The sequence below is a fragment of the Elephas maximus genome, chromosome 27 (assembly GCF_024166365.1).
Source record: "Elephas maximus indicus isolate mEleMax1 chromosome 27, mEleMax1 primary haplotype, whole genome shotgun sequence".
Classification (NCBI taxonomy): domain Eukaryota; kingdom Metazoa; phylum Chordata; class Mammalia; order Proboscidea; family Elephantidae; genus Elephas; species Elephas maximus.
In genome coordinates, this window is record NC_064845.1 from 879,521 (window position 1) to 950,680 (window position 71,160).

The 71,160-nt window shown below is 48.4% G+C and overlaps 2 protein-coding genes and 1 non-coding gene across 9 annotated transcripts in view; all 3 read left to right on the top strand.

Annotated features, from left to right (window-relative positions):
• The window catches only part of CX3CR1 (C-X3-C motif chemokine receptor 1), a 17,146-nt gene extending 2,937 nt beyond the window's left edge, over positions 1–14,209 (top strand). For 3 of the 6 annotated variants that reach the window (XM_049870933.1, XM_049870932.1, XM_049870935.1), the window contains one exon: positions 12,138–14,209. In XM_049870933.1, coding sequence (XP_049726890.1) covers positions 12,147–13,217 — 1,071 coding nt within the window. In that variant the 5' untranslated portion in view covers positions 12,138–12,146 and the 3' untranslated portion in view covers positions 13,218–14,209. Of the gene's footprint in view, positions 1–3,599; positions 4,112–11,196; positions 11,225–12,137 lie in introns of those variants that run through there. The other 3 variants (XR_007515682.1, XM_049870934.1, XM_049870936.1) reach the window with 3 other exon arrangements.
• A 20,921-nt stretch (positions 14,210–35,130) lies between these two features.
• Positions 35,131–35,204, top strand: TRNAN-GUU (transfer RNA asparagine (anticodon GUU)). The gene has a single exon. It is a non-coding gene; the product is annotated as a tRNA-Asn (tRNA).
• A 26,366-nt stretch (positions 35,205–61,570) lies between these two features.
• The window catches only part of XIRP1 (xin actin binding repeat containing 1), a 9,707-nt gene continuing 117 nt past the window's right edge, over positions 61,571–71,160 (top strand). Inside the window, exons 1-3 of one of the 2 annotated variants that reach the window (XM_049870784.1) lie at positions 61,571–61,644; positions 65,076–68,463; positions 68,891–68,974. In XM_049870784.1, the coding sequence (XP_049726741.1) occupies positions 65,080–68,463; positions 68,891–68,899 (3,393 nt within the window). In that variant the 5' untranslated portion in view covers positions 61,571–61,644; positions 65,076–65,079 and the 3' untranslated portion in view covers positions 68,900–68,974. Of the gene's footprint in view, positions 61,645–65,075 lie in introns of both variants that reach the window. The other variant, XM_049870783.1, reaches the window with a different exon arrangement.

Genomic DNA, 71,160 nt, shown 5'->3' on the forward strand with positions numbered 1-71,160 from the left:
TCCCTCTGTCCAGGAGGGGGTGAGGCTTTCAGCTGAATGTCCATCCTGCCTGCCCTCCTCGGGTGCTCAGAATACGCTGGCCGCAGCTCAGGGAGTTGTCCCGGCTTTCTGTCCCGAGCCGGAGCTTCAGCCGTCTGATCTTGTTTGGCCGAAGTGCAACGGCTGTGAACTTGCAAGTCTTGGTAGGGACCAGAGCCTGTGTTACATCTCTTTAAATATCTCCCAAGGATGCTGGTGGTGCAGCAGTTAAGCATTGGCTACTAACTGAAAGGTTAGTAGTTCGAACCCACCCAGCAGCTCTGCAGAAGATAAGACCTGGTGATCTGCTCCCATAAATATTACAAACCCTACGGGGGCAGCTCTACTCTGTAACACGGGGGTCACCATGAGTCGAAATCAACCAGGTGGCACCTAACAACAACAACAAAATAACTACCCAGGCCATCTTTGTACTTCCATGAAATCTGTATTTATTGTGAAATAAAGCATACTCAGATAACACTGTCCAGGTTAACAATATGTTATAAACTAATCTCCCACAAAACCACCCTCCTGGCCAAGGTAAAGAACCTTGCCAGAACCCCAGGAGCCCCTGTGTCCTGTCTGACCACAGCCCCTCTATCCCCAGAAGCAACCACAATCCTGACTTCTATGGCCATTGCTTCCTTGCTTTCCCATGTAACTTTACTACTTAAATATGCACCCCTAAACAACCTGAAGGAGCCCTGGTGGCACAGTGGTTAAGAGTGCAGCTGCTGACCAAAAGGTTGGCACTTGGAATCCACCAGCCATTCCTTGGAAATCCTACGGGGCAGTTCTACTCTGTCCTATAGGGTCGCTGTGAGTTGGAATTGGCTCAATAGCAACGAGTTTGGTTTTTGGTTTTCATCACTATGTAAGGAGCCCTGGTGACACGGTGCTTAAGCACTCGGCTGCTAACCAAAAGGTCAGTGGTTTGAACCCACCAGCTGCTCCGCAGGTGAAAAGACCTGATGATTTGTTCCTAGAAAGATTACAGCCCTGGAAACCCCATGGGGCAGTTGTAATCCCTCCTAGAGGGTCACTAGGAGTCGGAATCGACTCAATGGCACACAACAACAAACAAGATGGTTTAGTTTTGCCTGTCTGGGATTTTCACATACCTGGATTCATACAGCAGGTCTGCTTTTCGGTCTGGCTTCTTCCCTGGACTTTGTGTTTTTTAAACACGGCCCTGTACCACAGGAACCAACATGTTAGGAGAAACTGTGCAGAGGGAGGGAGTAAATGGGAGCTTGCTGCACTTTCTGCACAATTTTTCTAAACCTAAAACTGCTCTAAAAAAGAAAAAAAAAATCAAACCGTTGCTGTTGAGTCAATTCTGATTCTGAGTCATGGCGACCCCACGTGTTACAGAGTGGAACTGAGCTCTATAGGGTTTTCCTGGTTGTGATCTTTTCAGAAGCAGGTCAGCAGGCCTTTCTTCCATGAGGCTGCTGGGTACGTTTGAACCACCAACCTCTTGGTTGGTTTTATGTCAAGCACAAAAGCCAACTAAAAATACAAATATACTCATGCCGTGGGAGACGTAAAACCCAAAGCCCATTGCTGTCAAGTCGGTCCTGACTCGCGCTGACGCCGTGTGTGACAGAGTAGGGCTGCTCCACAGGGCTTTCTCGGCCGTGATCTTTATGGACGCGCTGTGTGTGACAGAGTAGGGCTGCTCCACAGGGCTTTCTCGGCCGTGATCTTTATGGACGCGCTGTGTGTGACAGAGTAGGGCTGCTCCACAGGGCTTTCTCGGCCGTGATCTTTATGGACATGCTGTGTGTGACAGAGTAGAGCTGCTCCACAGGGCTTTCTTGGCCGTAATCTTTATGGAAGCAGATTGCCAGGTTTTTCTTCCATGATGCCACTTAAAAAAAAAAAAAAAAACCTGTTGCCATTGAGTCAATTTCAACCCATAGCGACCCTAAAGGACAGAGTAGAGCTGCCCTATAGGATTTCCAAGGAGTGCCCGGTGGATTTGAACTGCTGACCTTTTGGTTAGCAGCTGAACTTGTAAACACTACGCCACCAGGATTTCCAGGGTGCCGCGCTAGGTGGGTTCAAATCATCAACCTTTAGGTTAGTAGTCAGCTACAAAGTGTCTGTGCCAGCAAATTCTCCGGGCAACATTGCTCAAAGTAGCCCCAACCCAAAGCCACCCACGTGTCCATCGGCAGGAGAGCTTTTAGTTAGCTGTGGAACATCCACACAGTGGGGTCCTGTACAGCAGTGGGAATGAGCAAACTGCAGCCACACGCAGGGCACCGGTGAGATACTTCCAAGGTGTCAAGACGAATTTACAGACAAACGCAAAACCGGGACCTCTGTTCATGGCCAGGAGCATGGGCTTTGTGAAGAGACACGTCTGGGTTGAAATCCTGGCTCTGCAGCCCCCTTGGACAAGTTGCCTAAATTTCTGTGAGCCTCTGTTTGTTATTTGTACAATGGGAAAAACCATTTCTCCTGTGTGGGGCTGTGGAGAGAATTCAAAGGGTTCTTGAGTACAGAGGTGACACTTAGGCACCCTGGAACGCTGGGAATTTCTGAGGTAACCTGAGACGCTGGAATGCTAAGAGGGTATTGGCATTCCCACAGGGGAAGGCTGAACTGGGGGTCAAGCGATTCTCTAGCTTCATTTGGTCTGGAGGAAAAAAAAATTTTAAATCCTCACAATTTTCTTGGCCTAGATTGGACCTCAAACTTTTACCCAAGGGCCTAGAGAGCCATGAACAGAGGAGGTAAAACACTAAGAGAAGGAGGACGCCACTTGGAAAACAGCAAGCAGTACACGAAGCTAAAAGAGAGGGGAAGGCAACAGAATCAGGATGTCGGAGAGAAGAAATAGATCTGAGCCACCAAAACGGGAAGGGAAGTAGAGAAAGGAGAAGCTGGTTGGAAAAAATGGGTAAAGATGAGCCAAAAAAGTGTAAAAAAGAAATGAGTAGGCCTGAGAAGAGGAAGCTGGATAGGATCTGAGCGGTGGAGAGCAGGTGACTTTATGTTCTTCTGGGGTACGCACGAAGCTCACACGCGCCCAGGGCTCTGCTTCTATGTTCAGCTGAAGCTCTCCCAGATCAATGCCATTTAATAAAATCCTGACTGAATTGAACAGAGGGTGAGGAGGCCCGAGAAAAGACTGTCGCTGAGTGCCGTCAAGTAGAACTGCCCCAAAGGGTTTCCTAGGCTGAAATCTTTAGAGCACTTCACCTGGCTTTTTCCACACCAGAATGTACATTTCTGCCTTGTTTTTAATTTTAACGGATGCTTAGTAGTCCTTTCGGAGCTCCTGGGTGGTGAAAACTTACACGTTCAGCTGCTAACCAAAAGGTTGGAGGTTCAAGTCCACCCAGAAGTACCTCAGAAGGAAGGCCTGGTAATTTACTCCCCAAAAGTCAACCACTGAAAACCCTGTGGAGCACAGTCCTACTCTGACACACACGGGTTCACCACGAGTCGGAACTGACTCAACGGCACCTGGCAGTATTCGTTATTTAGATATACCGTAGTTTAATTTGACCAGACACCATCTGATGGACATTCCTGTTATTTCCATCCTTCTCTTTTCAATTTAGCCGCAGCGACTATCGGTGAACACCAGAGCATGCGTGTGAGTGTGTCTCCAGGACAAATTCTCAAATAAGCAATTTAAATTTTACTTCATTCCTGTCGTCTCAGCAAACCTAGGATGCTGTTCTTGAGAGAAGGGAGCTGGCACATTTGCTGTCATGGATATTCTACCACTTTTGGGGACTCTGCTTTGCTCGATGTTCCTTGTGTCCTTGTCTCCTCTTCCCTGCCAGGCTTTGAGCCTCAAGACCAGGGCCTGTGCCTCTGTTCATCTTTGGGAAGAAACCTGCCTCTCCCACTTCTAGCTGTGTGATCAGCCAGCTCTTTACTCACTGTGCCTTGGTCTCCCCTTGTGCAAAACAGAGGTGTTGTGAAAACCAAGAGCAAGAGTGTCTCTAAAGCGACTAGCACAGTTCCCCAGAATCACACGGGAGCCTGTCTGGAGTTACGTCCTTCTCATCCCTTCCTGTGCAGCATCGTACAGAATGGCTCCCAGCGGGGAACCCAACAATGCTGGGTGAGCACCTTCAACGAGCATAAACCAAACCAAACCCACTGCCGTCGGGCCGATTCCAACTCATAGCAATCCCGTGGGACAGAGTAGAACTGCCCTATATGATTTCCAAGGCTGCAGTCTTTAAGGAAGCAGACCACCAAATCTTTCTCCCGAAGAGCAGCTGATGGGTTTGAACCGCCGACCTTTTGGTTAACAGCCAAGCACTATCAGGGCTCCATGAGGTCCATAGCACCGTGTCAGTACTCAGGCAGAGGAACTACCCGGGAGCTGAGTCAGCCCTGCGGTCTGCCCACCAGAGAGCTAGGATGAGGGCTGTTGAGTGTTGCTCAGTCCTCAGCTGAATGGACCTCCGTGTGTAAGCCCTGGATGGCATGCAGTGACTCCAGCCAGACTCATGCCCTCATGACCTGCCATTTTGCTCTCAATAAATAATGTGATCGATAATCACGCAAAATCATCCCACCATGTTGTTGTTGTTGTCAGGTGCCATCGAGTCAGTTCCAACAAATAGCAACCCTATGTACAGCAGAACAAAACGCTGTCCGGTCCTCACAGCTGTTGCTGCGTGTGAACCCATTGTTGCAGTCACTGTGTCAGTTCATATGACTGAAGGTCTTCCTCTTTTTCGCTGACACTCTACTTTAGCAAGCGTGATGTCCTTCTCCAGGGACTGATTCTTCCTGATAACATGTCCAAAGTATGTGAGATGAAGTCTTGCCATTCTCACTTCTAAGGAGCATCTGGCTATGCTTCTTCCAAGACAATCCTATTCGTTCTCCTGGCAGTCCATGGCATATTCAATATTCTTTGCCAACACCATAATTCAAACGCATCAATTCTTCTTCAGTCTTCCTTATTCATTGTCCAGTATTCACATTGCATATGAGACATTGAAAATACCATGGCTTGGGTCAGGTGTATCTTAGTCCTCAAAGTAACGTCTTTGCTTTTTAACACTTTAAAGAGGTCTTTCGCAGCAGATTTGCCCGTTGCACTAGGTCATTTGATTTCCTGACTTCTGCTTCCGTGGGCGTTGATTGGGGATTCAAGTTAAATGAGATCCTTGACAACTTCAATCTTTTTTCCATTTATCATGATGTTGCTTATTGCTCCAGTTGTGAGGATTTTTGTTGTCTTTATGTTGAGGTATAATTCATACTGAAGGGTGTAGTCTTTGATCTGCATCAGTAAGTGCTTCAAGTTCTCTTCGCTTTCAGCAAGCAAAGTTGTGTCATCTGCAAGTTGTTAATGAGTCTTCTTCCAATTCCATTGCAAGTTCTTCTTCGTACAGTCCAGCTTCTCGGGTTTTTTGCTCAGCATACAGATGGAATAAGTGTAGTGAAATGATACAACCCTAGCACGTACCTTTCCTGACTTTAAACCATGCAGTATCATCTTGATCTGTACAAATGACTGCCTCTTGGTCTGTGTATAAATTCCTCATAAGCACAATTAAGCATTTTGGAATTCCCGTTCTTCCCAATGTTATCTATAATTTGTTATGATCCACACAATCAAATGTCTTTGTGTAGTCAATAAAACACAGGTAGACATCTTTCTGGTATTCTCTGCTTTCACCCAGGATCCACCTGACATCAGCAATGATATCCTTCGTTCCATGTGCTCTTCTGAATCCCTCTTGAATTTCTGGTAGTTCCCTGTTGATGTACTGCTACAACTATTTTTGAATGATCTTCAGCAAACTTTTACTTGTATGTGATATCAATGATATTGTTCAATAATGTCCACATTCTGTTGGATCACCTTTCTTTGGAATGGGCACAAATATGGATCTCTTCCAGTCAGTTGGCCAGGTAGCTGTCTTTCAAATTTCTTGGCATAGACAAGTGAGCGCTTCCAGCACTGCATCCATTTGTTGAAACATCTCAGTTGGTATTCCGTCTGTTCCTGGAGCCTTGCTTTTTGCCAATGCTTTCAGTGCTGCTAGGACTTCTTCCTTCAGTACCGTGGTTCTTGATCATATGCTACCTCTTGAAATGGTTTAAAGTCAAACAATTCTTTTTGGTACAGTCAATCTGTGTATTCCTTCAATCTTCTTTTGATGCTTCCTGCATTGTTCAGTGTTTTGCCCATAGAATCCTTTAATATTGCAACACGAGGCTTGAATTTTTTCTTCAGTTCTTTCAGCTTGAGAAATGCTGAGTGTGTTCTCCCCTTTTGGTTTCCTCACTCCGGGTCTTTGCACATTTCATTATATTACTTTGTTTTCCCAAGCCACCCTTTGAATTCTTCTGTTCAGCTCTTTTACTTCATCATTTCTTCCATTCACCTTAGTTCAAGAGCAAGTTTCAGAGTCTCTTCTGACATTCATTTTGATATTTTCTTTTTTTCCTGTGTTTTTAATGACCTCCTGCTTTCTTTATGATGTCCTTGATGTCATTCCACAACGCATCTGGCCTTTGGTCATTAATGTTCAATGCATCAAATCTATTCTTGAGACAGTCTCTAAATTCAGGTGAGATATACTCAAGGTTGTAGTTTGGCTCTTGTGGACCTGTTTCAATTTTCTTCAGTTTCAACTTGAACTTGCATATGAGCAATTGATGATCTGTTCCGCAGTTGGCCCCTGGCCTTATTCTGACTGATGATGTTGAGCTCCTCCATCATCTCTGTCCACAGATGTAGTTGATTTGATTCCTGTGTATTCCATCTGGCAAGGTCCACATGTATAGTCAACATTTATGTTGTTGAAGAAAGGTATTTGCAGTGAAGAAGTCATTGGTCTTGCAATATTCTGCCATGCAATCTCCAGGATCATTTCTATAGCCAAGGCCATATTTTCCAACTACTAATCCTTCTTCTTTGCTTCCAACTTTCACATTCCAATCACCAGTAATTATCCATGCATCTTGATTGAATGTTTGATCAATTTCAGGCTGCAGAAGTTAGAAAATATCTTCAATTTCTTCATCTTTGGCTGTAGTGATTGGTGCATAAATCTGAATAATGATCATATTAACTGGTCTTCCTTGAAGGCATATGGACACTATCATATCACTGACAGCATTGTACTTCAGCATAGATCTTGAAATGTTCTTTTTGATGATGAATCTAACACCAATTCTCTTCTTTTTGTTATTCCTGGCATAGTAGACCATAAGATTGTCCAATTCAAAATGGCCAATACCGGTCCATTTCAGTTCATTAATGCCTAGGATATCTATCTTCAAGCATTGCATTTCACTTTTGACAACTTCCGATTTGCCTAGACTCATACGTCATACAGTCCACATACCAATTACTAATGGATGTTTGCAGCTGTTTCTTCTCATTTTGAGTCGTACCACCTCAGCAAATGAAGGTCCCAAAAGCTTGACTCCATCCACGTCATTAAGGTCGACTCTGCCTTGAGGAGTCAGCTCTTCCCCAGTCGTACCCTGAGTGCCTTCCAACCTGAGGGGCTCATCTTCAGGCACTATGTCAGACAGTGTTCCGATGCTATTCATAAAGTTTTCACTGGCCAATTTTTTTAGAAGTAGATCACCGGGTCTTTTTTCCTAGTCTGCCTGAGTCTCAAAGCTCCGCTGAAACCTGTCCACCATGGATGACCCTGCTGGTCTTTGAAATACTGGTGGCATAGCTTCCAGCATCACAGCAACTCACAAGCCCCTACAGGACACACTGACAGACACGTGGTGGACTCCTTCCGTAGCATTACTAACAGCAGGACTTGCCTTTCAGGATTGCCGAGAGGACTGAATAGACAAGAATGTATGTGATGTGTTTGCAGTGAGGCTAGCAGCCTGTAAGAGTTCAGTAAACGGGGGCTTACCTCCAACTCCATGGAGCCCTGGTGGAACAGTGGTTAAAGCACTCAGCTGCTAACCAAAAGGTTGGCAGTTCGAACCCACCAATCGCTCTGTGGGAGAAAAGACCTGATGGTCTGCTCCCATAAAGATTACAGCCTAAGAAACCCTAAGTGGCAGTTCTACTCTGTCCTCCAGGGTCACTATGAGTCAGAATTGACTCAGTGGTAATGGGTAACCCCTAACTCAAAAAAAAAAAAAAAAAAAAACAGTTTTTTTTTTAATTTTAGCGGAGAAAAAAACAGTTTTTTTTTATTATTATTTACTTTTATTGAGCTTCAAGTGAACGTTTACAAATCAAGTCAAACTGTCACATATAAGTTTATATACACCTTACTCCATACTCCCACTTGCTCTCCCCCTGAGTCAGCCCTTCCAGTCTCTCCTTTCGTGACAATTTTGCCAGCTTCCAACTCTCTCTATCCTCCCTTCCCCCCTCCAGACAGGAGATGCCAACACAGTCTCAAGTGTCCACCTGATACAAATAGCTCACTCTTCATCAGCATCTCTCTCCTACTCACTGTCCAGTCCCTTTCATGTCTGATGAGTTGTCTTCGGGAATGATTCCTGTCCTGGGCCAAGAGAAGGTTTGGGGACCATGACCGCCGGGATTCCTCTAGTCTCAGTCAGACCATTAAGTCTGGTCTTTTTATGAGAATTTGGGGTCTGCATCCCACTGATCTCCTGCTCCCTCAGGGGTTCTCTGTTGTGCTCCCTGTCAGGGCAGTCATCGGTTGTGGCCGGGCACCAACTAGTTCTTCTGGTCTCAGGATGATGTAAGTCTCTAGTTCATGTGGCCCTTTCTGTCTCTTGGGCTCTTAGTTGTCGTGTGACCTTGGTGTTCTTCATTCTCCTTTGATCCAGGTGGGTTGAGACCAATTGATGCATCTTAGATGGTCGCTTGTTAGCATTTAAGACCCCAGACACCACTTTTCAAAGTGGGATGCAGAATGTTTTCATAATAGAATTATTTTGCCAATTGATTTAGAAGTCCCCTTAAACCATGGTCCCCAAACCCCCGCCCTTGCAGTTTATCCCGGAAACTTCTTTGCTTTTGGTCCAGTCCAGGTGAGCTGACCTTCCATGTATTGAGTATTGTCCTTCCCTTCACCTAAAGCAGTTCTTATCTACTAATTAATCAGTAAAAAGTCCTCTCCCACCCTCCCTCCCTCCCCGCCTCGTAACCACAAAAGTATGTGTTCTTCTCAGTTTATACTATTTCTCAAGATCTTATAATAGTGGTCTTATACAATATTTGTCCTTTTGCCTCTGACTAATTTCGCTCAGCATAATGCCTTCCAGGTTCCTCCATGTTATGAAATGTTTCACAGATTCGTCACTGTTCTTTATCGATGCGAAGTATTCCATTGTGTGAATATACCACAACTTATTTATCCATTCATCCATTGATGGACACCTTGGTTGCTTCCAGCTTTTTGCTATTGTAAACAGAGCTGCAATAAACATGGGTGTGCATATATCTGAAAAACCAGCTTTTTAAGGACCAAACTTCTGTGATGCCCACAGGCAGCCTGGGTGATTCCAAAGTTCCAAGGCGCTCCTAGTTCCTCACCTAATGCAGGAGAGGGAATCAGCATTTGTTAAGTCCCTGCTGTATGCAGCACACTGTGCCAGCTGCTCCTCACAGCAGGGTTCTGGGTGATGTGAGAATCCCTACTTTGCAGCTGAGGGAAGTCAGGCTCACGGGTTCCAGCACTTGTCTGAGGTCACAGGGCCAGAGAGGACAGACCTGAGAGCCAAATCCGCGGCCCACACCCTCTCTGCCCACCTCGCTGCTCTCCCTCTCAGTGGCCCAGGCACACTCGCCTGAAGATCTTAGGGCGTTCTTACGTGTAAGGCACAATGCCTAGCATGAAATCAAACTCAAGTCGTGTAGATTTGCCAAAATCAAATCAGTTCAAAAATATGACATTCCTGGGCGGAAGGAACAGCCAAGGGCATGAATAAATGCAGAATGTTCTCGTTGACTTTGGGAGGAGGGAGAAGGCGGCCAGCCTCCAAGCACCTAAGTCCCCAACTTAGAACCACGGAGAACTTGACTGCTTTCCACAGCAGCATGTCGGGAAGATGAAGCCTCTGCCGCAAGCTGCACGCACCAATTGATAGTCCCCCTCTTCCCCACCTATCGGCCAGCTCGGGCCACGTGAAACTGGCCTTCTTGTAGCTCAGAGGTGGTTGAATATCAGTCAGTTCAACTTAAATATTGCTGATTGAGGTCAGAGTACAAGGTTCCTCTCTGTGAATAAAGGACACTCCAGCCTAGAACAAAGACAGCGTACAATTTCCCTGGGGTTGAGAACTCCACTGCAGCCTCAGTCGGCCCAGGCTGGAGAGCCTGGACCACTGGATCCAGAAGGAGCAGCGTTAAGAAGCAGAGATGGCCCCGTACATAAAGCAGAGGCGGGCGTGGGCCGGAAGCTAAGCTCTGGGCGGGTGGGACACTCAGGCTACTCTGCAGAGGCCCTAATTCACACCCCGTCTCAGCAGGGCGTGAGAATGTCCTTGTTTAAGAAGTGTAAGCTTTGACTTTAGTTGTGGGGAGGAAGGCAGTGCCCACTCTGAATACACTCGGAGTTTCTGAGGCCCTGTCTGTGGTGTCACAAGGAAGAGGACCGGAGGTCTGCCCTGTAGCCCCCGGGGTAAATGAGCAACCAGTCCAGGCTGGGAAGAGAAGGAGAATGGGACGGTTTTTACTTCCCCACCTGTGTGGAAATATCTTCTCATTCAATTTCTGCTCAGAAAGACACAGGAGGGCAGAATGGTGAGAAAGCCAAAGTGAAGTGCATTGCTGGTAATTCCTGAGTTAATAAGCCACCCACGACCCAGCCCAGCAGACTAACTGAGCATGGTCTCCATCTTGGCTCCGTCAGCCCTGCATGACGGCCCCCGGTTTGCCTGGGATTGAGCCATTTCCAGGCCACTAGCAGCACAAGCAGCTTGTGATCTGCTGCTTCCTTCCCCACGGAAGGAAGGCCTGGTGGTCTGCTTCCATAAGCAAGGAGACCCGATGGGACAGGTCTACTCTGGAACACATGGGGTCACCAAGAGTTGAAGCTGACTTGACCGCGACAGGTTTGAGGGCTTTCAGGTATGTGAGACTTTCAACGCAAAAGCCAGGAAAGTCCTGGGCAAAGCGGGACAGATTAGTCACCTTATGCCGTCCACACCTGTCTGACTTCTGCTAAGGATGTGTTCCAAGAGAAGAAGAAACAGGCCTCAGACATCAGAGGAGGGCTTCTGGGTGTCCGTCTGCTGAGGGCTCGGGGTGAGTGTGTGAGACGCCTCTCCAGTGAGGGCCGGAGGGTGGAGGGGGTGGAAGCAGAGAGAGCTGGAGAATGGCCTGGGGGAATTTGTACTAAAATGTAAATTAGGGCTGCAGCCCACACCCCAGCTCCTGGTTCCCTCCTTGTATCCACAGGCTGGTCAAGCTGGCTTTGGAGAAGACTTTTTTTTTTGGATAATATTTTATTGTGTTTTTGGTGAAAGTTTACACAACAAATTAGGTTCCCTTTTAATAATTTGTGTACATATTCTTCAGTGACATTGGTTACATTTCTCACAATGTGTCAGCATTCTCATTATTTCCACTCCAGTTGTTCTGTTTCCATTAATCTAGCTTCCCCGTCCCCCCTCACCCCTTACCTTCTTGGGAAGACTTTTGAAAGTCAAAGAAGAAAAGATGCAATTCAAGCTTCACAAGGCCCAGATTCACGTGCAAGCTGAGCCACTCACTGTGTGGCTTTGGGCAAGTCACTGAGCCTCTCGGGGTCCTGGTCTCCTCGTCTGTCTGATAAGTCTGTTAGGCCCCCATCGTAAGATGGTGTGGGGATTAAACAAACGGTGTGCGTGAAGCTGGGAAAAGTATTGGTTGGGCTGTTGTCAGTTGCCGTCAAGTCGATTCCGACTCCTGGTGGCCCATGTGTTACAGAGTAGAGCTGCCCCATAGGTTTCCCTTAGCTGTAATCCTAATGGAAGCAGATTGCCAGGTCTTTCTTCTGAGGTTCCACTGGGTGGGCTCCAGCTGCCAACCTTCAGGGTAGAGTCGAGGGCAAATTGTCTGCGCCGTACTCAGCCAAGATGTATTTTTCTCCTCTTGCCTGTCTGTATGGGGCCAGACAGACTCCCAGAGGTGTCCCTCTGAGAACTGATGCCATTACTTGTTTTCCTTTCTGCCTCAGGATCTCACCATGTCCACCCCCTTCACTAACTCATATACTGAAGACCACGTGTACGATGAGGGGGCTGAAGCCTGTCAAGAGGGGGACATCGTGGACTTCGGGACTGTCTTCCTGCCTATATTCTACTCGTGTGTCTTTGCCTTTGGCCTGGTGGGAAATTTGCTGGTGGTGTTTGTCCTTACCAACAGCCAGAAGCCCAAGAGCATCACGGACATTTATCTCCTGAACCTGGCCTTCTCCGACCTGCTGTTTGTAGCCACCCTGCCCTTCTGGATTCACTATGTGATAAGTGACCAAGGCTTCAGCAATGCCGTATGCAAACTTATCACGGCCTTCTTCTTCATCGGGTTCTTTGGAGGTATCTTCTTCATCACCATCATCAGCATTGACAGGTACCTGGCCGTCGTCCTGGCTACCCACTCCATGAGAAACCGGACAGTGCAGCATGGCGTCACCATCAGCCTCAGCGTCTGGGCAGTGGCCATTCTGGTGGCAGCACCCCAGTTCATGTTCACAAAGCAGAACGGAAGCGAATGCCTCGGCGACTACCCCGAGATCCTCCAGGAAGTCTGGCCCGTGCTCCAGAACGTGGGAGCAAACCTCCTGGGCTTCCTGCTGCCCCTGCTCACCATGAGCTACTGCTACCTCAGGATCATCTGGACGCTGTTTTCCTGCAAGAACCACAAGAAATCTAAGGCCATTAAACTCATCTTCCTGGTGGTCATCATGTTTTTCCTCTTCTGGACGCCCTACAACGTCATGATTTTCCTGGAGACGCTCAAAGCCTTCCACTTCTTCCCCAGCTGCGACGTGAAGAAGAAGCTGAGGTTGGCCCTCAGTGTGACCGAGACGATTGCGTTTAGCCACTGCTGCCTGAATCCCCTGATCTATGTGTTTGCTGGACAGAAGTTCAGAAGGCACCTTTACCACCTGTACAGGAAGTACCTGGCTATTCTGTGTCGTCATCCGGTCGAAGTCAGTTTCTATCCCTCGGAATCTCAAAGAAGCCGGCGGGAAAGTGTTCTGAGCAGCAATTTCACTGAGTGTACAAGTCATGGCGATGTCTCCATCCTTCTCTGAAGGAAATCCCAAAGCCGTGTTCCTACAGAGAGCCTGACAGAATGATGAAGGCAGGTTTTGTTTGTTTGTGTTTTACGTGCAAGAAATGATGAATCAATGCCCAAAAAAATCAACCCTAGGATGCTTTTAGAGCCCTGATGGAACAGTGATTAAGAGCTCAGCTGCTAACCAAAAGGTTGGCAGTTCAAATCCACCAGTCACTCCTTGGAAACCCTATGGGGCAGTTCTGTTCTGTCCGACAGGGTCACTATACAGTCGCAATGAGTCGGAATTAACTCAACAGCAACGGTTTTGGTTTTTGGAATATTTGAGGATAGTGTTCAAAATTCGAATGATAAAGGGTAGGCGTGTCTCTTAATACAAATGTCAGGGATTTTTTGTCTACAAGTGACAAAAATTCAACACAGACCCGTTTAGCTAAAAAGGGGGTGGTGAGTATTGTTGACATTGTGGAATGGGCGAGGGAGTGGCTGACCCTCAGAGTGGCTGGAAACTAGGGCTCAAGTCCAGCTAGAATTTCCTCTCTCTAACTCTCAAATCTCTGTGAATTAGATTTTCCAGATCACATATCACAGCTTTGTCATCAAAGAGGGACTGAGAATTTCAAATTCTTATGGACCCAGACATCCTGGAGCTGAAGATTGGATGAACCTCTGAAACTATTGCCCTGAGATAATCTTTAAACCTTAAACCAAAAATATCCCCTGAAGTCTTCTTAAAACTAAATAACAGTTTAGCTTAAATATTAAAGAACATTTGCCTTGATCATTGTGCTCTTTTAAGAACTATCTATATGGAATTAAATTGACAACAGCAACTCGAAAGATTAGATAAGAACCTTAGTGGGCAGTGAATTTATGTTAATGGAGAGGAAAAATTCAGAAAAGGAAGGTGAGAATGGTTACACAACTTGAAGAATGTAATCAGTGTTCCTGAACATTACACATAGAAACTGTTGAATTGGTGTATGCTTTGCTGTGTGTATTCCCAACAACCACAAAATAAATAAAAGTTTAAAAAAAATAAGAAGGACTGAGATCCATCCATCTCTCGTCCCAAGGTGAAAATTCCCAAACTTGGCTCTGATTGACCAAGTTTGTTTCAGGTGCCCATCCCTGGACCAGGCAGTGGTACCCCCAGACAACATGTATATAAGATGGCAGCTGCCATTCCATTCTCACAGTTAGAGATGGAAGGAGACATGTTTCCAAGAAGCTGGAGGGGTACTTGCTATTCTGAACAGAGAGTAAGAGCTATCCACCAACCTTACCGTGTCCTCGGCCCCAGTCTCTCCCCTGACCACACCAGCCTGCACACACTGCCAGCCCGATCTTCATTAAACCCTGTTTTATCAAGTTCCCAAACCAACAAGGGTTCCTCACCACCTACTGCATCAAGTCCAAACTCAAAAGCTTGGGCTCTGAGACCCTCCATCATGTGGCCCTACCAGCGGGTTCCCACCACTTCCCTATTCCCAAAGGACTCCACCCACTCTCTCACCCAGGTCTCTTCCAGACAGCCCCTGTGTGTCCACCTGCTCCCAGACCCAAGGGGAGAAACAGAACCCTGGCCAAAAGTGGGAAAGGCTGGATTCCAGTCCCGTCTCTGTCACTTGCCCACTGGGTAGCTTGGGGTCAAATGAGCTTCAGACTTCCTTACCTGTAGATGGGATAATGGTACTTCTCACATAGGGAGCATCTCATCCAGCCTGAGGAGCCATCTACCCACTCTTACAGGCCCCAACCCTCCCGTCTGTTCCCAGAACGCAGCTTTTCCCCGCCGGCACTGTGGCACCCTGCCTAAGGGACAGTGCTGGCAGAGCTTGGAGGTGCCTGCAGGCTCTGTGTTATCCTACATGATGGAGCCTAGGCACAGAGGGAGCTGATTTCTGCAGTGCCCGTCAATGACCACTCCAGATCTGCAGACTGACGGCCCCACCCTCCCAGACTGCCAAGCCCCCACCCATCTCGAGACAGCCCCCCACATTCATGCCTCCACCCACCTGGAGGGCCTGGGCCACGGGATCCACTTTCTTTCTTCAGTAAGCATTTGTGTTGGTCTAAAACTTCAAAAAAGCTTGAAAAACAATTATAAATGATGCAAAGAAAATGTCGTCCATACTTCTAGCCGTGCACTGTTTCCACTCCAGCACTTGCCTGTCCACAGCTTGTTCACACTCATACATGTGTAGAGTCGAATCATGATATTCAGACGGCTTTGTAATCTGCTCTCAGTGATTTTACACGTAAATGCAGAGAAGGGGGTGAGCAAACAAATCACGATATTCTGACAGGTCTGTAATCTGCTTTTTTCCCTCTTTGCATTAGACCCCCGACAGCTTTCTGGCTGTATGCAGTTTTCCTGATTATCCTTGCAGATGCTCCCAGGTTGTGCACTCCCTGAAGGCAGAGGTGGCATGTGACTCACTGCTGTGGTTTCTGATACCTTCTTGGCAGTGTATCTGTCTAACGGCTGAAAGAACGAACAATTCATGCTCCATCAGGATCACGGACGGTCATTTACTCACCATGGCTGTCGATAAACATTTAACTTGCTTTCAATATTTAACAAATATAGATTTTATAGCACTTTCATCTATGTAATTTCCCTTCTCCCGTTCAACTATTTCATTTGGATAAATTCCTTGCAACTGAGATAACTGGGTCAAAGGCACGGAAGCTTTAGCCTCTGGTGCATATCTATGTGATGAGTATGTTGTAAAACTTCTGCTGAGTGTGTACTGGACACAACATGTCAGCTAGGACCCAGAGCTGCTCCAAAGATGAACGAGACCAGGCCTCTGCTCTCAATGATTTTACACGTAAATGCAGAGAAGGGGGTGAGCAAACAAGCATACTTCGCAGGAGAAAGCAGAGCAGGGCAGAGACCCGACTGGGTCTTCAGGCAAAAAAAGGATGGCATTCCAGGCTGATCCAGCAGCATGCGTGCCCCAGGCCCAGTGAGCAGCATGTGATAGGGCTAGCAGAAAGGTAAGAGTCTGAGCCCTTTCAGCGTGGAGAGGCGCTGGGAGCAGAGCAGGTGGTCTGATGTGTTTGGGCATCCTAGCAACACACAGGCCTCCACTGCCAGATGGGTGGTGGCTGTGCAAGAGGGGCACTGGCCAGGACGTCCCCTTAAAACCAAACTGAGCCGTTGCCATCGAGTAGATTCTGACTCATAGTGACCCTATAGGACAGAGCAGAACTGCCCCATAGGGTTTCCAAGCAGGGGTGGTGAATTCCAACCACCAACATTTTGGTTAGCAGCCGAGCTCCTAAGCACTGTCCCCTCAGGGGTCCATTAGTGCCCTTGAAATTAGAGCAGTCCATCCCAACTCAGAACAGAATCTTCTTCTCCACCTGCACCCACTCCCCTGGCCCATGAGGGCAATTTTAGTTTCAACAGGACTTGTAATACTGTTTCCTTAACTTGCTGAGCTGGCAGCTATATTTTGGGCCACCCAAGAGGAGAATGATTTGAGAGCCAGTGAGAGAAGTAGACCTTGGCGGATTTAGAAACATCTGGCTTCCCCCCATCCGCAGCACTCGCTATGGGATCCAGTTCTCGGTTTCTGTTGTACCAGGGCGTGTCGCTAGGCAACTGTCCCTCCCAGACACACCCTGGGCAGCTGAGGCAACCACTGAACAGGCTCGGCAGAAGAATTGCTGTTTTATCCCACATTTCCTCATTTCTTAGGAACAAGCGAAAATTAAATTTTAATCTGTACTCCTTTGAATACTAGATAAGATTGCTCAGCTTTCAATGTGTTTATATTCTTTCTTCTGATTGTAAAAGAGACACAGTCAACATGTCGTCGTTGGATGCCATTGAGTCCATTCCAAATCATAGCAACCCTACGTGACAGAATAGAACTGCCCTGTAGGATTTTGTTGGCTGTAATCTTTATGGGAGCAGATTGCCTGATCTTTTCTCCCATGGAGCTGCTGGTGGGTTCAAGCCCATGACCTTTTGTTTAGTAGCCAAGCTCTTAACCACTGTGCCACCAGGGTTCCTACAGTCATTATAGAAAATACGAACATAAAGAAATTACAAAAATTAGAATTTTACAGTATTTCACTTCCAGGAGACACCAAAAAAACAAAAGAAAACCCATTCCTGTCAGGATGATTTTGACTCATATCGACCCTGTAGGACAAAGCAGAACTGCCCCACAGAGTTTCCAAGGAGCAACTGGTGGATCGAACTGCTGACCTTTTGGATAGCAGCAGAGCTCTTAACCACTCTGCCACCAGGGCTACCACTGTTTAATACTGAGCGGGTTTTCTACTATGTCTTTCTCTGTATATATACATACGTATATATACTTTTTTTTTTTTAAGATCTGAGACCGTAATATACATACAGGTCTCTGCCTTATTTTCTTTTTCACTTAACTTTATAGCATGAACATTTTTCCATGTATTAAACTCAAACATGGTTTTTAATCTTTGCGTAGTACCCGTTGTTGTTGTGGTTAGGTGCTGTCAAGTCGGTTCTGACTCATAAAAACCCTATGCACAATAGAACAAAACACTGCCCGGCCCTGCGCCATCCTTACAATCATTGTTATGCTTGAGCTCATTGTTGCAGCCACTGTGTCAATCCACCTCGTTGAGGGTCTTCCTCTTTCCCGCTGACCCTGTACTCTGCCAAGCATGATGTCCTTCTCCTGACAACATGTCCAAAGTATGTAAGATGCAGTCTCGCTATCCTTGCTCCTAAGGAGCATTCTGTTTGTACTTCTTCCAAGACAGATTTGTTCGTTCTTTTGGCTGTCCATGGTATATTCAATATTCTTCACCAACACCACAATTCAAAGGTGTCAACTCTTCTTCGGTCTTCTTTATTCGTTGTCCAGCTTTCACATGCATATGATGTGATTGAAAATACCATGGCCTGGGTCAAGCACACCTTAGTCTTCAGGGTGACATCTTTGCTCTTTTAACACTTTGAAGAGGTCCTTTGCAGCAGATTTGCCCAATGCAACACGTCTTTTGATTTCCTGACTGCTGCTTCCACGGCTGTTGATTGTGGATCCAAGTCAAATGAAATCCTTGACAACTTCAGTCTTTTCTCCGTTTATCATGATGTTGCTCATTGGTCCAGTTGCGAGGATTTTTGTTTCCTTTATGTTGAGGTGTAATCCGTACTGAAGTCTATGGTCTTTGATCTTCATTAGTAAGTGCTTCAAGCCCTCTTCACTTTCAGCAAGCAAGGTTGTGTCATCTGCATAACGCAGGTTGTTAATGAGTCTTCCTCCAATCCTGATGTCCTGTTCTTCTTCATATAATCTGTAGTACCCGTAATAGACTTTATTTACCAAGCCGCTACTGATGGACATGGATGCTGCTCCCAGTTTGTCAATGTTACCAACGATGCTGGAATGAACATAAGTCTTTTTGTACATCTCTGACTGCATAAGAGAATTACTGGGTCCATGAATTCAAGCATTTATGTTTCTCTTGCTAAAAAAAAAAAAAAAAATGCCGTCAAGTTGTCTTTGGCTCGTGGTGACCCCATGTGTATCACAGCAGAGCTGAGCACCATAGGGTTTTCAATGCCAGGTTTTTCAGAAGGAGATTGCCAGGTCTTTCTTTCGAGGCACCCCTGAGTGGACTAAGCTTCCAGTCTTTCAGTTAGCAGCCAAGCATGTTAACTGTTTGCACAACCCAAGGACTCCGTCTCTTGCTTACTACAATATTGCTTCTCAGAGAGATGGCTCTGTGCTGCTGGTGCTCCAGGCATCCCACTCCCTGGCCTTCGCACCTCCACCTGCTCCCCCCAGTCTTTCTGGGCAGGATCTTGACTTTCATTACTGCATAAAGTACCAGCTGCTGACTTCAAGAGGCAGAGAGGCAAAAAGACTTCTCTTCTTGAGAGGAGGCAGTAAAAAAGAGAACAGGTTAAAGACATTAAAAAAAGTTTAATGACATAAAAAAAAAAGTTACTTTAAGGGAAGAGAGACTTCTTAGCACCTGGGTTAAGGCAAACAGAGGAGAGACCACCAAAGCCATACAAAATCAGGAAAACAGAGGGGGCGGGGGTGGGGGGTGAAATGCTTGCCCTGGGAGGGCGTGACGTAGAGGGGGAAGAGGGCAGCCATAAAGCCCTTGTGCGGCTTGAATGTTTAATGAATTCACTTCTATGCAAGATGCAAACAGCCTGCAAAATGAGAGAATTTACTCAAGAGTTGGCTGATTTCAGGAATGTCCACTCTCAGTGCACCCACCACCACTTCAAAGACATTCAGATAAGGACATGTCAGTGCAACGAACGCAGTGCTCATCACCTAGGAAATCAAAGAAAGAGGTTAAGATAAACCAAGTGCTAACACTTCCCTTAAATCTTGAGTAAAGCCCCCTGGGTTGCATTTCATGAACTGTTCATAGCTTGTGTGGGGGTGAATTTATTAAGAATCCAAAGTGCAATGCCTTTATGGACACTCTGTATCTTGGGTTTTGCTGGAAGAGGTAATGCTCTAATCAACTGGCGAATGCCTTCAGTACCAACTCTCGGGACCCCTTGGCTTATCCAGGTGGCCTTGTTACGGGGCAGAAGGATGCCCCGCTGCTAAACCAGGGAGCCTAATTTCAAAAGTCTCGTTTACACTCCCTTGAGCAATGTCCACGTGCCCATTTCAAAGCACATGGTTTCACTGAGAAACCAGAAGGCTCCCGCCTCCGCCTCTTCCCACCTACCTAAAGCCGTGCCCATGCACCCTGCTTCTCTCCTGGTACGATGGAAGAACTGTTCCTGCTGTCACCTGAAGCCAAGCCCACACTTGCACGGGAGGCCACATCCCTTCTACATTCCCGTAGTCAATTTCCTTCTCTCTAGGATAAAGCTCAGTAAGCCAGCACGCTTCCCATCTCCTGAAATCTCCTCCTGACTCCCCATTGCCTCCAGCCCTTGTCCCACCCTCCCCTCCACGTAGAGACACTCAGAAGAGTTGCCACCACTTCCCATTGGACTTTCTTCTCACATCCTCAGACTTGCTTTTGTCAAGGTCATCAATGCTCTCCACATTCCTAACGCGATGGTCCATGACCAGGCCCCCGTTACTTGACCCGTGACAGAATTTGACTAAGTTGATCACGCCTTTCTTCTTCTCTTCTTTCTTTTTAAACAGATTTATTGAGATATAATTCACATATTATATGATTCATCCATTTAAAGTACGAAGTTCAAACCCCAAGAGTATGGCCTCCAGACATTCTTTTAACTCTGTACTGAAGTCACTCCTGTGGTTCACCCTTCAGCCAAAGATTAGACAGGCCCATAAAACAAAATGAGACTAAATGGGCACACCAGCCCAGGGCAAGGACGAGAAGGCAGGAGGAGACAGGAACCCTGGTAACAGGGAACCCAAGGTCGAGAAGGGAGAGTGTCAACACGTCATGGGGTTGGCAACCAAAGTCACAAAACAATGCGTGGATTAATTGTTTAATGAGAAACTAATTTGCTCTGTAAACCTTTATCTAAAGCACAATAAAAAAAAAGTGTACAGTTCAATAGTTTTTAGCATATTCACAGATATGTGCAACCATCACAGTCACTTTTAGAACCTTCTCGTACCCTCAAAAAGAATCCCCATACTCTCCTCACCAGCCCTAATCAACCACTAACCTATTCCTGCCTTTATAGATTTCCATATTCTGGACTTTCATATTATTGGAATCATACAAGGTCGTCTTCCGTGACTGGCTTCTGTCACTTAGCATAATGTTTTCAAGGTTCATCTATGTTATAGCATGAACCAACACTTCATTCCTTTTTATGGACAAGTAATACTCCATTGCCCAGATACACCATGTTTTGTTTACCCACTCCCACCTTGAAACACCTTTTCCATTCGCACTGGAGATATCCCTCTTTCAGTTCTCCCACTACCTCCCTCGCTGGCTGCTCTCCTGCCCTCCCTTTGCTGGCTCCTTCCCTCCTCCCTGACCTGAAAATTGTGGAGGGCCCCAAGGCTCAGGCCTGGAATCTCTTCCCTTCTCCTCTATACTTCCCTGGAGATCTCAGCTTGTTGCAAAACTTCAAACACCATCTCTCCGTGACAACTTCCAGACTTCTCTGAAGCCCAGATGTATGTATCCAATATCCTCCCTCTGGACTCACAGTAAGCATCTCCCAACACTCATTACAAACCCTGCTCTTCTGCAGCCCTCACTGTCTCAGTAAGTGGAAACTCCGTTCTCCCGGGTGCTCTGGCCAAAAACCTGCAGTCACCCGAGCATGAGTGCCCTTTCCCTGCTGCCTCAGTCCCAGCTCGCCAGGAGGTCCCAGCCAGCGCTGTTTTCAAAACAGATGCTGAGTCAGATCACCCCCAGCACCGTCCCCTGGTCCAATCCACCACATTCTCTCCCCTGGACAACTGCCCACTCTCTGTGCAGTTAATGCCAGTGTTCACTGGAGTATTTATTACACTGTATCTACTTCCTAAAAGCATCCAGATATTTCCCCTGAAAAGGCACAAACCTGTAAGGCAGTACCCAAAACCTTACAGAAGGAAGGATTTCGTACAATGCTCAGTGCAGGGATGGTGCTTTTGCAGCAGTTAAGAACTGAGGCGACGTCTCTGAAATTGCCTGTACCTTTGCTGGCCAAAGAGGGGAACTGAAAACACAACGTGAAGACCCTAAACATGATGGGAGGACAGCCTTGGAAGAAGTAGCGAGCCCAGATGTTCAACCTATCTTCCTGGAAGTTCCATTCCAATAGCTCTAGCCACCTTTGGCCACTCCCGGGCCAGGGAAGCACCTGCCCACAAACAGGTTACAGATGGGCCAGACTTGGGGGCAGCATGTCTGACTTTCCAGCATCTCCAGAGAGGGCTGCAGGACCCCAAGGCCACCTTGCTGCTCTGTCGTGAAGACCTCATGCAGACACACGTCACTAACGCTGACGAGACTGGACTTAGGGGTCAGACATCCTGCTCTGGGAGTGCTGGTCTTTGGAGATTATTTCACTGCCTCAGGCCTCAGTTTCCTCGTTAGAGAAATGGGTGGTGCCGCCTACTACATCCAGAGCTGAGGAGAAAAGAGAGATCATGACCACCTACTACATCCACAGCTGAGGAGAAAACAGAGATCATGAGTGAAAGGAGTTAGCATGGTTCCTGCCCAAAGCAGAGACTCAACACAGGCTGACTTCCCCTTTCCTTTGTCTGTTGCCCCAGAGAGCACAACCCAGCTTCCCCAAAGTTGAGGAACTCTTCCCCAAGGGATCAGACGCTCCACAGTGACAGCCTTGCTCTTCACAATGTTCCACATTTTTCAGGAAGCTTTCCACGTGTCCTTAGTAACCTTCCTGGAGCCCCCTCACCCTGTGTCCCTCGTCTCTCCTCACCCTGTGTTCCTCGTCTCTTCCCCACTGCGAGGTAGGCTCTCGTGGCCCCCAGTGCCTTTATCTTCTCTCCTTTGTGCATGAAACACAGGCGGCCTTGGTTTCAGGGTCTAGGACCTGCGCACGGGCCCCCAAGCTTTCTTCCCTCTTCAGGAGTGGAATGGGGAGAAGCTGCGTTGCCAGAGACCTCATGTACACGAAGTCCTGAGTAACCTGCAGTGATATCTCAGGGCACCTGAGCCAGATATGCAAATTTGTATGCACCTTGGGGCCTAGGTGGGACCTTAAGCTATACATGTGTTTTCATGAACACAGTTTCGCTTACTAGAACATAAAGGGTGGAGAGCGTGAGGCTGTCAGAGGTGTTATTTCTCTGTGGTTAACATGAGTGGGCCCCCTGGAAATATACGACATTTGTGTTTAGTGACATCACTGGGTAAGATCAGCCACTAATATTCAAAATATTTATAAAGCACTCAAGGTTTACCTATTGCTGTCGAGTCGATTCCAAATCATAGCGACCCTAAAGCTCAGAGCAGAACTGTCCCATAGGGTTTCCAGGGAGTGGCTGGCAGAATCAAACTGCCGACATTTTGATAAGCAGCCAAAGGCTTAACCACTGCGCCACCAGGGCCCCGCTACAGTTTAGTGGGGTGAAATTAATGCAGTGAGAAAACTAGAGAGTAAGTTTCTACTGATAAAATCTTGTCATCCGGCTGTGTGGGAGGCAACTTGAAGTTGTAGGAGCAGCTATAGTTAGCACCACATCGATATTTGTGAGTTGTTTCCAAACATGTCTGAAGAAGAATGCACTTCTCCCGTAGCTCAGACTCATTCTAGGAGGATGGATTAATTGACTGAATTAAATTCATTTCTTAAATTAAAAGCCACAATTGGCTTCCTCCCCGCCCCCCCCATAGAAGAATGGTAAAGAGGAAGTGGAAGGCGGCTGGGCCCTGGGGGTCATGGTTACGCTGCTCTATGCATCCTGGGCTGCCACCCCGGGACTCAAGAGTAGGAGCCTCAAAGCCTCCCACCTCTTTATACCACACCTATTAGGTTTTCTGCTACTGGAGCTCCATGCAAGGCTAGGTGGTAACTCCTTCCCCTGCATCCCTCCCCTTACACCTCAGCCATCGACCCATGCAGGTGGCCTAGCCCCTGTTCCTCCCTGCCTTGGCCCTCAGGTCCAGCTGCCTTTCTCACTTCTCCAGGGCACACCTTGGGCCCAGGATGCATTCTGCTCCTTCCACAACACACCGTGCCATGCCACAGGCTCTCTGTAATGCTGGTTATGACCCCATTCGCTCCCTGGGGTCTTACTCCTTCCCAGAACTCTATCTAGGGAGCAGGGCACAAATCCATTTGTTACTGAATCTCCCAACTTCTGAGGAGCTACAGCATGCCAGGGCTCTTCCCAGGAGGCAGGGGCAGGCCACCAAAGCCTGCACGGTCGTCCCTCCATCGCCACCCTACTCATCCCCCCACCCATCTCCCTGCCCTCCCTCTCCTTCTGCCCAAGGAATCTTTTGGAGTCTAGAAGGCAAGGAAAGGGTAAACCCTACCCTCCTCAGACCCGCTCTTTACCATTCCTTAAGGAGTTTAGGTGTTTGAAAAGTAGAACCAGAATAAAAAGAAAACGGGATTAAAATTCCCTATGACTTCTCTTGCCCCTTTTAAGCTTAGAGCCTGGTAAAGAATAGGTGTGGGTGGATTTGGAAAGAAGGGATAAGAGAGGAGGACTGGTGTGCCTTGGGACACGGCAGAGCCTCAGGCCAACTGAGGTCAAAGGAGGAAGGTTTAGGCTAAGGGTTAGGTGGCGTGGGTGCTGTGGCTGGAGCCTTAGTGACTACGTGAGTCTGTGGAAATCCCCACAGGTGCGACTGCTGGGTGAGAGGGTGGTGTGTTAACCTGGACAGGTGAGGCAACAGCAATCCTAGAGGCACAAGAAGACATGGGGCAAAAGGAACCCGTCCTGTTCTCTCTGTCTCCTCCACCTCAGTCAACCCACAGAGTCACTCTCATTCACCCTGGGACCCTCTGGCAAAAGCCTCCCCCGGCCATCACTCCACACAGCCTTCATCTACCATCTCCAGCAACTCTGCCATCAGCCCTGGGGCAGACCCCACCTTCCCAACACTGCCTGGCAGCACCTACAAACCCAAATCTTCCACCCCAGCTTCTCGTGCCCAGCTTCCCACCCTGGGCCTCACGACCCTCCTTCCCAGGCCTTCCCATTCCGAGGCCACAGCCTGGGAGAAGAAATGGGAACCGCCATCTCTGGAGCTCCCATACTTCTTTGTCACCTCCTCAAAAAGCCCCTCAACACTGGCTAGTGTTCCTCATCTCACCATCCGAATCCCAATGCCACTCTTCCTGTCCTGGGGCCATTCATTCACTCACTCACATACACACACACACACACCTTCCCAGGGGCAAGAAGGGGGCCAGCTTTAGGGAGGACAGTGGCAGTCAGGTATAACACCTGGATGTGTGGATTTCCTGTCTGTAGACGATTAAGGAGAAGTCTAATGAGAGCTGACAGGGCTGCTGAGAGAAGCCACCAGTCCCTGGATATGTCAGGAAAGACCAGGCTGAAGAGGCTGGTGACCACTTGGAAGAGCAGGGAGCCTGGGGGCTCAGAGGGCCTGCTGACAAGTGGATCAAGTTCGCCAGGTCTCAGGTGACCCCTTTTCCAAGCAGCTGTCACAGCTCAGACAAGCCACACGCACGCCCTCCCATCTGGTGCCACATCTTTGCTGATGCATCTTCTCACGTGTCTCCTCATCTCTCCTGTCCCAAGGTTTCACTCTCTCCATTTCCCTCCCTTCCAGCTTCCTCCCCTGGCTGACTTTGGTTCAAGGAAGAACAGGGCATTTGCAGGCTGAGGCAGACCCAGCCTTGAATCTCAGCCCCGGCGTTTTTCAGCACAGACAGGGTGCTCCATCTGAGCCTTCCTGGAGCTCAGACACTGGTGTACCCTGGCCAGCAGGATGTTGCTTTTTTGTGGTGACTGGCAGGTAGTAAGGGAACCGGCTTCTGTGCAGAGTGTCTGGGCCCCATGATATAAACAGTGTGGACAAGGGGAAGCGGGAGGCATCTGGCCCCAGCCTCCCCCAAGACCTTTCTGACCTTCTGAGGAGCAAGACCTTCTCCCCAGACGCATGTGGAAGCCAGCATGGCTGTGGCTGTGGTTCAGAGCCTCCACTGGCACCAGAGACAGTTGCCCTGGAAAGCCAGGAGGAGACGTGGATGTCGGGCAGATGACTGATGTCTGCCGCACATGGAGGATATCGTCCAGGAACTTGGACTCGTTCCCAACACTGTGAGCTGAGCCTGTGGACCCTGGAAAGGCATAAAGAGAGGCTGCCCCCACCCAGTGGAGACTGTGGGCCCAAGACAACGGAGGGTTGGTTGACATCCATGGGGCTTAATCCATACCCTGGGCCACCTGGGTCACAGTAGCCAAGTGATAGGTGGTTCATTTCTGAACTCGTCTCAGATTGAGTTTCCCCACACATAGAGCAGCAATGATACCAGCACATGGTTAAGCATGTGGGCTCAAATCCCAGTTCTACCACATACTGGCTACAAAACTTGAAGCAATTCACTTTATCACTCCATGATTTGGTTTTCTCACCTGTAAAATAAACACAGCAATAGACCTAGTGCCAGAGTTTCTGCTATTTTGGGTCCTTCAAGAAGCAGATGCCAAGACAGGAAGGGTATAGACAGAGGTGCAACAGATGTATTAGGGAAACCGTCCGTGAGGAAAAATGGGGATGGAGCAGGGGAGGCTGGGAGAGCCTTCAGACTGTGAGGTGGGTCTAACCCCTGTGATAGAGAGGTGGAAGGAAAGTTCTGGCAAGGCTATTGGGGTGTCATCAAGCCAAAGTCTCCGTCAGAGGAGTCCACATCACCCAGGAATGGGCCTGCCTTGGTGTCCCTACCACACTTGGTCACTGAAGGACAGGCAACTTCCAAGAGCAACAATCAATGACTCCCCACAGTCAGCAATCTGAGGGCACCTTCTCACAGCCACCTCAGGGCTGGTGTAAGAACTTAAGGATTTACTTCATTCTGGTAGAAGTACTTAGAAGAGAGCTGGACTTACCCTAAGCCTCCAAGACTGTTCTCTCCCAGCTTCCAGCCCTCTGGGACCAACCTCCTTTTCCCCACTCTCTTGTGCCCCTCCCTACTTCAAGGTCCCCCAATTGTTATTTTTCCCTTCTCCTCCTTTTCCTTTCTTTTTTTAAAATTTGCTTTATTTTTTGTTGTTATTGCTGGTATATACACAAACTCAACAATTTCTACATGTACAGTTCAATGAAATTGATTACATTCTTCAAGTTGTGCAACCATTCTCACCCTCCTTATCTGAGTTGTTCCTCCCCCATTAAGATAAGCTCACTGCCCCCTAATTTTCCTATCAAATCTTGAGTTGCTGTTGTCAATCTGATCCCATACACAAAATGGTTCTTAAAATAGCACAATGCTCAAGGCAGACATTTTTACTAGTTAAGCTATTGTTTGGTTTTTAAGGAAGACTTCAGCGGATGTTTCTGATTCAAGGTTTAAGACTTAAAGATCATCTCAGGGCAAGTTTCAGGGGTTCATCTAGCCTCCATGGCTCCAGAAAATCAGGATTCCATAAGAATTTAAAATTCTGTTCTGCATTTTCCCCGTTTTGATCAGGATTCTTTTATAGACTCTTTGATGAAAACATTCAGTAATGGTAGTTGGGCACCATCCAGTTCTGGTCTCATGGCAAAGGAGGCAGTTGTTCATGGAGGTAATTAGCCACACATTCCATTTCCTCCTCCTACTCCTGACTCTCTTTCTTCCTCTCTTGCTCCAGGTAAATAGAGAGATCAATTGTTGCACGTGGCATAGCTGTTTGAAACCTTTTAAGACCCCAGGTACTATGCCACAAATTAGGAGGTAGAACAGAAGCACTAAACACAATATTAGGCCGATTAGCTGGGATGTCTCATGAAACCATGGCTCTAATCCTCCAAACCAAAAACAAATCCCATGAGGTGTTTAGTTGTACATAAGCAGCCTTAGTAGCCACTCTTTTTTTTTTCCTTTTGTCATTGTTGTAAATATACCTATCAGACAACATTTGCCAATTCAACTTTTTACCGATGTACAACTTACTGACGTCAATTACATGAATCAGCTGTGCAACACTTGCCTTTTATCAGTGTGATTTCTCCACCACTGTGAACCAAAAATCAGTGCTCCATTGGCAATAACCACCCTCCTTCCCCTTCCCTCCAACCCCTGGTAGCCACTAACAGACTTTGGTCTCTGGATATTCGCCTATTATTGCCTTTTTATTTACGTGAGGTCATACAGTATTTGTCATTTTGTGACTGACTTACTTCACTCAGCATAGTGTCTTCAAGCTCCATCCATACTGTAGCAGGTATCGAGACTTCATTTCTCCTGCTGGCTGAGTGGTGTTCCACTGTATGTACGCAGCACATTTTGTTTATCCATTCATCCACTGATGGACATTTAGGTTGCTTCCACCTTTTAGCTAATGTGAATAGTGCTGCAGTGAACACTGGTGTACATATGTCTATTCACGAAGCTGCTCTTTCCTTTCTCTTGTAAGTGTCTCCTCAAATCTGTCTTCCAGTCACAACTATCCCAGCCAGAAAGGCTGATAGGAAAGGGGAAAGGTGGCAGAGAAATGAGGTGTAGGAATGGGAAGCCCCAACTGTGATGAGGGAGGCCCAGGTCCACCTGCCCCCATGCATCTCCTGGGTGCGGTCCGAGCAAGCAGATCTTCAAGTCTTCAGGTGTATTGGGCCTGCACCTGCACCTCTAGGTGGGGTTAATCTCCACAGGCTGACCCCAGGAAGGTCAGCCTTCACCTGGGAGACCCTCAGCCAAAAGGGAAGGGGAACTAGGAGCCTTCAGTTGCCCTTATTCCTCCTTTCAGCAAAAAGAAGATACATTTTAATTCTCACTGCCTGCTTGTCCCCAGTGCAGTGGAATGACATCAATGTCTATTGTCAGGGGGAAGCTGAGGAAGCTGATACTTCTCCTTTAGGGTTTAAGTTGCAAAACTCTTCCTCAGTCCCCAGTGTTAGAAATTCTGTTTTTACTTTCACAGCTATATGCAAAATCCAAATAGCTAAAAAAAGAGGTCACGAATTATCCTGAAATAAGTTGTGAAAGTGGCAGAAGGGGAAATCTAAAGGAAGCCATTACAATAGGGGCACCTCTATGTGTGACGGAGCAAGAGGGGAGCCAGGAAACTCTCTGAGCCCAAGCTGAATCTCTCCCTTGTGTTTCTAACCCAAGGAACTGGTCCAGGGTGCCAAGGGCCCTGGGTGGTACAACAGTTAAGGGCTTGGTTGCTAACCAAAAGGTTGGCAGTTCAAATCCACCCAGTGGCTCTGCTGGAGAAAAGACCTGGCGATCTGCTCCCGTAATGATTATAGCCAAGAAAACCCTCCAGGGCAGTTCTACTATGTTACACGGAGTTGCTGTAAGTCAAAATCAACTCGACAGCATCTAACAACACCAGTCTAAAGGCTGGGGGTTCAAACACACCCACCTCTGCTGGAGAAAAGACCTGTTTCAGTTCACAGTGGGACAGTCTGGGCAATCATGCATGCCCAAAAGGGTGACATTGTTCAGGGGAATGTCAGCGCCCCAGTACCACCGGCTCTAAGAAAGGAACTACCACTTACCTATGCCTGCTGCGTAGAGGCTAAGGTTACCAAGCTAGGGTAACCTCAGCAAGGTTTTCTGCAGCCCGACACAGCCCCTCATCTGATCGGTACCCAAACAGAGGGTAGCCCAGAAAGTCTGAGCAATCAGTCACAGTGCCCTTCTAAGTTGGGGTCATCCATTGTGGTGGCTGTCATCTGCAAGAGACAAAGAGGTTTTGGGGTATGACCCCAGGTTGACACACAGGGTGCGTGCTCTTCCCCGGGGATCATTCCCTGAGAGTGCCTATGTGACTAGGTCCAGAATGGACCAAAAGGTTGGTAGTTTGAATCTACCAGCCGCTCCTTGGAAACCCTATGGGGCAAGTTCTACTCTGTCCTATAGGGTCGCTATAAGTTGAAATCTACTTGACGGCAACAGGTTGGGCTTTGGTTTTGTTTGTTTGTTTGGTGGACTGCCAGAAGGACAAACAAAACTGTCTTGGAAGAAGTATAGCCAGAGTACTCCTTACTGCTCACCTACTTTGGACATGTTATCAGGAAGCACCAGTCCCTGGAGAAGGACATCATGCTTGGTAAAGTAGAGAGTCAGCGAAAAAGAGGAGGACCCTCAACAAGATGGACTGACACAGGGGCTGCAACAACGGGCTCGAGCACAGCAACGATTGTGAGGATGGCGCAGGACCGGGCAGTGTTTTGTTCTGTATCTGTAGGGTCTCTGTGAGTCAGGACCAACTCAATGGCACTTAACAACAACATAGCTGAAAAGAACTGCAGGCTCAGGCTCCATGTAAGGAGTCTCCACAGAAACCCAAAGACAACAGGGGAAACAAAAACAAGGACACGAGAAGATATTTTCGCCTCTGACACCGACAGCTACATCAGAGTAAACAGAGCGTAACTCCCACCCAGATGGACGTGAAACCTCACAGCAAACGACTATTTACTGCAGTTTCTTTTAACCTGTACATCGTGTTCTGCTTTCAGTAAGTAACCATGTCTAAGCCAATCAGATTATGTCATTTCCCTGGCTATGGATAGGTTCAAGGATGATCCAACCAATGTGAAGATCAGGTCTTTTGTTTGGAATTTCGGGACATATGTGTACTCTCTCATTCCAGGCAGTGTGGGTGAGTCTATGAAGCCTGAAGCTGCAGCAGCCGTTTTGTCACCATGAGTGAAGGCAGCTTGAGGATTTTAGACACGGTGAGAAAAGAAAAGCAGAGGAACTTCAGAGAAATAGAAGTAGAGCTCTGATCTGACCGTATCTGAAGCCAGCCTATCTCTGGTCTTTACAGGTTAGGGTGATGTAAGTCAGATTTTCTGTTACTTGCTTCCGAGAGAATCCTACCTAATACGAATAAGGGAGTTCATTTTGCAATTGATTTTGAGGCACCTGTGGGATGTATGTCTAAAGGGGCCCTAGTGGTGCAGTGGTTAAGCACTCAGCTGCTAACTGAAAGGTAGGTCATTCAAACCCACCGGCTGCTCCACGAGAGGAAGGTGTGGCAGTGTGTTTCTGTAAACATTTACCACCCTGGAAACCCTGTGGGCCAGTTGTATTCTGTCCTCACAAGGTCACTACGAGTTGGAATCAGCTCGATAGCCATGGTTTTGTTTTTTTGGTTTTTTTTAATTTGGTGGGATGTCTAAATGATGTTGCCAATTGTCCATTTTTCTAAGTCACTGAGTCAATGTTTTTCTTATCAATATGTATGCTTTTTATATATTGACTAGGTCACTATGAGTCAGAATTGACTTGATGGCAATGGGTTTTTTTTTTTTTTTGATCCTAAGACTGTTAACCATGAGTGTGACAAATATTTTTGTCCAATGTCCTCTTTTCTCTTTTGTTTGCTTTATGATGGATGTTGCCATTCAAATGCTTTTAATTTGCAGTTAGATAAGACTACTAGCCACTACCTTTGTGAATTATGTTAGAAAGTCCCAAAGGACTTTAATACACTCTACACTGTTCAGACCTTGGATGAGCTCCAGTGGAGAACCCATAATATTGCGTATCTCTGACCGCAGAGATTGGTCATAGGTAAGCATGCATTCCAAAATGGCCCAGTGACAGTCAATCCCAGAGCATTTATGAGAACTGTTGGGAAGTGAGTGCTCTGTGTCTCGTCTCTCTTTTTTTCTCCCTCTACTGAAATTCCTTAGTCAGTGGGATGGAAATCTAGACATGCCACCATTACAGAAAAATCTAGAGAACGAAGTCAACACAGAGGAGAGCAGAACTAAAAGATGATGAAAGAGACTGAGTCCTGAGTCCTGCCAAAGGAGCTGGATCCTGCCACACCAAAACGTTTGGCCTTTTCATTAAGTAAAACAGTAAATTCCCTCTTTTGTTCATTTCAGCCAAGTTGATTTGAGTATACATCACTTGCAAACTAAAGCATTGGGCAATGTAGGGTGTGAAACATAATCTCACACAGCTAAGCATATCTTTTAGAGACCGGGACTTTCCCAACCAACTCTTCCTCAAAGTGCCTTTGTCCAAGTTGCACATACACCCCACCTGGACGGGCTTTGTCTGCTTGGGGCCCTCTCATTGTCCAGTTCTGTTTGGCTGAGAGTCCCCAGATGACTGCACTACAGAGGACAGGACAGACGGATGCAGAAGAGAAAAGAGACCCATTTCTCCTACTCACTCCTTGGTCTTACTTCAATCTCTAACTCAATATGGTAGCTCTCCAGCCACATATGACTGCCTTCAGACCCTTGCTTTTCCTATGACCTGACGAAAATTCCTTAATCTCTCTCTCTCTCTCATCCAGCATTCTGAAAAGCAAATGCGCGATGGAGCCAACAATACCTACCTCTGAGGGAATGCTGTGAGAATTGAATGAGATAAATTGTTGCGTCAGAACATGCTTTCGCTTGGGACCAAACATAGCAAATTTGTGAATTCAGTTCACCCCAGCAAGCTCAGTAGCTGTCCTAGAGTTTTCTCTGAAGTTTAGCTTAATAATTATTCACTAATTTACAGCAACCATAGTATGTACAGTACCTTACAGTTTACAGAGTCCTTATTGGTGTTAGTTTGTAGAAGTCTGGAAGCCTGGGGGGTGGCAGCAAGGATGACTAGCCTAATTTTACAGATGAAAAACATGATGTTTAGTTAGAGGCAAACCCATAAGTAACTTAGTAGAGTCTCCCATAGCACCTTCCCTGGCAGAGGTGGGTACGATGTACAAGGTGGTGCAGAGTTCCCCTTGTTCTTGTTTTGCTCGCTGTGGTTCTAGTAAAGAACGTCGGATGCTTGGTGTACATCCAACTCCCTTTATTCTCTTTGTCTCTTGGGCCTTTTAATAATTACCCCATGTGATGGTTGTGTGTGGCATTTTATCTGTCAACTTGGCCAGGCTATGGTGCCCAGTCGTTTGGTCAAAAACTAGTCTAGATGTTTCTGTGAAGGTATTTGGTAGATACGATCATAATTCACAATTAGTTGAATTTAAGTAAAGGACATTACCCTAAATCATATGGGTGGGCTTCATTCAATCAGTTGAAGGCCTTAGAAGGAAAAACTGATGAAGGTTCCCCAGAGAAGAGAAAATTCTTCCTCGAGACAGTAACGTAGAAATGTTGCCCAAGTTCCCAGCCTGCCGCCCTACCTACAGATTTTGGGTTTGCCGGCCCATAAAACAACTTGAGAGCCCTGGCTGCATAGCGATTAAGAGCTATGGCTGCTAATCAAAATGTTGGCAGTTCAAATCCCCCAGCTGCTACTTGGAAACCCTATGGGACAGTTCTGCTCTGGCCTATATGGTCTTTATAAGTCAGAATCAACCAAGCCCTTAAAAATAAACCTCTCGCTTATATATCCTACTGGTCCTATTTCTCTTGAGAACCCTGACTGATACACCCCATATCTCATGCCACGTCCTTGCTTAATTTTCGTTTTCCTGCTGGTGGTAGAGTATCCTCTCTGTGGCTCCAAGTGTCTTGACCTGGGCCAGGTGATCCCCAAAGCCCAGAAACTTAAACTCCATCCCACCCAGAGATTCCTTAGGTGACCTGCCATTCACTAAAGCAGGGATTGCAGGCTCAGACACTGAGCAGGGTCAGGGAAGTAACACAGAGGAGTGAGGAGGTGGCTGGGGTCTTCGGTGAGCTGGAACAGGCATGTCCCATCACAAGATGGCTGCTGCCGCTCAGCTCCAGGAAACCGGGGCTTTGAGGAGCTCAGGTCCTATGTTTTCAAATCTTTTAATATCTGGAAATAGGGATTTGCAAGGTGAAATCTCCTGATTTTTCAATGTTGGCAATCAACTCAAATTGTTTTTTTACAACAATTGGTGATGTTCCTTGGCTTGTAGGTGCATCACTCTATCTCTCCCTCATCATCACATGGTGTTCACCTGCATCTGCACGTGACTTTCCCCGTGTGTGTGTACGCATGTGTGTCTGTCTGTCTGTCTTGTCTTCCTACAAGGACACCAGTCATGGGATTTAGGACCCACCCTAATCTGGTCTGACCCCATCTTAACTTGATTACATACACCTGCAAAAACCCTATTACCAACTAAGTTCACAATCACAGGTACCAGGGGTTCAGACTTCAACATGCCCCTTCTGGGGACACAATTCAAGCCATTACACCCCCGACCTTGGAGATCTCTGAGATGAGACAGTGGGTAGTGATGTGAAGTACGGGAAGGGTGGCCTGAGGGGCCTTGTGCTTCGGTGTGCTACTTGTCAGGGTCTCTCTGCACCCTCCGACATTTCCACCAGCCTCTCCATGGCGGAAAGTGCTTACACATTTCCTGCAGAAAGGAGTTAAACTCACTCAGGATTTAATCCCAGGCTATGCCTGGCCAGCTCCAAGAGAAGAGGTAGAGTGAAAAATCTTCTTTTTCTGGTTGAAGTAGTCAGATGACAAAATGGTGACACCTTGACTGGGCACAGCTCTCTGCGTGAATGTGGACACGTGGAATCGGTGATAAGAAGTGCAAGAAGCTAGTTACAGAGGTGCCTCAGGTGAGCACACGGGGTGGCTGGGGCAGGGCTGGAAGGAGACTTACTTCTAGCCTAGACTCTTTTGTACTCTTTCAATTTTTTACTGTGAATATTTGTTGCCGTTTCAACAAAGCAATAATTAAATGAATTTATTTGAAATGTTTTTTCTCTTAATTTCTTAGGACCATAAAACTCTGTTTTCTGCCCCCCCCCCCAAAAAAGGTTTCTTCCGGATTTAATATTATTGGGATTATTTATTAGTATGTGTTGGATCAAAATAACATTTTTTTAAATAAATAGTAAACATAAAAAATAATTTTTTTTGGAAATACATCTCAGTGAGTTGGAAGGTACATTTTTTCTTAATCTGCTCATCTATCCACGGGCAAATGGAGTTTGCTGCGAGAATAAGACTGAGCTCAGCATCCATTCTATTCCTATTTTTTTAATTGTCCACATGAATAGAGATGAGAATGGAAGTGTTGTTTGTTTTTTGTTCAATAGCAAAAACGCTCAATATTTTGAACCTTTCCAGGTAAAATGCCAAAAGTCACATGGTTACCTGTCATTATCAAAGTGTGTTTTAATGACCTCCCAGCTGCTGACTCCATTATCACCTCCTTCCTCGGTTTTGCTGAAAGCACAAAAACACCTCCTGGGTGATTCTCCTCCAGCCTGGAAAGAACTATTCAAGGTCTCCTCACACTCTTCCTCAACCCTCAAAGGTGGTTATGAGTTTTCCATAAATAGCCCCTAACCTTCTACTTTCCTCCCAGGATCTTTGATCATTTTAGCTATATCTCACCATCTCCAAAGCCTGCCCCACTTTCTTCGCCAACTAACACATTTCTAATGGCAGGCACATTGATTCCATCACAATTTGGTGTCTGCTATGACCCCCAGGTGTCTCTGTGGCGTAATCGGTTAGCACATTCGGCTGTTAACTGAAAGGTTGGTGGTTCAAGCCCACCCAGGGATGGTATGCTTTACTTTGGAAACCATGGTGTCGTAGTGGTTAAAAGCAACAGCTGCTAACCAAAAGGTCGGCAGTTTGAATCCACCAGCTGCTCCTTGGAAACTCTATGGGGCAGTTCTTCTCCGTCCTATTGGGTTGCTGAGTTGGAATCAACTCAATGGCAGCGGTTCGTTCGTTTGTTTGTCTTTAATGACCCCCAGCTCTTTCTTCTTGTCAGTTCTTAGTTTCCTTTCTGCAGTGAGTAATGATTTTAATGCCCCAAGTCCGCTTCCCTGCAGTTGTCTATCAAGAAAATTCTTAACTGCCAAGCTCCTCTAATGTATCAGTCACAGTCAATGCTTTTTGACTACGCTGTGACACCTTACCCAGGAAGGTACACCTGTAACCGTCACTTGAGCAGCAGCTCAAGTCTGTTCCAGCTAGGAGTCTGCATCCAGAAGAAGGCTGCCTTGCACAGCTAGCATACTAAGGCAGAAGGGAGGGGCAGGCAGCAACTCTTGTGTCTCTCCCACCATGGGGTGTATTCTTCTCACCTCTCAGCTGAAGGAGACAAGACACCCACTAGCTGCTGGCAGGAAATAGAACCACTCCCTCAGCCCTTTTTCAAAGAAATGCAAGCCCTGATGCTTCACAACAGAGGGTGATTTTGTGTAGCATCGAATTTCCTCTCAGCTCCCTCTAAGGGTCAACCAGTCTTCCATTTACTTTATTCATTTTCTCCAGCACAAGTTCTGTGGTCCTTGCACACCCATCACTCGCCTGTCTTGGAGAGGGAAACTCTGAGAACGAGGGTGTCCCACCTTCCTCCCCAAAGGCATCACCCTTACAGGGCACCCTCCTCTCCTCTCCTCCAGTTCCTAGACCAGAGTTCCTCAATCTGCGACCCCTCCCACCTCTGATAGAAAGAATAGGGAAAGTGCAGCTGAGATGGGGTGGAATAAGCATTTGTTGTATACAATCATCCATTTGGATCCCACACAGATTTACTGTGAGCAAGTGGGAAGAGTCAGTGAAAGATCCTGCCTTCAGGGTCAAACACTATCTTTTGGGGCAAACAGATGTGAAAACTGGCCCTTATGTTTGGTGCGGCGAGTTTTACATCTGAGCAAGCACAGCACAGGAAACAGGGCCTCTAACCTCATCTACAGGTATAGGGGTCAGGACTCTAGCACATATTTTGGGGGGACACAATTCAAACCATAATAGCCATCAACAACATCACTAACTCCTATGATCAGTCTTCAGTTCTTATCTCACTTGACCCATAAACAGCATTTGACACAATTAGTCAACTCTCTCTTTCTGAAAATACTTTCTTATCTTGGCTTCCAGGACTCCCCGCCCTCTTGGTTTTCCTCTTACTTTACTGGCTGTTCTTTCGCTAGCTCCTCCTCTCCTCAACATCTTGATGTTAGAGCATCCCAGGACTCAGTTCTTGGACTCGCTTTGAATCTGTCTATATCCACTCCCTAGGTGTTCAATCAGGCTCATGGTTTTAAATATCATCTATCTGCTGATGCCTTTGAAATTTATATTCCCAGCCCGTACCTCTCCCTCAAATTCAAGACTTTCATGTCCAACTTTTTCCCTAACACCTCCATGTGCATGTTAATAAAAATAAATATCTCAAAAGTAACATGGATAAAATCCACCTCCTGACTTCCATCCCAAGCGTGTTACTCCTCAGTCTTCCCTATCTCGGTTTACAGTATCTCCATCCTTCTGGTTGCCCAAACCCAAAACCTTGAATTATCCTTGACTTCTGTATTTCTCTCACTGCTCCCATTGAATCTATCAGCATATTTTGCCCACTATACCTCCAAAGTACATCGAGGGTCCAACACTACATGATGACCCTTACCCAAAGTTTGTTGAGATCCACAAGGATTTGGTATGATATCAGCTGGCCATCAACTCAGTGCTGTGTGTAACTGGCTTCCATAGGCAGGTGTCCATCCGAACCCCAGGTTCAGGTCCTAGATCCTCGGTGGCTTTTGTCCACCAGCACAGGGTCTGCCTGCCTGGATGTCTACCTCCCCCTGTCTTCCCTACCCCTGTTCCTCTGGTTTCAGAGCTGTTTCAGGAATTGCATGTGATTCAACCTGGGCCAACTATTTGGAAAAGGGTCTTGTCTAGAGATGCCAGTTGTCACAGCTTGGGAAGAGTCAGCTTGGGAATGAAGGTGATTTTGAGGAAATGAGGGCCAAGGAATGTAGGGACAATCCCTGATGACAGTGCTGGGCTTTGCCGTGTCTGAAGCCAGACCAAACCTTGGAATTTTCACGTATGTGAGCCGTTCATTCTTTCCAGTCCCTCCAGCTGGAATTCTGTTTCTGTCCCTTGCAACTAAGACTCCTGACTAATTCACTCCCTCCTCAACTGTAGCTCCAGGAATGATTCTTCAGTGATTAATTGAGCCAGGTTGTCCATCCTGGGCCAGCAGCACACAGATCTTCTCAGCTGGAAAATTCTTAATGTCAATGACCCACACAGCACAGATTCAGCACCCATCTGAAAAATCTCCATGGAGTTATTTCTTAAAATAGGTTATTCACTTATTCAACAGAATTTTTTTTAAAAAAACCTACCATGTACCACATCCTTTCTAGGTGCCAGGATATATCAATGAACAAAAGAGGAAAGCCCCCTGCGTTCATGGAGGTTACATTCTAATGGGGGAGATTGGTAATAAAAATAATAAGAAACTGATATATGATGCAAGCAGGGCTGATATTCAGCAGGTATGTATTAGTATGCCAAAAACCCACTGCCGTTGAGTAGATTACAACTCAGGGCAACCCTGTAGGAAAGAGTAGAACTGCCCTATAGGGTTTCCAAGGAGCGCCTGGTGGATTCGAACTGCCGACCTGTCAGTTAGCAGCCAAGCTCTTAACTGTTGCACCACCAGGGCTCCACATATGTGTGTGTGTGTTTAGTATATTCACAGAGTTGTGCGCCACCACCAAGATTTTGTAACATTTTTGATCACCACCAAAAGAAACCCCACACTCATTAGCTACCACTCCCCAACCTCCCCATCCCCCCACCCCCAGCACTAAGCAACCACTAATCTACTTCCTGTCTCTATATATTTGCCTATTCTGGACATTTCGTATAAATGGAATCATAACATATGGGGTCTTTTGTAACTGGCTTCTTTCATTTAGCATTATGTTTTCAAGGTTCATCCATGTTGTAGCATGTATTAGTACTTCATTCCTTCTTGGGGCCCAATAATACTCCACTGCATGGATATATCACATTTTGTTTATCCACTCATCAGTGAATGGACGTTTGGGTTGTTTCCACCTTTTGGCTATTATGAATCATACTGCTATGAACATTACTGTACAAATTTTTGTGTGGACATATGTTTCCATTCCTCTTGGGTGTATACCTAAGAGCGGAATTGCTGGGTCAAATGGTCGCTCTGTGTTTAACTTTTTGAGTAACTGTCAGACTCTTTTCCAAAGTGGCTGTTCCATTTTACATTTTACACCAGCAGGGTATTAGGATTCTTTCTTCACACCCTCACTAACATTTGCTATTATCTGAGTTTTTTTTTCTAGTCATCCTAGTGGGTGTGAAGTGGTTTTCACACTGTGGTTTTGATTTGTCTTTCTCTGATGACTAATGATGTTGAGCATGTTTTCATGTGCTTATTGGCCATTTATATATCTTTTTTGGAGAAATGTGTATTGATATCCTTTGTCCATTTTTAAATTGGGTCATTTGTCTTTTTATTATTGGTTTATAAGAGTTCTTTCGGAGCACTGGTGGCATAGTGGTTAACTGCTCGGCTGTTAACCAAAAAGTCAGCAGTTCAAATCCATCAGCTGCTCCTCGGAAACCCTGTGGGGCAGTCCTACTCTGTCCTATAGGGTTGCTATGAGTCAGAATTGACTCCACGGCACCTAACAACAACAGGAAACCCTGGTGGCGTAGTGGTTAAGTGCTACAGCTGTTAACCAAAAGGTTGGCAGTTTGAATCCGCCAGGCACTCCTTGGAAACTCTATGGGGCAGTTCTACTCTGTCCTATAGGGTCGCTATGAGTCGGAATCGACTCGACGGCAGAGGGTTTGGTTTTTTGGGTTTAACAACAACAAACAGGAGTTCTTTATAGATTTTCGATTTGTATATACTTTCTCCCGTTCTGTGATTTATCTTTTCGGTTTCTTGATAGTGTCCTTTGAAGCACCAAAGTTTTAAAATTTTTTCATTGTGCTTTAGATGAAGGTTTCTAGAACAAATTAGTTTCTCATTAAACAATTAATACACATATTGTTTTTGTGGCATTGTTTGCCATCCCCACGACTTATCAACACTCTCCTCTTCTCAACCTTGGGTTCCCCGTTACCAGGTTTTGCATCCCCTCTTGCCTTCCTGTCCTTGTCCCTGGGCTGTTGTGCCCATTTAGTCTCATATACATAGTTAAGCTACATGTCTTATTATTGGTTTCATGGGCCTGTCTAATCTTTGGCTGAAGGGTGAACCTCAGGAGCGACTTCAGAACTGAGCTGAAAGGATGTCCAGGGGCCCTACTCTCAGGGTTGCTCCAGTATTTGTCAGACCAGTAAGTCTAGTCTTTTTTTGTGAGTTAGAATTTTGTTCTACATTTTTCTCCAGCTCTGTCCAGGACCCTTTATTGTGATCCCTGTCAGAGCAGTCAGTGGTGGTAACCAGGCACCATCTAGTTGTGCTGGACTGAGTCTGGTGGAGGCTGTGGTAGTTGGGACCACTAGACATTTTTGTAAAATCAACAGCAAAATTGAGAGGGACCAAAATGACAAATAGAAAAAAAACAGATATAACTCAGGGAACCGAAAGTTTTAAAGCGCTGACTGGTCTTTCTCTAAATCCTTGACCACTGAAACCTCAAGTGGCCCAGAGACTGCTCAGCTATTGGTCTGCTTCTCCCTCTGTGACTTACTTCCCTCCTCCCTGAGATGATGTATTTATATCTTTGCATCTCTTTTTCAGACCTGCAATGCAGCCTCCCCATCCTCACCCTCAGCCAATTATTGCTTCCTACTTCCCTGAAAAGTTAGAAGAGTAAAAGCTCCGGCCACAAGATTTACCCAGGTCCCTGATCCTGTGTCCATGTACTCTACCTTCTTCCTGTTACTAAGCAGGAGTTTTCCCTGCTCTTGGGATTTCCCTACCTGAGTCTTGAAATCAACTATTTCTCCAACAAGGCCTGGTCTGGAGAATATTTGGAAACTAAGATCCGGTGCTTAGTTGTTCGTTGCTTCTGGGGTGCTATTGGTTCTGGGCCTTCTTAATAGACAGAAATGGGGAATCTTTGTAAGTACACATATGTCTGTGCGTACATGTGTGCATATGCACGTACCCTACATACATGCACGTTGTTATAAAAACATACCTGCTTTTATAACTATCTATATATGCATTCTGGTTGGGGATATATGTATTAAATAAAGCTCCATGAGTTCACACCAATACATCCGATTCCAGTTCAATACCTCAGAATTATTTTTAGCATTTCCCCTTCTCTTATATACAAATCTCTTCTCTCTTAGCGAGAGAACTGCCTCCCATTATCTTCAATACAGTGATTTATGCACTCAGTCTCCTTGGCTTCCAAGCACCTCTGCTGCTGTCTTTGTGGCTACAAATACCTCCAAGAGAGGGGAAGAGGTGGGAAGGGGATGGAAGGGAAGGGGAAGGGAAGAAAGGAAAAGGAAATGAAGGGCTGCCTAATGGCTGTTTAACTAGGCTGTTCGGAAAGCAGGGAGTACGTATTTTTTAAGTTCTGTTTTTTAAACATTACTTTTTAATCCTTCTGGAATGTTTTTCTTTACAGTGTGAGGAAAGGATCTCTCTCAATCTTTTCCAAGAACAGCAACCCATTGTACTTGTTGAATAGTTTATCCTTCCCTTTGCTTTCATTATAGTTCCTCTGGCTGTGGTTTACGTAGGGATACAACTTGTTATGGGTTGAATTGTGTCCCCCCAAAATGTGTGTCAACTTGGCTAGACCATGATTCCCAGTATTGTATGACTGTCCACCATTTTTTCATCTGATGTGATTTTCCTGTGTGTTGTAAATCCCACCTCTATGATGTTAATCAGTCAGGATTAGAAGCAGTTATGTCAATGAGGGAGGACTCAATCTACAAGATTAGGTTGTGTCCTCTGGGTACTTCACTGTCCCTGGTTTATATTCCCACACCCTACCCACACACTTTTAGATTAAACTTTCTTCAATTAAAAAAAAAAGTTTAGGTTGTATCTTGAGTCAATCTCTTTTAAGATACAAAAGAGAGAATCAAGCAGAGAGACAGCAGGACCTCATGCTCATCAAGAAAGAAGCACTGGGGATATTGCGCATCCTTTGGACCTGGGGCTCCTGATCTGAGAAGCTCCTAGACCAGGGGAAGATTTATGACAAGGACCTTCCTCCAGAGCCGACAAAGATAGAAAGGCTTCCCCTGGAGCTGGCACCCTGAATTCATACCTCTAGCCTCCTAAACTGTAAGAGAATAAAATTCTGTTCATTGAAGCCATCCACTTGTGGTATTTCTGTTATAGCAGCATTTGATCACTAAGACACAACTCAAGAATTCAAGGACACTTCATGCCTCATGTTTGTACTACAACAGGGAAGTCAAGAACTGAGGACAGATTCCATCTTTCAAGTGCCATATAGTTGCTCCTCTTTCATGAGCCATAGGGACTTACTCGTCTCTGCTTCACTCTGCTTTCTCATTCTCTTATCCAGCTTCTTCTGTTTCCACATGGGCCTCCATGGTCACCAGCTTCTAGTCTGTCTTACCTGATCATTGAAGTATCCACCATTATCGGCTATGGAATATCACAATACCCAGATTTTGAGAGGGATAATCACTTGTCTCTGCCCAGAATAAACATTCAGTTCATCTTGAGGCAGACATCTACCTCTGGTCCAATCATCTTTGGCCAGGGCAGGGAGCAAAGTTACAGTGGAACTGGGCCACCTTTAGAGGGCTATAGATAAGATGGGGCAGCTTAAGAAGGGGTGAGTCTTTTGGAGGACCCTGAACACATCTGCTACATTCTATGGTTATACATGAAGTTCTTATAGGGCAGATTTTATCATTTTGTAGATTTTAAGAAATAAGGACATTTGGCAAACCCTTTATGAATCTGAAAATTAAGGATCAGTTTGGCTTCACAGACCAGCTGGTCTAAGTCCAGCACTTCAATATTTCAGGTGAGTAAACTGAGGTCCAGAGAGGAGAAGGGATTGATTCAGGTCTACATGTACAGTTGAGGAACTTCAGTGATGCAAACGATTAAACGCGTAGCTGCTAACTGAAAGGTTGGCAATTTGAATCCACCCAGCCATTCCGTGGAAGAAAGACCTGGATATCTGCTTCCACAAAGATTAAAGCCCAGGAAACTCTATGGGGAAGTTCTACTCTGTAACCCATGGGGTTGCCGTGAATCAAAAACAACTCAAAGATCAGTGGGATGAAGACCTCAAATTCTAGTGAAAAGACCAGACTTAATGGTCTGACTGAAACTAGAAGGACCGTGGAGGTCAGGGTCCCCAGACCTTCTGTTAGCCCAAGACAGGAACCATTCCTAAAGCTAACTCTTCAGACAGGGATTAGACTGGACTATAGGACAGAAAATGATACTGGTGAGGAGTGAGCTTCTTGGATCAAGTAGACACATGAGACTATGTGGGCAGCTCCCGTCTAGAGGGGAGATGAGAAAGCAGAGGGAGACAGAAGCTGGCTGGATGGACACGGGGAATACAGAGTGGAGAGAAGGAGTGTGCTGTCTCATTCAGGGGAGAGCAACTAGGAGTATACAGCAAAGTGTATATAAATTTTTGTATGAGAGACTGACTTGATTTGTAAACTTTTGCTTAAAGTACAATAAAAATTAAAAAAAAAAAAAAAAACAACTCAAAGACACCTAACAACAACTCATGTACTGTCAGTGACAGAGCTGGGATTAGAACTAGGGATGATACTAGGATGAGGGAAGTGAGGCATCTAGGATGCAAAACTTAAGGAAGCACTCACTCTGAGAGTCATGCAAGTGTTGTAGGTGCCTCCCCTGCCTCACCCTAAACCCGGCCCAGATTAGAACTCTAGTGTCCTGCTGACCAGCAGGAAGAGATCACATCTGGCTTGGGGGGTTTGAAGAAGGAGGACTTATGGGAAACTTTCCAGGGAGAAGCAAGTTCCTGAGGCAGGCTGGTTAAGCTAGGTCCCCCAAAGAGAAGGATCTGGCAGCTTGGGGTGGTTGTTCATTGGAGAAGCCTGAGTTATCCTGTGTACACAGAGCAATGAGGGCACCTCAAGTCTGGGTGTAGAGTTCTTTGCCTGGGTTATGTTTAGCTGGTTGCTGAGGGTTGCAGCTTTTCTGAGACCTGGTGATGGATACTTCTCTGTTCCCCTCTCATAAAAATAGGCCTTCAGTCCAACCAGACCTGCCTTGTAGGACCTGTTCTTGCAGAAGTGGGACATGTAGGGTTTAAAGCCTCCTGTCTAGTGTCTGCTTCCTTCATGCAGTGCTGCTTACTAAGAATTTTACCATGGGGTGGTTTTAAGAAAGTTATCGCTAACTGTGTTGTTGGTTGAGGCAAAGAATCACCAAGATGGTCAGCAAAACACATACTAAATAAAGAAGAGAAGAGCAGAACAGAAATACCCTGAACCGCTTTGCAACACTTCCTTTGTGACTACATTGGTCCAAAGCACCATTGTTTCTTACCTGGACTCTTGCCCCAACTCTCATTTTGATCTGATGCACTCTCAACAAGGCAGCCAGAGAGACCTATTAAAATATAAATCAGACAAGAAAACGAAACGAAAAGCATCTAGCTTGGAAAGGAAGAAGTAAAACGATATCTACTCATGGATGACATAATCTTGTATATAGAAAATCCTAAGGAATCCACTAAAAATCTACACTAGGACTAATAAGTGAATTCAGCAGAGTTGCAGGAAACAAGATTAAAATACAAAAACCAATTGTAGTTCTATACACTTGCAATAAACAATCCAAAAATGAAATTAAGAAAAGACTTCTATTTACAACAGCATCTAAAACAAACAACTTAGAAATAAATTTAACAAAGGAAGGGCAAAACTAATACCCTAAAAACTATAAAACATTATTGAAGGAAATTAAAGATCTAAATAAATGGAAAGACATGTTATGTTCAGAAATCAGAAGACTTAGTATTGTTGGCAACACTAATAATAATAAGATGGCAATACTCCACATATCGATCTACAGATCCCATGTAGCCCCTATCAGAAGCCAGCTGGCTTCTTTGTAGAAACTGACAAGCTGATACTAAAATTCACGAGGAAACTCAGCAGACCTAGGATAGCCAAAACGATCTTAAAAAAGAACCAAGTTGAGAATTCACACTTTCCTACTTCAAAATAACAAGATAAAGCAATCAAGACAGTGTGGTACTGGCATAAGGGTAGACATACAGATTAATAGAATAGAATTGAGAGTCCAGAAATAAACCCCTGTATCTATACTCAATTGCTTTTTTTTAAATAATATTTTAATGTGTTTTCAGTGAAGATTTACACAGCAGTTTAGGTTCCCATTCAACAATTTCTACATAAGTTGTGCAGTGAGATTGGTTACATTCTTCACAATGCATGAACTTTTTCATTACTTCTGGTTGCTCCCTTTCCTTTGATCTAGTTTACCTCCTCCCTTGTCTTCTCATTTTGTTTTAAAGTAATCATTGACTCTTTGGCCTCATATAGATGATTTTACTCACGGGTGATATTCTTTATTTTGTGAGCCAATCTAATATTTAGTTAGCAGGTGAACTCAGTTCAAGGTTTAAAGAGTATCTCAGGACAGTCGTATCACAGAGTCCACCAGTCTCAATCAGTCCAGTAAGTCTGGATTTTTTAAGAATTTGAGGTTTCAGTTCACATTTTTCTCCCATTCTATCAGGATCCATGTTTTGTGTCCCTGATCATAACAGTCACAGTGGTAGCCAAGCACCACCTAGTTCCTCCAGTCTCAGGGTAGATGAGGCCATGGTTCACATAGACTATTAGTCCCATAGACTAGTTTCTTCTTTGAGCCTCTTGTTTCCTTATTTCTTTTTTGCTCCAGATGAGTAGAGACCAATAGTTGTATTTTAGATGGCCACTTGCAAGGTTTTAAAACTCCAGACACTACTCATTAAACTAAGATGTAGAACATAAACTTTATGGACTATGTTACACCAACTGACCCAATTGTGCCATGAGTATGGTCCTAAATCATCAAACTCAGAAAACCAATCCTTGGAAGTGTTCGGTTATGTCTAAGAAGTATCTGTAACTGTGCCCCCATGTGCTTTATCAAATACATGAATATACAGTATACGCACACACAATATGCATGTTGTTGTTGTTAGTTGCCATCGAGTCGGTTCTGACTTATAGTAACACTATGTACAACAGAAAGAAACACTGCCCAGTCCTGCACCATCCATCCTCACAATCCTTGCTATGCTTCAGCCTATTGTTGCAGCCACTGTGTCAATCCAACATGTTGAGGGTCTTCCTCTCTTTTGCTAACCAAGCATGATTGTCTTTTCCAGGGATTGGTCCCTCCTGATAACATGTCCAAAGTAAGTGAGACAAAGTCTCACCAGTCTCACTTCTAAGGAGCGTTCTAACTGCACTTGTTCCAAGGCAGATTTGTTTGTTCTTTTGGCAGTCCATGGTATAGTCAATATTCTTCGCCAACATTGTAATTCCAAGGCACCAATTCTTCTGTGGTCTTCCTTATTCATCGCCCAGCTTTCGCATGCATACGAGGTGATTGAAAACATCATGGCTTGAGTCAGGTACACCTTAGTGCTTAAAGTGACATCTTTGCTTTTTAACACTTTAAAGAGGTCTTTTGCAGCAGATTTGCCCAATGCAATAGGTCATTTGATTTCTTGACTGCTGCTTCCATGGGTGTTGACTGTAGATCCAAGTAAAATGAAATCCTGGACAACTTCTATCTTTTCTCCATTTATGATGATGTTGCTTACTGGCCCAGTTGTGAGGATTGTTGTTTTCTTTATGTTGTGGTGTAATCCATACTGAAAGCTGTCGACTTTGACCTTCATCAGTAACTGCTTCAAGTCCTCTTCACTTTCAGCAAGCAAAGTTGTGTCATTTCCACAACTCAGTTTGTTAATGAGTCTTCCTCCAGCCCTGATGCCCCGTTCTTCTTCACATAGTCCAGCTTCTCGGATTACTTGTTCAGCATACAGTTCGAATAACTATGGTGAAAGGATACAACCCTGACGCACACCTTTCCTGATTTTAACCACACAGTATCCCCTTGTTCTGTTCAAAAAACTGCCTCTTGATCTATGTACAGGTTCCTCATGAGCACAATTAAGTGTTCTGGAATTTCCATTCTTTGCAACGTTATCCATAATTTGTTATGAGCCACACAGTTGAATGCCTTTGCATAGTCAATAAAACACAGGTAAACATCTTTCTGATACTCTCTGCTTTCAGCCAGGATCCATCTGACAACAGCAATGATATCCCTTGTTTCACATCCTCTTCTGTATCCAGCTTGAATTTCTGGCAGTTCCCTGTCGACATATTGCTGCAGCCACTTTTGAATGATCTTCAGCAAAATATTACTTGTGTGTGACAATGATATTGTTCGATAATTTCCGCATTCTGTTGGATCACCTTTCTTTGGAATAGGCATAAATATGGATCTCTTCCAGTCAGTTGGCCAGGTAGCTGTCTTCCAAATTTCTCGGCATAGACGAGTGAGCACTTAGAGCACTGCATCCGTCTGTTGAAACGTCTCCATTGGTATTCTCTCAGTTCCTGGAGCCTTGTTTTTTGCCAACGTCTTCAGTGCAACTTGGACTTCTTCCCTCAGTACCATCAGTCCTTAATCATATGCTACATTCTAAAATGATTGAACGTTGACCAATTCTTTTTGGTACAGTGACCCTCTACTGGATAACCATATGCAAAAGAAAGAAGTTGGACCCTTACCCCCACACCATACACAAAAATTAACTCAAAATGGATCAAAGGCCTAAATGTAAGAGCCAAAACTATAAAAGTCTTAGAAGAAAACATAGATGCAAATCTTTACGACCTTGGATTTGGCAATGGATTCTTAGACATAACACCAAAAGCACGACCAACAAAAAAAATGATAATAAATTGAGTTTCATCAAAATTTAAAACTTTTGGTAAGATTAGTCCAAAGGACTAACGGACCACAGCTACCACAGCCTCCACCAGACTGAGTCCAGTACAACCGGATGGTGCCCGGCTACCACCTTAACATCACAGCCTCTGTGGCAAAGGTTATTCAATATATGAAAACCAATCAATATAATACACTACCTTAAGGGAATAAAAGAAAAAAAAAGATTATTCAATTAATACAAAAAAGGATTTGAAAAAATCCAGCACACTTTCATGATTTAAAAAAACCCTCAGTAAACCAGGAATAGAAGGAAACGTCCTCAACATGCTGAAGTGAGTTCATAAAAACCCACAGCCAACATTATACTCCATGGTGAAGGACTGCAAGCTTCTCCCCTAAGGTCAGGGACAATACAAGGATGTTGACTTTTGCCACTTTTATTCTAAAGTACTAGAAGTTCTAGCCAGAGAAATTCAGCAAGAAAAAGAAATGAAAGCCATCCAAATTGGAAAGGAAGAAGTAAAATTATTTCTGTTTGCAGATGGCATGATCTTACATGTATAAAACCCTAAAGAATCCATAAGAAAACCACTAGAGCTAATCAATGAATTCAGCAAAGCTTCAAGATATAAAGTAAAAACAAAAATCAGCTGTATGTCTATACACCAGCAATGAAAAACCCCAAAAAGAGATTAACTATGGTCTCAACTCACCTGGAGCAAAAGAGAATGAAGGAAACCAAAACCCAAAGAAGAAACTGGTCCACAGGACTAATAGTCCACACGAACCATAGCCTCTTCTAACCTGAGACCAGAAGAACTAGATGGTACCCGGCTACCACTGCTGACCTTTCTGACCAGGGACACAATAGAAAGTCTCGGATAGAACGAGAGAAAAACGTAGAAAAAAATTCAAATTCCTAAAAATGGCCAGACCTACTGGACCAATAGAGACTAAAGGAACCCCTGAAACAATCACCCTAAGATACCCTTTGAACTTGGCACTGAAGCTACTCCTGGAGGTCACTTGTCAACCACACAACATATTGTTGTTGTTGTTGTTAGGCGCCATCGAGTCGGTTCCGACTCATCGTGACCTTATACACAACAGAACGAAACACTGCCCGGTCCTGCGCCATCCTTACAATTGTTATGCTTGAGCCTATTATTGCAGCCACTGTGTTAATCCACCTCATTGAGGGTCTTCCTCTTTTCCACTGACCCTGTACTCTGCCAAGCATGATGTCCTTCTCCAGGGACTGATCCCTCCTGACAGCATGTCCAATGTATGTAAGACGCAGTCTCGCTATCCTTGCTTCTAGGAGCATTCTGGCCACACTTCTTCCAAGACAGATTTGTTCGTTGTTTTGGCAGTCCATGGTATATTCAATATTCTTCACCAACACCACAATTCAAAGGCGTCAACTCTTCTTTGGTCTTCCTTATTCATTGTCCAGCTTTCACATGCATATGATGTGATTGAAAATACCATGGCTTGGGTCAGGCGCACCTTAGTCTTCAGGGTGACATCTTTGCTCTTTAACACTTTGAAGAGGTCCTTTGCAGCAGATTTGCCCAGTGCAACGTGTCTTTTGATTTCTTGACTGCTGCTTCCATGGCTGTTGATTGCGGATCCAAGTCAAATGAAATCCTTGACAACTTCGATCTTTTCTCCGTTTATCGTGATGTTGCTTATTGGTCCAGTTGTGAGGATTTTTGTTTTCTTTATGTTGAGGTGTAATCCATACTGAAGGTTGTGGTCTTTGATCTTCATTAGTAAGTGCTTCAAGTCCTCTTCACTTTCAGCAAGCAAGGTTGTGTCATCTGCACAACACAGGTTGTCAATGAGTCATCCTCCAATCTTAATGCCCCGTTCTTCTTCATATAGTCCAGCTTCTCGTATTATTTGTTCAGCATACAGATTAAATAGGTATGGTGAAAGAATACAACCCTGATGCACACCTTTCCTGACTTTAAACCAATCAGTATCCCGTTGTTCTGTCCGAAAAACTGCCTCTTGACCCATGTAAAGGTTCCTCAGGAGCACAATTAAGTGTTCTGGAATTCCCATTCTTCCCACTGTTATCCATAGTTTGTTATGATCCACACAGTCAAATCCCTTTGCATAATCAATAAAACACAGCTAAACATCCTTCTGGTATTCTCTGCTTTCAGCCAGGATCCATCTAACATCAGCAGTGATATCCCTGGTTCCACGTCCTCTTCTGAAACCAGCCTGAATTTCTGGCAGTTCCCTGTCGATACACTGCTGCAGCCGTTTTTGAATGATCCTCAGCAGAATTTTGCTTGTGTGTGATATTAATGATACTGTTCTATAATTTCCACATTCGGTTGGATCACCTTTCTTGGGAATAGGCATAAATATGGATCTCTTCCAGTCAGTTGGCCAGGAAGCTGTCTTCCGTATTTCTTGGCATAGATGAGTGAGCATCTCCAGCGCTGCATGTCTTTGTTGAAACATCTCAATTGATATTCCATCAATTCCTGGAGCCTTGTTTTTCGCCAATGCCTTCAGACTAGCTTGGACTTCTTCCTTCAGTACCATCGGTTCCTGATCATATGCCACCTCTTGAAATGGTTGAATATCGACTAATTCTTTTTGGTATAATGACTCTGTGTATTCCTTCCATCTTCTTTTCATGCTTCCTGCATCATTTAATATTTTCCCCATAGAATCCTTCACTATTGCAACTCGAGGCTTGCAATTTTTCTTCAGTTCTTTCAGCTTGAGAAACACCGAGCGTGTTCTTCCCTTTTGGTTTTCCACCTCCAGCTCTTTGCACATGTCATTGTAATACTTAATTTTGTCTTCTCGAAAGGCCCTTTGAAATCTTCTGTTTAGTTCTTTAACTTCATGAATTCTTCCTTTTGTTTTAGCTGCTCAATGCTCAAGAGCAAGTTTCAGAGTCTCCTCTGACACCCACCTTGGTCTTTTCTTTCTTTCCTGTCTTTTCAGTGACCTCTTGCTTTCTTCACGGATGATGTCCTTGATGTCATTCCACAACTCTTCAGTCACTAGTGTTCAATGCGTCAAATCTATTCTTGAGACGGTCTCTAAATTCAGGTGGGATATACTCAAGGTCATATCTTGGCTCTCATGGACTTGCTCTGATTTTCTTCAGTTTCAGCTTGAACTTGCATATGAGCAATTGATGGTCTGTTCCACAGTCGGCCCCCGGCCTTGTTCTGACTGATGATATTGAGCTTTTCCATCGTCTCTTTCCACAGATGGAGTCAATTTGATTTCTGTGTGTTCCATCTGGCGAGGTCCACGTGTACAGTCACCGTTTATGTTGGTGAAAGAAGGTATTTGCAATGAAGAAGTTGTTGGTCTTGGAAAATTCTATCATTCCATCTCCAGCATTGTTTCTATCACCAAGGCCATATTTTCCAACTACTGATCCTTCTTCTTTGTTTCCAACTTTCGCATTCCAATTGCCAGTAATTATCAATGCATCTTGATTGCAAGTTCAATCAATTTCAGACTGTAGCAGCTGATAAAAATCTTCTATTTCTTCATCTTTGGCTCTAGTGGTTGGTGCGTAACTTTGAATAATAGTCGTATTAACTGGTCTTACTTGTTTAACTGGTCTTACTTGTAGACATATGGATATTATCCTATCATTGACAGTGTTGTACTTCAGGATAGATCTTGAAACTTTCTCTTTGACGATGAATGCAACACCATTCCTCTTCGAGTTGTCATTCCCAGCATAGTAGACTATGTGATTGTCCGATTCAAAATGGCCACTAGCAGTCCATTTCAGCTCACTAATGCCTAGGATATCGATGTTTACACGTTCCATTTCATTTTTGACGATTTCCAATTTTCCTAGATTCATACTTCGTACATTCCAGGTTCCGATTATTAATGGATGTTTGCAGCTATTTCTTCTCATTTTGAGTCATGCCACATCAGCAAATGAAGGTCCCGAAAGCTTTACTCCATCCACGTCATTAAGGTCGACTCTACTTTGAGGAGGCAGCTCTTCCCCAGTCATCTTTTGAGTGCCTTCCAACCTGGGGGGCTCATCTTCCAGCACTATATCAGACCATGTTCCGGTGCTATTCATAAGGTTTCTACTGGCTGATGGTTTTCGAAAGTAGACTTCCGGGTCCTTCTTCCTAGTCTGTGTTAGTCTGGAAGCTCAGCTGAAACCTGACCTCCATGGGTGACCCTGCTGGTATCTGAACACCGGTGGCATAGCTTCCAGCATCACAGCAACATGCAAGCTCCCACAGTACGGACAAACTGACAGACACGTGGGGGAAATAACAGACTGGCTTATAAAATAAACAATATCACCCATGAGTAATGTGCTCCCTTAAACAATCAACTATATGAGGCTAAACGATCAACATTTACCCAAAAGCAAAGCTGAGAAGGCAAGGAGGGGAAGGGAAGCTAGACCAATGGAAACAGAACAGACAGGATGGAAATAATGAGAACGCTGACACAGTGTGAAAACTGTAACCAACGGCCTGGAAAATTTGTATAAAAATTGTTAAATGGGAATCTAATTTGTTATGTAAACTTTCATCTAAAACACCATACAATATTAAAAAGAAAACAATTCCATTTATAATAGCATCAAAAAGAATAAAACACTTTGGAAAAAAAATCAACCGAGGCCATAAAGGGTCACTTGATGAAGTGCTGCCACCTCCTGGAAACTGAAGATATTGCAGCCATTTCAAACGCTCCCCACTAACCTTTTGGCGAAAAGGTTAAGTACTGGACTACTAACCAAAACGTTGGCGGTTCAAACCCACCCAGAGATGTCCCGGAAGTAAGGACTGGCGACCTGCTTCCGAAAGGTCATAGCCTTTAAAACCCACGGAGAGCAGTTGTACTGTGGGCACTTAAGGTCGTCATGAGTCAGATTTGACTCCGTCGTGACCATGAACAATTCTCTCTTGCCAGAAAGCACTCTCTCTTTACAAGACATTCTCCCGATGGTTGATTTCTTGGTTTTAACAAAAGTCCTTACCCTGTATTGATTCCCACTGACCAGTGAGAGTTCTGAGGAGCAGAGGGGTTTAACAGAACCATCCCTCCCTGGTGTCTCCACATTTGCCCCAAACTTTCTCAGCCCACTGCCACTTATTGGGCTTCCTCCATCTCTAGCCAGTGTTCTTGGGGGAGTCCTTGTTGAACCCCGCAGCCCCTTCTGACTCTGTTACCAAGACTCTATGCAGCACTGGACACTGTCACTGTCTTCTCACAGTGTCTTCTTCCCTCCATGCCACTGGGCCTTTGCCTACTCTCTTCCCTCTGTCCAGAGCGCCCTTCCCTTGTCTGCTCATGTTCAAACACCATGAGCACATTCAACTCCATGTACAGACAGGGAAACTAAGGCTGTAGAGCTGGGAAGCAGTGGAGCTGGGTTTTCAAAGAAGGGCTGTCTGAAACCATGTCCTTTCACTACTCTGCAGCAGCCAGCCTCTACTGTGAGCATCAACTTCTCCAGCTGTGGACAGGGAAGGGGAGACCAGGCCAACCCTGCAGGCTTACTGCTCTCACACTCCACGACCAGGCTCCATCATGAGCATCAACTTCTCCAGCTGTAGACAGGGTGTGAGAGAGCAGATCAACCCTGCAGGCTTACTGCTCTGACACCAATGACCAGGCTCCATCATGAGCGTCAACTTCTCCAGCTGTAGACAGGGTGTGAGAGAGCAGATCAACCCTGCAGGCTTACTGCTCTGACACCAATAACCAGGCTCCATTACGAGCGTCAACTTCTCCAGCTGTAGACAGGGTGTGAGAGAGCAGATCAACCCTGCAGGCTTACTGCTCTGACACCAATGACCAGGCTCCATCATGAGCGTCAACTTCTCCAGCTGTAGACAGGGTGTGAGAGAGCAGATCAACCCTGCAGGCTTACTGCTCTGACACCAATGACCAGGCTCCATCATGAGCGTCAACTTCTCCAGCTGTAGACAGGGTGTGAGAGAGCAGGTCAACCCTGCAGGCTTACTGCTCTGACACTCCACAACCAGGCTCTCTTCATTCCGAAATGCTCAGAGGCCCTTTGGTGATGATACAGGGTACTGAGCTCCATTACCCAGGAGCCCCTAGCCAGCCACTTGGCAGAGAACACCAGGGTCAAGCTCTGAGTGGACTGGGTGGCCCAATGTCCACCTCCCTCGAGAACAGTGTTACAAGTAGGCAGACATGACCACCGTGCTCCTCGACGTCTCCACCCTCCATTCTGTATCAGTCTATCTGTCATTGCTGCGTAACAAGATATCCCAAATTTAACAGATTGAAACGACACCCATTTGTCAACTCAGATTTCCTGTGTCAGAAGTCTGGCATGGTTTATGTCCTTGAGTCTTAGTGCCGCCATAACAAACTGCCACAAGGTGGGTGGTTTCTTAGAACAGAAGTTTATTGGCTTATGGTTCTGGAGGCAAGAAGTCCAAATCAGGGTGTCAACCTTGCCGACCCCTTCTGAGAACTGAGCGAAGAGGTGTCCCATACCTGTCACCTAGTTCCTGGTGGCTGTCAGCAATCCTTACGCTCCTTTGCTGCTTGAAGTTGTATATTCATGCAGCATCGCCCTGTGTGTGGCTCCCTGTCTTTATGTCCGGCTCTGAGGGGTTAGGACTAGGACCACCCTACTCTGATATGACCTAACTGACAATATCCTCAAAGAAAGGCCCTATTTCCCCTAGAAACAGTTGCATTCATTGGTACAGAGGTTAGCACTTCAACTGTTCAGGGGTCACATGCTAAGACTGGGCTGAGCCCACATCTGGAGACTCCAGGAAGAAATCTGCTTCTGTGCTTATTCGGGTTGGTGACAGAATTCAGGTCCTTGAGGTGATAGGACTGATCCTGTTTCCACACTGGCTGTCAGCCAGGGGCCTCTCGGCTCCTTCAAATTCCTTCTCACATGGTCTTCCCCATCTTCAAGTCAACAACAGATCTAACCCTAACCCTCATGATTCAAATCTCTGTCCTCTTCTGCCACCAGTCAGGAAAAAAAAAAAAAAAAAGCTCTCCTTTTTAAGGGCTTACCTGATTGCATCAGGCCCCCTCAAATAACCTTTGTGTCTTAAAATCAGCTGACTTGGGATTTTAACTACATCTACCAAATCCCTTCGCAGCAATGCTTAGATTAGTGTTTGATAAGCAGGGGACAGGAATCTCGGGGAGCCATCTTCAGAATTCTACCAATCATACCCTAACTCATCAAATATTTGCTGAGGCTTCTCACTGGGTCACAGTCGACTCGAGGACCACAGGCAGACAGGTAGGTGCTCTGGGCCTAGACTGTACTCTGCAGCACTGGGGATGCAGAAATGAGGGAAACTCGGCCCCGTGACCTCTGGAACTTCTGTCCACCCATGCTCCCGCCTCCCTGCCCACACTTAAGCTGTACCTTCTCCTAAATGCCTTTCCCCACCAGCTCCACCCATCAGGCACGTCCTCATTTGGGGAGCTCAGCCCACAGGCCACCTTCTCCATGAAACCACTCTGGTTGCCCCAGTTGGAATTCCTGCTCCCTCTCTGGGCTTCAACACCATGGGGACACCTCTGTCCTCTGGGGGAGGGAGGGTACCATCCCACTGGGCTGTGAACTCCTCAGGTTAGGATCTACCTCTAACAAGGTGGTGTGTCTGGAAGTCATCTAGCATGGGGTCTGGCTCACAGTGGACATCAGTAAGTGTTGAAGGAAGGATGGGAAGAGGGAAACTTTATTAGCGGGGTTGCTACCAACCCAAGAGACCTGATTAAGGCTGCCAACCCCACACCTCCCTGGCCACAAGTGCCCTGAGGGCCCCCAGACTGTGTGCTACAGCACTGACAGCAATTCTCCAAGATCAAGGACAACGGGACCTCCATCTCCCAGCTTCCTGCTGCCCCTACAAGGCAAAAGTGGAGCATCTTGATGGTGGACAAATCTTTAGAGAGACTGCCCATCACATCCCTCCTCACAAGCTACCCCTGGGAGCTGGAAGAGTACCAACCATCCCGATCTCAGGGTTAGGATACCAGAGTTCCAGTCATTCCTAAGCCTCTTCCTCACTATGTCACTTTAACACGTCAGCCTAGCTTCTCCGAGGCTCTGTTTCCTCACCTGTAAAATGGGCACATGAATACATTCCTCACAGGACTCCTGTGAGGACAGAATGAGATCACACAGATCTAGCAGGAATCCAGAGCACTGGAGATGAGCAGGGAGATTCCAACGCTGGCAGATGTAGGAAAAAGGTAGCTGCACGCTGAGCGAAACCAAAAAACAAACAAACGAACAAACAAAAAACCCAAACCCACTGCCATCGAGTCAATTCTGACCCCTAGGGACCCTACAGGACTGAGTAGAACTGCCCCATAGATTTTCCAAGGAGCACCTGGCGGGTTCAAACTTACGACGTTTTGGTTAGCAGCTGTAGCTCTTAACCACTAGGCTACCAGGAATGTGCTCACTACATGTGAGCCCCTTTGCTTTCCCCTTGACTGTTAAAAGCAAGGCTAAATTGCCCTCCTTCGCTGGGTCTCAGTATTTTCAGCTGTAAAATGGGAATGTGGACTCAGCCTCTCCCTGGCATAGACAATCACACCTGAGGAGGACGTTAAATGCCCTTGACTGTCCTTCTACGCATTTCAGAGACGGAGAAGCACAGAAAGTGGAGCTGTCAGAGCAGAGCTGGAACTAGAGCCCAGGAGCCCTGACCCAGCCCAGCATCTCCCCCTGCCCCTTCTGCCTCTCCGTCGTAGTCAGTAACCAGCTGCCGTCAAGCAGACTCAGGGCAGCCGCATGTGTGTCAGAGTAGAACCGTGCTTCATGGGGTTTTCAGTGGCTGATTTTCTGGAAGTAGATTGCCAGGCCTTTCTTCCAAAGCACCGCTGGGTGGATTCGAACCTCCAACCTTTCGGTTAGAATCCAAGCTGTTAACCATCTGCACCACCCAGTGACTCCGCATAGTCATAGCCACAGCTTACACTAGCTGGGCACCTCTTGGCACCAAGCACTGCCCTAAACACCTTGCTGGGGTTAACCCTCTAGGTCTGCGCTGTCCAGTACAGTGGCCACTGGCCACCCGCGGCTTCCGAGCACTTGAAAGGTGACCAGTGTGACTGAGGAACTGAACTTATTTTAATTTACTTAAATTTAAAAATTGACACTTAATTCAGCTTTGGAAAATGATTAAATATATTTGGACAACTTGAGTATCTACTTTTCAACTGCAAATTTTAGGAAAGCTGAATACAAATCAAGTATTTCTGTTGAAAATTGAGCACTCCAACCAACCGAGATGTGCCGTAAGTATGAAACGTACAACGGACTTTGAAAATTCAAAGCAAAGAATGTAGATTATCTCGTTAAAAATTTTTATATTGATTACCTGTACAAATGATCACATTTTAGAAATTTTGGTCAAATAAAATGTATTATTAAAATTTATTTAATCTCTTTTCACTTTTTTAATACGGCTACCAGAAAATTCATAATTTACATATATGGCTTGCATTATTTTTCTGCTGGAAGGCACTGGTCTAAATCGTCAGAGCAACCACACAGGTGATTATCACCCTCATTTCACAGACCAGGGGCTGTCTCAGTCATCTAGTGCTGCTGTAACAGGAATACCACAGGCGGATGGCTTTAACAAAGAAATTTATTCTCTCACGGCCTAGGTGGCTAGAAGTCTGAATTCAGGGTGCCAGATCCAGGGGAAGGCTTTCTCTCTCTGTCAGCTCTGGGGGAAGGCCCTTGTCCTCAATCTTCCCTGGTCTAGGAGCTTCTCAGCACAGGGACCCTGGGTCCAAAGGACACTCTCCAATCCTGGCACTACTTTCTTGATAGTCTGAGGTCCCCCTGTCTCTCTGCTCACTTCTTTCTTTTATATCTCAAAAGAGATTGACTCAAAACACAGCCTGATCCTGTAGATTAAGTCCTGCCCTATTGCCATAAGTGCCTCTAATCCTGCCTCATTAACATCATAGAGGTAAGATTTACAACACAGAGGAAAATCCCATCACGTGATGACATGGTGGGCAATCACACAACACTGGGAATCATGGCCTAGCCAAGTTGACCCACAATTTTGGGGGACACAGTTCAATCCATAACATGGACCTAAGGTAGCAGACACTGCCAGTGCCCCCGGTGTCCCCTCGCCCCTCCGCCCCTCCCAGGGGTCACCTGCAGCTTTGGTGTGCAGCGCCTGTACACGCAGACGCCTTCCTACCTCAGACACTCCCATCTCTGCCTGAGGAGAGAAGTGGAGGCGTTATCGCTTCCAGAAACTGCCCTCAGCCAATGGGCGGAGAGGACGGTGGATAAGTACCCAGTGACTCACCCCGTGAGGCCTGTTGTATGCTTCCGTCAGAGCGTCCCCAGCGAGACGAACCCCAGTAGCTGACAGAGGCCACCTGCTTTCCTCCCTCCCTGACTCACCCTCTGCCCCCTTGCCACACTGCCAGGAATCACTCCCAGTTAAATGGCTTCCCCCAAATCCTTGTCTCAGGCTTTGCCTCTGGTGGACCCCACACTGAGACACTAGGGCACAGAGAGATGAAAGACTCCCAGTGGCCATATAAATAGCAAGAGACAGACTGGCGATCTGACCGCAGGCCATCTGACACCAGACCCCACTCTCAGAATCTCGCTGTCTCGCCTCTCTCTCTGCAGCGGAAACCTTCCCGGGACAAGAGGCTGTTGGCTCCTCAAACCTGCCCACCTTTGAGCTGACCTCAGAGCAGAAAATCCCTTCTCTCCGTTCAGATTATTGTACAAGAGGGTGAGCTGGAACGGACTCAGCTGGCCTCCCACAGCTGCCCTCTGGCACCAGCGTCTGCTTCTGGTCGGAGGGAAGGCAGGACTGCAGCCTTGAAGGGCACTCGCCTTCAGGGCAAGAGGACACGCAGGGCTCTGAGTCCTGGAGAGGCTGAGGTGGCTGGGTTCCGGGAAAAATGTGCTGAGCTTACTGCGTGCCAGGCACAGTTCTAAACTTCTTACCATAATAACCCGTATCAGCCTCACAGCGACGCTTTGAGGTACATGCAGTCGTTATCTCCATTTGATAGACGAGGAAACCGAGGCACGGAGGGGTTGGGTAACTTGCCCAAGGTCACACAGCTAGTAAGCGCCACAGGTAGGATTCAAACTCAGAGAGTGGGGCTCTTAATCACTCCTGGATCTTGCCTCTCTCGGAGCTGCAGGTGAGTCAGCTACCAGCTGCTCACTCGGGGTTCCGCCTGAGAGGGCTGGTTTCTGCCAGGAGGTTTAGGCCTGAACTGCTGATTGACCCCCAACTTTGGTGGAGCTCCGCTTGGAGGGAGGGGCTGACAGGGGGAGCAGTAGGGTCCAAAAGGAGGGGCTGTGAGAGCTGGAAAGCAGCTGCCTCTCCTCCCTCCCCACCCCAGTGCCCTTCTGCCTTTTGACAGAGATCAGCACAGCTATTCAACTTCAGTATGTTTATTTGTCCTCAGCCTCGTTCCCGACGTTATTTGTGGGGCTGGCAGATACACGACGACTCTGCCCAAGTACTCCGATAGATAAGGTCTCCTTTGCTGTCTTGGTGGCTTCATAAGGGATACTGTGATGATACAGTACTGTTAGACCATTATACACAGCGTGACCAACTTGTCCTGGTTTTCTAGGAACTTTCTGAAGGCCCCTTGTCAGAGGAAACCTCTCAGTGCCAGGCAATAAGACGGTTAGTCACCCCAGTTACACAGGACACAGGCCATAAATTCTACCTGCTAGAAGAGGACTGGAAACCCTGGTGGCACAGTGGTTAAGTGCTACAGCTGCTAACCAAGAGGTCAGCAGTTCAAATCCGCCAGGCACTCCTTGGAAACTCTATGGGGCAGTTCTACTCTGTCCTATAGGGTCGCTATGAGTCGGAATCGCCTCAATGGCAGTGGGTTTTTTTGGTTTTTTTTTTTAGAAGAGGACTAGAAATTTCACCCAGATCTTCCTAGCAGCCAAGGCAAAGAGGGAAATACCATCTAAGATTTTTCTGCACTGACTGAAATTTTCTGCACTGTCCAGTATGAGAGCTACCAGCCACTTGCCTCAGTGAATTTTTGAAATGCAGCTACCATGATGAAGAAACCGAGTATTTAATTTTATCTAATTTTAATTTATTTAGATTTAGATAGCCACATACGGCTACTAGGAACTCTAATCCACAGCACATCTGTATTACAGAAAAACAAACCAGGTGTCAGGAAGAGCCTCTTTCTTGACCTTGAGGCCTGAAAAATTTCTCCTATAAATTATCGCATTTGAGGTGAATAAAAAAGTGAGTTCCACAAAGGTCTTTATATGTATATATGATTGTATGTGTGCGTGTGTGTAAGATAGAGGGTCAGCGAAAAAGAGGAAGACCCTCGACAAGATGGATTGACACAGTGGCTGCAACGATGGGCTCAAACATAGCAACAATAGTGAGGAAGGTGCAGGACCGGACAGTGTTTCGTGCTGTTGTACATGGGGTCACTGTGAGTCGGAACCTACCTGACGGCACCTAACAACAACAAATATAAAATATATTTTATATAAATATATTTACATTGTATATAAAGTGTATTAAAATATAAAATCTCTATAAACATGAAATAACAAACACAACAGCACACACACACCACCACAGCAGGCACTTTGACGCCTGTGCTATGTGCTAACCTTTTCATCTGTTCGTCCATTCAGTCCTCAAACCGCTCTGCAAAACAGGTACTTTCGGGAGCCGCAGGTAGGGGCTGCTCTCAGGACTCAGAGACCCGGGACCCCTCCTTCCCTGGCATGCTGGCCTGAGGGGTCTCACACTGCATCTTCCTGCCCTTCCTGGGGACAGCCAGGAGCCTGGCGGTGGGGGGAGAACAGAGGAAGCCAGCAGAGGGAGGAGGCAGGGAGGAGGGGTTTCAGGTGCCCCCGGGGGATGACTGCATGACTGACATGACTCAGTGGAAAAAGCGAGCAATGACTGGTATCACCCTCTGGCACAGCGGGCATTGGGATGTTAGAAGCAAGACCCCATTCTGCCAGATACTAGAACACACCTGCACATTTTTAGACATGGCACCTGGGTGGCCTCCCACCTGGGACAAAATGCCACTTTCTAGTCTTCTGTGGATGGTCCCCGGACATCCCTCACCACACTGCTCCGTCCGGCCTAAATGCCAGCATCTCGTGAGCCCGCTAGGCCCCCTGGCTCTGGGCAGCAAAGGAGGGGGCAGGTGTGACCCCCCACCCCCACTTCGCCTGTGACTGGGAAGCTGATGACTCCAGGGTCAGAAATAACCCCACGGTCAGCATCCCTCATCCGCACCCCCCCCCCGCCCCCATTCCCAGAAAGTCTGGGCCCTGAGTCAGAAGCGAAGAAGCTAAGAGTAAACAGGGACCATGTGATCTGGTGTGAACACCAGAAAACCACTCTGAGGAATTCTTTGATAAACCAGGGCCTGGTGATGGGCTGGGACCTGGTGATTCAGGTTCACTTGGGGTTTGTAGGCCTGTGTTACGGGGTCAGCTCTGACTCACAGCGACCCTGTGCGTGTCAGAGTAGGACTTTCAGTGCTGATTTCTCTGAAGTAGATAGCCAGACCTTTCTTCCAAGGTGCCCCTGGCTGGACTCGAACCGTCATCTTTTCGGTTAGCAGCCGAGCACATTAGCCATTCGCACCACCTAGGGACTCCGTGAAGGTGAGAGAAGGGGGAATCTTTAGTGCAGAAAGGGATGGAGGGAGGAGAGCTGGGCCTAACTCTCAGAAGCACCAAGACCAGAAACAGAGGAGAAGGGATTGGCCCTGCCCTCAGGGGGCCTCCAGTTTCCGGGCAACACACTCAGGAGTCGTCAGAGGCCGGCCAGCTGTCAGGTGCCCACTCCTTATTCACCCCTCAGAATAACTCGGGCACCCCCCCACACACACACGCACATGCACGCGGCTGAGTCACTAGCCCCAATCCTCAGACCAGGCTTGGGATGAATGAAGCCTCCTTGGCCCCCTCCCCCTCCCCCTCCCCAGCTGAAAGGACGTGTAACTGATTCCCCCGATGGAAGAGTGACTTCCAAAGGCCCTAAAAATAACCGAACCACTTCATACTCTGAACTTAGCGTCCCCGTCCGCCCCCACCCGGCCCACCCCCCCCCCCCCCCGCCACCAGCCACAAGATAAAGGCAGCTGCCGGGGCTGGCAGGGGACAGAGACCCAGAGGAGGGAGCCAGCAGTGAAGGCACCCCGAGAGGAGCGACAGAGCCCCAGGAACGCCTGCCACAGACCCCAGAGCGTGTGAGTAACCGGCCCGTGGTCCATGCAGCTGGTCCTCAGGCTGGGACCCCCTCCAGACCCTGGTGGGTGGCTCACAGGGTAGAGTGTGTAGGGTGACTCTGGGTGCAGGAAGGGCTGAGGGGCCCTGGGTCTGGATGTTCGTGAGTGGAGAGGCCTCCAATATAAAGAATCCATGAAGCAGTTAAAGGAGATGTAGCTGAGCTCCGGGGGAGCACCCAGAGTGGCCACCGCAGGCCTGAGACCACAGAAGGGACAGGATCTCGCCAGTCTGCCTGGGTATAATCCGGAACAGCCTCCACGAGAAGGTGGCTGGACTGCAATTGTTTGGAGCCCTGGTGGCCCAGTGGTTAACAGCTCGGCTGCTAACCAAAAAGTCAGCAGTTGAAATCCACCAGCCAATCTTCGGAAACCCGGTGGGGCAGTTCTACTCTGTCTTATAGGGTCACTATGAGTTGGAATCGACTCGACAGCGAAGGGTTGGTTCAGGCTTTAGGGCTCCCCCAGGGTGTCCCCAGGCAGGAAGAAGGGATGGAAGAGAGGAGGGAGGCCCTGGAGGTGATGGGGACTGTTACGTAGGCTGTCTACTTTGCCAGCACAAGCCCCCTGCCCAGCTGTTGTGGGCTAAAGTCTTGGCATATTTGGCCCCGGAATATCTGCCCAAGGCTGGCCTGAGGCCTGGTCTGAGCCCAGCCCCGCCATCCCCAGGCCTAGGACTTGCGGTTGGGGGGGTGGGGGGGGCAGCAGGGTGCTGAGTCTGTCCGGTTCCTTCCCCAGACTGGGGGCTCGGGTTGGGGAGTGCAGATCTGAGTCTGCACAGGTGCAAAGACGGGGCTGGGCCGAGGAGGGGTCTGGGGCAAAGGTGGGGTCACCCTGAGAGGCTGGCCTTGCTCTAGAAGGCTGGGCTCTGGGATGTTTCTTTGGCCACAGTTCTAAAGTATGTCCTCACCCTCCCCTGCCCTCTAGAAACATAAGCCCCATCCCCGGGCCAGGCAGGAGGAGGCGAGGGGTTACAGGAGGCAGAGAACCTACAATAAGCCTTGCTGAGGCCTTGGACAATGCCTTTCCCTTCTTTGGGCCTCGGCTTCCTCATCTGAACGATAGGGGGTTACTAGTCCCAATCCTCAGACTCAGGTTCGTTGACCTCTGAGGGCCCTTGGGTCTGACATCTCTGGAGGCCTGATTCTAACAGTCTGTGACCATGGCAGATTCCTGGGGGTGGGGTGGGCTGGTGGCCTGTCCACACCATCTGCTGCCAGGGCACTGCTGACAGCCTAGAGTGAGGGTCCTGATGGCACAGGTTTGCCTTTGGCAGGGGGTCGTCACAGAAACTCAGCGACTGAAGGTCACGGCCCAGGGGGTTCACTGAGACTCCTGGGGCTCTGATGTCTGTGTGAGGGCCTGCTGGGTGGAGACGGACAAGGAGGAGGCCTGCTCTCCTGCTCCAGTGTCCCTGCTGCTGCCCTGAGCCCCCTTGGCCAGGGGAGGTTTTCAGGGTCCAGTCAGTTGGTCTTGCTGCAGGCCAGAGCCCTGACACAGCCCAGGTGGCAGGATCCAGGGTGGGCCCAGGGCTCAGAGGAGCCTGGGGTACTGAAGAGGAAGGCCACCAAGGGTCCCTGGGCCCCTGGTGGCCGAGTCTGAGCCTTCTTCCCAAGCCCAGGGCTGCTGTGCTGGGCCTCCACTATCTTTAGCACCAGCAGAGCAGTGGGCCAGGAGCAGCAGGAGGGGGTACGTGCTTCTCATTCTTCCCCTGGTGGCCTCTGGTGGCTGTCAGTACACCTGTCACAAGGCAGATAAGACTCACATGGGACAGAGACCAGAGGAGGGCTGCAGGGTTGGAGGCCATCATGGGGTCAGTGGCAGAGCTGGGAGAGGTCGTGTCCTGGGTGGGAAGCTGACTGACGTGAAGGGGGAGGAAGAAGAAGGGCGAGCTGATCTGGGCTGGAGGGGTGGGCGTGAGTGCATAACACCAGGTGAAGGCTCTAGGTCTGAGTCTGAGGCCCTGCACCTAGGAGGCCCTGAAGCTGGGCTTGCTTGCACATGTGGGTGGGGGGGAGTCTCCGTGGGCAAGGGACAGGGCTGTCTCTGCAGAAAGGACCCCTGCCCCACAGTCCCCCTTGAAGGTAGGGGTCACTCTCACTTTCTCCTAGGGGTACCTGCTGGGAAACAGAAGATGGAAAATTTCACCCTCCACCCTCTTATTCCTTGGGGCCAGGCCCCAAACGAGGTCAAGATCTGACTCCTCCTGGGCCTCGGTTTCTTCCTCTTGAGTACGAGAGGTTAGGCTAGACGGCCCTTGAAATCCGCCCGGGTCAGACCTTCTGAGTCGTGGGGTATTGGGGTATAGCATAGAGAACTCTGATAGGGAATTCAGAATTTGGCTTCGGCTAACCAGGAGAAAGCAGGTGGACAGTTGCCCCTCCCTGAGCCTGCATTGCTTCCTCTATAGTGTGGGCTGCTGACCCACCCCCGGGGGCCTGGGCAAGGCCGCAGAGTGAGTGGAGTCGAGGTAAAGCTGCCCCTGAGCTCCCGGCCGACGTGGCAAGGGCGCCCTCTGGTGTTCCAAAAGGGAATTTTGTCTCCACAGGAAATGGGTCATGGGTTTAGGGTAGTCCTCTCCGTTAGGTGCAGATGGTTGATGTGCTGGGCTGCTCACTGAAAGGCTGGTGGCTCTAGTCCATCCAGAACCACCTGGGAAGAACGGCCTGGTTATCTACTTCTGAAAAATCACCCTGTGGAGCACAGTTCTACTCTGACACACATGGGTCACCTTGAGTCGGAATCAACTCCACGGCAACGGGCTTCACCTCTCCTTGGCTGGGCCCCAAAAGGCCGGATTCCCCCAGGCCACTCACCAGCAGTCCTCCAGGGGGACAAACTGACTTTGGAAAAGGAGCAAGCATGGGACGTGTTCAGTTTGCCCATTGCTTTAGGCACCCCTTATAGGGCTGAATGGAGCCCTGGTGGCACAGTAGTTAAGAGCTTGGCTGCTAACCAAAAGGTCAGCAGTTCGAATCCCCCAGGCTCTCCTTGGAAACCTTATGGGGCAGTTCTACTCTGTCCTATAGGGTCACAATGAGTCAGAATCAACTCGACGGCGACGGATTTTGGTTTTGTGGGGCTGAAGGGAAGAGCTTCATGGCCAGTGGTGCCCCTAGTGACCAGTTACACTGGGGAAGCAGGGACCCACCTCACTAGATGACATCAAATTTTCTCAGTTCAAGGCTTGTCACGAACCCCATCAAGGAGATGGCAGAGTGAGCCCAGGCCAGGCAGTGTCCCGTCTGTTTATAGGAGAGGGAATCTCTAAGCGGATGTCACTGAGGGGTACACTGCCCGTGGGCCCTGCTCCCTGCTGCTATCTCTCCCAGCAACCAGCCCCCAGCCCACCTGATGTCCCCAGCCCCATCCTCACCTCCACCCCTTCTCCACAGAAGGATGGCCGACGTCCAGACACAGGCGGCCCCTGCACCGACCATCCCGGTGACCACCACAGAGGAGCTGTCCCTGCCACCACCCCCACCCCTGGAGGACCTGCCGCCACCACCGCCCAAGGAGTCCTTCTCCAGCTTCCACCGGCAGCGGCAAGCCAGTGAGCTGCGCCGACTGTACAGACATATCCACCCCGAGCTCCGGAAGAACCTGGCCGAGGCTGTGGCGGAGGACCTGGCTGAAGTCCTGAGCTCTGAGGAGCCCACGGAGGGTGATGTCCAGTGCATGCGCTGGATCTTTGAGAACTGGAGGCTGGACGCCATTGGGGACCACGAGAAGCCAGCTGCCAAGGAGCCAGTGCCTGGTGGCGACGTCCAGGCCACCTCCCGCAAGTTTGAGGAAGGCTCCTTTGCCAACAGCACAGGCCAGGAGCCAGCCGCCGCCCAGGCGTCCGGAGGGGACGTTCGTGCAGCCCGTTGGCTGTTTGAGACGAAGTCGCTGGGTGAGCTGACTGGCCAGGACAAGCCACCGGAGGCTACAGTGAGAGAGCCTGCAGCCAGTGGAGACGTCCAGGGTACCAGGATGCTCTTTGAGACGCGGCCCCTGGACCGCCTGGGCTCCCGCCCCTCCATCCAGGAGCAGAGCCCCTTGGAGCTGCGCTCCGAGATCCAGGAGCTGAAGGGCGACGTGAAGAAGACCGTGAAGCTATTCCAGACAGAGCCGCTGTGCGCCATCCAGGATGCGGAGGGCGCCATCCATGAGGTGAAGGCCGCGTGCCGTGAGGAGATCCAGAGCAATGCAGTCAGGACTGCCCGCTGGCTCTTCGAGACCCAGCCGCTGGACGCCATCAACCGGGACCCCAGCCAGGTGAAGGTGATCCGAGGCATCTCCCTGGAGGAGGGGGCTCGGCCTGATGTCAGTGCAGCTCGCTGGATCTTTGAGACACAGCCCCTGGATGCCATCCGGGAAATCGTTGTGGATGAGAAGGACTTCCAGCCATCCCCAGACCTCATCCCTCCTGGCCCAGATGTCCAGCAGCAGCGGCACCTGTTTGAGACCCAAGCTTTAGACACTCTGAAGGGGGATGAGGAAGCCAGAGCAGAGGCCCCACCCAAGGAGGAGGTGGTCCCCGGCAACGTCCGCTCCACCCTGTGGCTGTTTGAGACGAAGCCCCTAGACGCTCTCAGAGACGAGGTCCAAGTGGGTCACCTGCAGCGAGTGGGCCCCCAGGAGGGGGAGGGGCTCAGGTATGAGCGTTTGTCCAGTGGTGGCTGCTCAGCACTGCCCCTCTCTCAGAGTGCCCCTGAGAGGGAAGGGGTGAAGGGGGATGTGAAGACCTTCAAGAACCTTTTTGAGACGCTCCCCTTGGACAGCATCGGGCAGGGCAAGCATCCAGCCCCTGGGAGTGTGAGCAGAGCAGAAGGGACTGAGTCCCGTGGACAGCCCCAGGACACCAGGTCCCCCGTGTACGCCATGCAGGACAGCAAGGGCCACCTGCACGCCCTGACCTCAGTCAGCAGAGAGCAGGTGGTGGGGGGCAATGTGCAGGGCTACAGGTGGATGTTTGAGACGCAGCCCCTAGATGGACTGGCCCAACACCCCAGTACCGTTGATGTGGTACGGGGCATCACCCGACAGGAAGTGGTAGCTGGGGACGTGGGCACTGCTCGGTGGCTCTTTGAGACACAGCCCCTGGAGGTGATCCACCAGCGGGAGAGGCAGGAACGACAAGAAGAAGAGGGCAAAGGTCAGGGAGGCATCCAGCCCGAAGCCCCCCCAAAGGGTGATGTGCAGACCATCCGGTGGTTGTTCGAGACACACCCGATGAGTGAGCTGATGGAGAAGCAGGGGTCAGAGGTCACAGACCCCACAGCCAAGCCTGAGGTCCGGTCCTGCACCTGGATGTTTGATCCCCAACCCCTGGACAGGCCAGAGGGCTCTAGGGAGCAGCACCTGCGGATTGGCCAAGTCCAGGCTGGGGAAAGACAGACAGATGGACATATCTTTGAGACGGAGCCTCTGCAGGCCCCAGGCCGCCCCTGCAGGAGAGGGCCTGTGCGATACTGCAGCCGAGTGGAGATCCCTTCGGGCCAGGTGTCTCGTCAAAAGGAGGTTTTCCAGGCCCTGGAGGCAGGCAAGAGGGACAACCAGGCGTCCAGGGTAGCCCCTGGGCCCATCCCTGGGGGTGCTGTGCACAAGTTCACATGGCTCTTTGAGAACTGCCCCATGGGCTCCCTAGCAGCTGAGAGCATCCGAGGGGGCAGTCTCCAGGAAGAGCAGCCGGTGGGCCCCTCAGGCAACAGGGTACCAGAGAGGCAGGAGACTGCTGCCGAGGGGACCCTGCGGACCCTGCACGCTACTCCTGGCATCCTGCACCACGGGGGCATCCTCATGGAGGCCCGCGGGCTGGGGGAGCTCTGCCTTGCCAAGTATGTTCTCCCAAGCCCAGGACAGGGGCGTCCCCACGTCCGGAAGGAAGAGCTGGTGTCTGGCGAGCTTCCCAGGATCGTCCGACAAGTGCTGCGCCGGCCAGATGTGGACCAGCAGGGGCTGCTGGTGCAGGAGGACCCAGCAGGTCAGCTCCAGCTCACGCCACTGAGGCTGCCAGATCCTGGCAGCAGCAGGAGTATTGATGACCTGGACCCCGAGCTCCAGCAGGTGCTGGCGTGTAGCCTCAGGGCCTCGGTGGCAAGGATCGGGCTGGTGATGCAGGAAACAGAGCAGGGCCTGGTGGCACTGACAGCCTACTCCCTGCAGCCCCGGCCAGCCAACAGAGCCCCCGAGAAGGGCAGTGTGCAGCTGCTGGCCAGCTGCATAAACAAAGGGGACCTGAGTGGTCTGCACAGTCTGCGGTGGGAGCCGCCAGCTGACCCAAGTCCAGTGCCAGGCAGCGAGGGGGCCCAGAGGCTGCCCCTGACTGACAGCATCATCCATGTGCCTCCCCTGGACCCCAGCCTGGGCATGGGGCATCTTCGAGGCCCAGGGGCGGCCACCTGCCCCCTGCCGTCTGTTGGAAAGGCAGTCCCTCTGGCTGGGGACACTGCAACCCCAGCCCGCTTGCAGGGAGTAGAAAAGCAGGAAGACAGTCACACTGGGCAGAAAGGGATGGCAACCTTGGGGAAGGCGGAGGGAGCCATGGCTGTGCCCCAGGGCCCCGGGACCCCAGACCTCCAGGCCGCCGTACAGAGTCTGCGGATGGCAACGGCCAAGGCCCAAAGCCTGCACCAACAAGTCCTCAACAAGCATAAGCAGGGCCCGGGCCCCACAGCCACCTCCACTCCCTTCCAGAACGGCCTTCTGCAAGCACCGGCCGTGGCCCCTGGGGCTGCCCGGAGCAACACCAGGCCTGTGGCTGGAGGCGACCCCAGGATCTCTGCAGGCCCCCGAAAGGTCAGTGGGGAAGAGAATGCACCACCCAGAGGGCTGCCCATGGGGTGGGGGACTGTTCAGGACGGTGTCTACACTGCTCACCCGGTGAGAACCTTTGACCCACTCAGGGGTGTCCAGCCTTCCGAAAGGGAACCACACCCGAGGGACAAGGAGACTGCCCTCCCAGCCCAGGCTCCCAGCCCACTCTGGGGAGGCCTGGGCCAGAGTCTCGGGCCAGGGCGGGAAAAGCTGGGGGACTGCACACAGAGCACCTGGGGGCCTCCGGGGAAGGCGGTGGCAGAAGTCGGCCAGGGGGGCCTCCAACCTGCAGAGACCACCCTGAAAGCTGCCCCTTTAGCCCACCACACTCTGGCCGCCAGGCCTCAGGAGGCAGGTGCCAGCCTGCACTCCCATAATGCCTCTGTTCGTCCTCCCCCTCCTCTCCCAGCTGCTGTGAAGAGACCCGACTTCCCAGCCCCAACACGCCACAGAGAGGACTCCGTCCAGCAAGGCTCCGAGCCCCTGCGGGACCCCCTCCCCCACCCCCACAGCAGCCCTGCTGGCCAGAGAAGCCCTGAGGGGTCAGAGACACAGACCCTGAAGCTGGAGCCTACCACACCACCAAGGAAGAAGCCCCAACTGCCCCCCAAACCTGCCTACCTCTCCCTGACCCATCCTCCTCGGAGGCTGCCCAAGCCCCCAGCTCTGTCTCCCAGATCCTTCTCAGAGGTGGGCCCAGGAGAACACAAACAAGGTGAGAGAGATACAGCCATCCTTCAGACGGCCAAGGTCCCCACCACTGCAGACCAGCCTGGCCCCCAACATGGCCTCAGCACCATGGGCCCCAGGCCCGCCGACAGTCAGGTTCTGGACAACAATGCTCAGAGCCCTGAGCCCCCCAAACTCAGAGTTCCCAGCAGTGACCCCACCTCACCACAGTGGGGCCCCAGTTCTGGAGGAGAGCAGCCCAAGGAAGGCTCCCAGCAGGTGGCCCCTGAGCACCCCGGGACTCTGCAGGGAAGCCACCAGGAGCTTCAGGGCCTCCTGAACCAAGTGCAAGCCCTGGAGAAGGAGGCCATGAGCAGCGTGGATGTACGGGCTCTGCGGAGGCTCTTTGAGGCTGTGCCCCAGCTGGGAGGGGACACCCCTCAGGTGCCTGCTGCCCCCCGCAAGCCTGAGGCCTCCGTGGAGCAAGCCTTTGGGGAGCTGACGAGGGTCAGCACGGAGGTTGCCCGGCTAAAGGAACAGACCCTGGCCAGGCTGCTGGACATTGAGGAGGCTGTGCACAAGGCCCTCAACTCCATGTCCAGCCTTCAGCCTGAGGCTAATGCCAGAGGCCACTCTCAGGGAACCCCAAAGGACCCCAGTGCCCACAAGACCAGTGTCACGGCCAGCAGCAGAGCCCTGCCCAACTGGTCAGTTCAGGAAGCCAGGGGTCAGACTGGAGTCAAGAGCCAAACCGAGGCTGGATGCCACACTGAGGTCCAGAGTCAAGCCAAGGTCAGAGATCACACAGAGGTCAGAGGTCAAGCAGCCTCCACTGCCCCTCCCACCAGGAGGCTGGACACACTGAGAGAAGATGGGGGCCATCCTTGGGTCCTGCCCCCCTGCAGAGATTCAGCCTCCTCCCCAACCTTCATCTCCATCCACTCAGCCACAAGGAAGCCTCTGGAGGCTCCCAGGCCCAAGGGCAGCCCCGACTTCACTGTAAAAAGCACACACCTGGCCCAGGATGCGTTCCACCAGGAAGGTGCCCAGGATGAGGTCGCCAGGAAGGAGGTCACCTGGTGCTCTGGACAGCTGGAGCCTGTCCCTGCCTTGGCCAGCCCCCTGCCCACCGGGCGGCAGAAAAGTGTTCTGGAGCTGCAGACTGGGCCGGGTGGCTCCCAGTGCTACGGGGCCACAAGAACCATGACCGAGCAGTACGAGGAGGTGGACCAGTTTGGGAATACCATCCTAGCATCCTCCACCACAGTCACCCAGCAGGTGGAGCCACCCAGGGCCCCAGGCCCCCACCTCGGGCTCCGAGCCTCACCCTTGCTGCGGCAGTTCCTACACAGCCCAGCAGGCCTCAGCAGTGGCCTGGCCGACCCTGGGATGGCACCTGTGCCCTGTGGCCACTCCCAGCCAGCTGCCCAGTGAGTGTCCCACCTCCCACCAGCCTCCCACCACCTTTGGGGCACCTCCTTCCAGTGCCCCAGGACTGAGGTGGGCACTGACCTCCGGCACACATGGAGCAAGGACCAAGAAGAAAGGGTATCTCCAGAAACTGTTGTGGTCAGTTGCCCTCTCATCAGTTCCACCAAAGGCCCAGATCTTGCAAGGAGGGAGGAAGGGCCAGGAAGAGGGCGGGAGCAGGATGAAGGCTCCCAGCAGCCTGTGGAGGCTCTGCTATGTACAGACAGGTGTTTCATACACGAGCCAGGCCCATGCACAGACATCCGTGTGCATGCACACCACTGCCTGCCCTGGAGCCCCCCTCTGAGGACCCCTCCATCCCAGCCTTTCTGTCTTTTATTACTAGTCTGAGCATTCTCAGACATCCACTCCTTAAGCCCTACAGAGAGCCAGAGTCAACTGAACACAGGACTGGGCTCTGCTTGGGATTGATCTGCGGGTCGTCAGCTCCGGCATCACCACTTCCATCGTTCAGCCCGTCCTGGCAGTCCGAAAGTCACAAAGAGAGGGTGAGAGTTGTAACGTTCCTAGAAGCCAAAT